The sequence below is a fragment of the Ailuropoda melanoleuca genome, chromosome 7, assembly GCF_002007445.2.
Source record: "Ailuropoda melanoleuca isolate Jingjing chromosome 7, ASM200744v2, whole genome shotgun sequence".
In the NCBI taxonomy this organism is placed as follows: Eukaryota; Metazoa; Chordata; class Mammalia; order Carnivora; family Ursidae; genus Ailuropoda; species Ailuropoda melanoleuca.
In genome coordinates, this window is record NC_048224.1 from 68,299,164 (window position 1) to 68,370,122 (window position 70,959).

The following is a 70,959-nucleotide window of genomic DNA, read 5'->3' on the forward strand; positions in this document are numbered from 1 at the left end:
AGCTTTGCAAGGTTATTACTAAGGAGTTGGGACTTTGTCCTAAAGGCTATGGGATGCCACTGCGATCCCTGGCATTTGGGAAGGACCCCTTAGCAGTCATGTGGAGAAAAGATTGGAGAGTGAGCCTGGATGCAGAATGTATCTGGAGATCGGGAGAAATGATGGGCTGGACCTCGATGCTGGCTTTGGAGGTGAAGGGAAAAGGATGGATTCTGCCCCTCATGGAAACCAAAAATCCATTCAGAAACGGGGCAAGGACTCTCTAAAGGTGCCTGCTCACCTCTGCCAGGGGTGGTGTCAGGCGGCTCAGTGAAAAAAGCTAGAGGAGGAAATTATCAAACACAAAAAGCTTGTACTGGCTGTGGGTGGAAACTGCACATTCAAGCACCTGCCCCTGTGGGCAATCAGAGGGTAATTAGGCCTTGCTCGCTAGATGGAGTCTGGCCACTCCAGACTAAAATGGATTTGAAGTGGAAGGGAATGACGAGATCCAGGCCTGTGGCGGTACCCTGGCGGGACAGTTACAGCTGCAGGAAAATGTGATGGTCAGACCGAAGCTAGGGGAGGGCTAATTTGAGAAGCCAGCTTGGAACTGCATGGTGAGTAGACGACCAACAAGGGAAACAGTACTGGGTCTAAGCACTGTGCACTGGATGATTCCAGGGAAGTCATGGGGGACATTCAAAGAACAGGTGCCGAGAAAGGGCAAGACGTCTGCTGACGCAGCACAGCTGGGAGCAAGGGCAAAGATACAGGTGACAGCCTGGGGGATCTCTTTTAACTGGGCAATTAGACAATCAGTGACTCCTCAAGGCTCCTTGAGAGATGGGCAGTATAGTGAGAATGTGGCCGAAGGGTGGAATCTCTCTTGCTCAATCTGAAGGCAAAGTGGAGGGAACTTTGCCTAACTATTGTCTTCCAGCTCACTTTGGATTGACCTTGGCCAATGCAACAGTGCTCAGCCATTCATTCATTTTTTGGCTTGAGCCAATATTTGAGAACCTGGTGTCAGTAAGAGTTTACAGGTGTATAGCACTTCGTGGTGTTCATGCAGATCGCAGTAATGATGGCGACAAGAGCTAACAGTCACTGAACCATTCCTCTGAGCCATGCGTTTTGCTACATGCTTTACGTGTGTTTTCTCGTTTAGTCCTCACAACCTGTGATATAGGTACTATTGTCCTAAGTTGACTGATAAAGAAACTGACGTACAGAGAGGTTCACGAATTAGCAAGTTCTTACATGATGCTCATAACAGCTTTGTGAGGGAGGTACGGCAGGGTCTCCTCTGTTTTAGGGCAGGGTCTCCTCTGTTTTAGGGCAGGGTCTCCTCTGTTTCAGGGCAGGTTCTCCTCTGTTTTAGGGCAGGGTCTCCTCTGTTTTACAGATGAGGCAGAGCAGGTTGGGAAGAGTTGCCCAAAGTCATGCTCAAGCAGTGATGATTGGGCCCAATCCAAAGCTCTTCCTATCACATCCCTATAAAAGAAGCAGCATGTGGTTCTGCTTCTTTAAGTTAAAGGTGTGCTTCAGGGGTGATGTCTTGGTTCCTTGCCTGATCCAAAGGGCAATGGCTCTGGCGAACCACCTTGCTTGCGCTGGACCAATCCAAGAGAAGTAAACATTGGAGATAAGAGTAAAATTGGGGTGAAAGGAACCACATGTTGAAGGTCTTCCAGAGCAGTACACATTTGAGTTACTTTGTCCAGTTATCACTACAACTGCACTGATTCTTGTCACACTGTGCACCTGACTTGGTTAGGAAGAGACTGGTATAATGGCTGGATGCTGTGTCAGGGTCCCCTCACCTGTCAGAACGCTCCTTGTTCAGATGCCCTCCCCTTAGTGTGAGTTCAGGACCACCAGGTCTACAGTTACTTTGTGTAATGAAAGATTCTGACTCTGTGTATTGCTTATACTGCATAACAAATGACCCCAGACTTAATGGATTAAACCAACACACATTTATTATCTTACCATTTCCGTGGGTCAGGAATCTAGGCATAGCATTACTAGGTTGCCTGCTTCAGGGTCTCTCCCTGGCTGTAATAAAGGAGGCAGCCAGGGGTAGGATCTCATCTGAAGGTTTGGCTGGAGAAGGATCCACTTCTAAGCCCATACGGCTGTTGGCAGGATTCGGTTCCTATTCAGCCCTGCTGGAGTGACGGCCTCAGCTTCTAGCTGGCTGTTGGCCAGAGGACACCCTCAGCTGTTTGCTGTGGGCTTCTCCAATAGGGCAGCTTGTTTCATCAAAGTGCACAAGCCAAGAAGAGGAAGGGAGTCAGCTAGGAAGATGGGGAAGTCCCAATGTTTTGTAACCTAATCATAGCCCATCGCCATTGTCTTAGTCTATGAGTTAGAAGCAACTCACAAGGTCCAGTCCACAGGTAATTACACAAGGACACGAATACCAGGAAGTAGTGATTACTGGAGGCTATCACAGAAGCCTGCCAACCACAACTCCAGCTTGAGAGTGAAAGGCATGAAGGCAGCAGCAAATGGGAAAAAAAAAAAAAAGGCTACTATTTGTGGGTTACTTACTATGTGCTGAGACTTGTGCTGAGCACCACACAAGAATTAACTGTGTCATGTAATTCTCATAACAACCCTGTGGTGTATATATTATTATTCCCATTGTACAGATAATACAAAGTTCAGAGGGACTGAGGAACTATCTCAAGGTCAAATAGTAAATGGGAGAGCCAGGATTCAAAGTGAGACCTGCCAAACTACAAAGCCGATCCATCACTGAGGTTCCTTTTTACCTGTGCTCTCAAATGTCTCCTACTTGCCTCCTTCTCTCTGGCCCCGTGGTCACGCCCTTGAGCCTGGACCTCCCACTCTGTTGACAATAATGTACCTTTCTTAGTGTGCCTTTCTGACTTTAGGACTCACCCTTCTAATCCTATTATCTGCACTCTTTTTCTTTAGTACCATATTTGTTCATGTTAAAAGGTCTAAGTCTTCCTGGAATAACTGGGGGAGGACTGGGGAGATCTGGAGCAGTTTGAAGGAGGATAGCTCTGAGCAAAATTCTCTCCACACGGTTGGAGAGTGGCCTAATTTGAACACTGCTTTTCTGATGGGATCACAGCCCACAACAGCAACTGGAAGGATCAGGGCCTTCCTTGGGTGTAATTGAAGATGGGGAGGTGAAATCCACTGTGAAGGGCCATTTAATAAATGCAGGACGTGAGAGAAGGGAAGAGGCCATGGGTTCAGTTTGCTGTGTGGATGGTGGCTGCACTCATTGGGACCAGAAGACCCTGGAGGAGGAGAGAAGAAGAGGAGAGAAGTTTCGAATACATTGAGTTTGAGTGTCTGTGGGTGTTAGATGATTTTAAGGATCTACTGTTCATTTTGTTGGGTCTGCTAATAGAATGAAGATATAATTATATAATTAGAATCAGCAGTTAGAGCCAATTCTCAAAATGAGATGATGTAGGAGAGTGCTTTAAAATACTCTAGCAAAAAAAAAAAAAAAGCATGGGGAAAGTTGGGGACGGAGGCTGTTAGAATGACAACAAATTGATGGTTGTCGCAGTGGGGTGATGGGTCCGGGAGTCTCTCTGTACTATTCACTCTTTTACGTAGGCTTAAAAGTTTGAGGATGACGAAGATGATTATGATGGTGATGATAAGAGTAAGAAGAGGCAAAGAGGAAGAAGGGCACAGACTACTCCTCTCAGTAACTTGGCTGGGAAGGGAAGACATGAAGCCATGCAATGGATAGGAGAAGCACCGAGACATAAAGGAGTTTTTTGTTTTTTGTTCTTTCTTGTTTTTTGTTTTTGTTTTAAAGATGAGACACTAGAACATGTTTATTGGCTGAGGGAAAGCACTAGAGAAGAGAGTACAACTTAGCCATTGACACAAAACTTCTGCGTAAGAAGCCATCCTATGACATAATGGCTCCCAACCATTTATGGTCAAGATGTATAGATAGGTGGAGGGCCAGCTGATGGTAGACTGATCGACACTGGGCTCAGCGGGGATGACTCAGCTTTGTTCCTCACATCTCTCTTTTCCCTAGCACAGGCTAAAGCAGAAATGTCCTCCTGGGGCCAATGGCAGAAGCCTAAGAGAGCAACACACAAGTTCTCTTGAGGCCTACACTTGGAACCGGCACACTGCCACCTTTAACTTACAAGCCAAAAGCAAGTCACACAGCTGAGCTTAGCATCAAGAAGAGAGAAAATATCTCCAGCTCCCTTCATGGGAGGAACAAAGTCCCATGGCAAAGAGTGGATAAAAAGCTGAGGCTAGTAAATGCAATTTTCTAGCTAGAAGAGGCATATCAGAATTCTATCTATGTTAACCTTTTGGCTTGATTTACAAGATGCATAGTCTTATCCCTTCCAGGCTGAAGCTGTTTGGATTTGGAGAAAAGAGCTTGAAGCTCGGGTGGGCCCAAGGTTCTCTTTCAGGAGTCATTAGCCATGGGGAGTTGAGAGGCCAGATTATATATAAAGTCAGCGTTGCTTGGGTTGAGCCAAAGCCCTCGGAAAACTGCAGTCACAAGGGCAGAAACTCGGAATCTCATTGAAGAAGCTGATTTACAGAGAAGAGTGGAGAAACAGATAGGGACGACCAGAGACCTGGGGCTCTGAGGGCATGAAGTCTGGCAGAGAAGCGGGAAGGGAAAAACGCATGCACGCACAGGCACACATGCACACAGATGCATACACACCCAGGCACACACCGATGCAGGAAACAAGTAGTTTTCTGGAGTAGTCTAAGAGATGCCGGAGAAAGCTAAGGAGGATGGCAGACCCAACTAGCGACAGTCAGACTGAGGAGTGGACTGTCTACGGCTGACTATGATCCTATGAGGCCTTTCTGCAGTCAGTGCAGAGAGATCCCCTTGAATGCTCACCCTAGATCTCTTTTCACGTAGATGAGTTTGAGTGTTCCTTGCACAGAAAGATTCCTTGGCGAAGACATTCATGTAAAAATTTAAGGTTTCACACAATAGTTCATGGCTGTGACCTTTAACGAATAGTGTGCACGAGCCATCTTGCTATTGAGGATTCAAAATATGATCCGGTCTCTGCCCTTATGGAGATTAAATCAAGGTTGGGGAAACAGGAAATTATAGCCTGAAGAGTTAACAGGAAATTACAGCCTGAATAGTTAAAGATAACCCAGACATTCAAAAACTTTCTACTCAGTGCTATAGAAGGAAAGGGCTACAGAACTTCCAAGGCAGAAAAGATAGGTGGGGGCTGCAGTAACCAGGTAAGGAAGTAGGACCTGATCTGTCCAGAGTAGGAAGGTGCCTGCTGGGGGGCTGAGCTCAGGGCCCCCATTTCCCACCTGAGGGCTGTTACCTGAGATGCAGGCATAATAGCCAAGAGGATTGAAAATGCTTTGCAAGTACCAGTCTTGTACACGTAAACCTATAAAATCTCAGATGTTTAGGGAGGTGATGCTGGCAGCTGCATGACACACTGTTTTGGGTGTCTAGGTCCTGAGTGCAGAAAAGCTAAACAGAGCCTGAGAAGGACAATAGATAGGACAGGCATAAAAGGCAGCCAGGCCAGTGATGGGCAGAGGAAGGAGGAGAGTCAGGGATTCTGATTTCACTGGAGGCCCCAGGTGTCATCATTTTCAAAAGTGACTTTCATGTGTGCCGCCAGGGTTGAAAACCACTGTTCTAAGATTTCAGGGGTGGGAGACAGAATTCTACCACTGTTGACAGGGCAAGAGAGGGAAAGAGGTATAGCCAGCTGGAGGAGGTAAGATTGATTGCTTGGCATTAAAGAAAAAAAAAATCCACTTGTCATTTAGAAATGTGGGCATTAGAAAAATACATGGGGAGTAAACTACAGAAAGAAAGAGGTGGAGCAATGGATCTGTTTCCAGGAAAGAAAGAGACAGAAGGAAAAAGGCATGGCCTGGATCCTATTAGCTGCTTTATATGCGGTATTGCTGGGAAAACCGAAACTTGGTGGTCAATGAGCCTAGCACAGTGTCCTGTAATAAATGGAACTGTTGGTTAGTATAATCTCATTCATCCCAAAAATGACCATTAACAGGTGGGTATCAACAGGCCACTTGAAAGGCGAGAAAAGAGAGTCAAAGAACCCTATCCAAACTCTTACAGTTAATAAATTTGGACTCCAAAGTTAGGTGTAGTGAGAGGCTGTCCCACCACAATACATCATAGCAGAGGGCTGAGCATGAGAATGTGGGTACTGAGCTAAGAACGTTGGAAGAACTAAAGACACGGAAAAAGTCAAGAAGGCAGGAGAGCCATGGGTGCACTGTATGGGGTCAGGAGGCTAAGGGAGTATCTCGAAGAGATTCACCCAGTACCCATGCCATATCCAGGGTGCAGGGGGTGTGAGGAAGAGAGAGACAAAACCAACACAAAGGAAAGCATTTTAAGACTCTCTGAGCTGTGGGAAGGAGGGATGTGTGTGGACTTGTCCCATGGAGCCGGGCTAGAGCAGCAATCAAGAAAAGCAGCAGGTGGACCCACGTCCCAGACACCCTCTCGCAGTCCTCATGACACCCTGACACAGGCATTATCATCATCATCTTCACTGTAAAGATGAGGGGACTGAGCTCGGGAGTGAGTACTACGTGCGATCCCAGATCAGAGCTGGCCAATAGGCCCTGGCTTGTTTTCAAAACTGCACTTCTCTGCAGGGACCTGTTCATCACCCTCTGACAAAGACCTGTTCCATGATTTGAAATGATATAGGATGTGAAAAAAACACACCTGGCACAACATCAGACAATCCCGCATTCAAGACATCCGTTAAACATGTGATCCACATAAACCAAGACACCTATATTCATTCAAGTCTCTGAACGGTGCTTCTCAAATTTTAATGTGCATCGCACCACCTGGAGATCCCTCTGATTCAAGTAGGTCTGTGGTTCTGATTTCTAATGGTGCTACCGGTCCGCAAACTACATTTGGAGAAGCAAGGCCTTAGGACAGTATTTCCCAAACTTTCCTGCACACGGGAATCCCTGTGGGCGGTTCCAAAACTTCTGATTCCTACTTCCTACCTCCAGAAATTGGTCAAGGGCATACTCTGGGTTTGGAATTAGTAAAAGATCTCCACATGATTCTAACCTGCAGACAAGTTTAGAAAGCACGCAAAAAGCATACGACCAAATACATCCATAAAGAAGACAAACCATTAATGTCCTAAGGACAAGATAGTTTATTTTTTAAAAAGATCTTATTTACTTGAGAGACGGAGGGATAGAGACACAGAGAGTGAGAGGAGCACAGAGGTAGGGGGAGAAACTCCCTGCTGAGCAGGGAACCCGACGGGGGACTCGATCAGAGAGTCCTGGGATCATGTCCTGAGCCAAAGGCAGACGTTTAACCGACTCAGGACAAGATCGTTTAAATCATGCACGGCTAGTGCGTTGCAGAAGGTGGTGGCAGATGGGAGACAGATCACAAGCCAGCTGCGTCCCCGCTCTGTAGTGCAGGATAGGTAAAGGTGCCTCTTCCTAAGGAAGACGAAGCCGTACCACCCAGCACCGCGCGCCGGAGGGGCGCTTGCCCGCGAGCGGCTTCCGGGAGCATGCGCGAATGCGGCGCCGGCGCAGGGCGGGGCCTGCGGTCCGCGCGCGCGCCGGCGCTCCAGTCCCGCCCCGCTGGTGTCGTGCTCCCGGAAGTGCGACGGGGTCGCGCGTTGGGTCCTCCGGGAACGGAAGGCGCGGGGCCGAGCGTCGGCCGCGCGCAGCTGTTTGCTGCACGTGCCTAGCCACGTGGCTGAGGCACGGCCCCGGGCGCCCTGGAGCCGCCGGCCCCGGTCGCGAAGGCCGTGTCATCCCTGACCGTCGCCGACGCCTTCACCGCGGCCGGCGAGAGCCCCGCCCCGCCGCCCTCCGCGCTCAATAGGAGGTTCATCTGCTCCTTCCCTGACTGCAGCGCCAATTACAACAAGGCCTGGAAGCTAGACGCGCACCTGTGCAAGCACACGGGGGAGGTAACCGGGCGCCGGCAGGGCCGTGGAGGGGCGTGGCTTCCAGGTCCAGGGACTCAGGACGCGGTGGCCCGCTAGGTGGGCTCTGTCCGTGAGGCCCCGGGCAGCACGTGGGTGCACATGCCTTTGCAAGATATGTTCAGCTTTGGCACCCTGGATCACAGGGACGAACCAGCTCGGCCTTCGGTTAGGAAAGAGCTGAGAAGGGATGGACACGTACTGAGACGGAGGAGGCTTGGGGCTTACTAAACCGCAGCTACCCCTTTGATCTTCAGTCTTGGCCAATCATCACCTCCCGATAATCTAAATAGGTGCAGAGGAAGGATTCATTTACTCTCATGCTCTCTACATCCCTTACGCTTACCCCCAACAGACACCTGACTATCCCTGGCCTTCTGGAACTGGAACGGAGGGTGACAGAATTCTAAGTACTGGAGGTTTGGCAAGCAGCATGCGTTCATTGCTTCGTAATTCAGTACCTTGCTATCCCTGAAGAGAAAGTAGTGAACAAAACAGATAAGGCATCTGCTCTCACCGACCTTATGCTTTAATTGGAGCAAAGGAATAAGTAAGAGTGAGACGCAGTAAAATGAGAGCTCCTGAAGGATGGTCAGGAAAGGTCTCTCTTGACCTGAATGAGAAGGAAAGGATCCATTCATGCAGACACGAGGGAAAAAGAGTCTGGGCAGAAAAGGAACCTGTGATTGGGTGTGATTGAGTTGGGGACCATACAAGAGAAGGTCTGAGAAGCAAGTCTGGTGGGATCATTTGTAGGCCAGGGTAGAAATAGGGTTTGGAGTTTAGGTTTTATTTTGAGGGCAATAAGAAGCCTTTGGAAGATGACCCCTGGGGAAAGGGAAGCTCATGGAGGCCAAGGAATCTGCCCAGTTTCCCAATGTTTGACAGAGCCTGGCTTCACAATTGCTCATCAGAAGGCCCTTAATTTCTTTCCTTTCCTTTTCCTTTGACCTTTCCCCTTCCCTTTCCTTCTTTTAAAGATTTATTTTAGAGAGGGAGAGAGCATGGTGGGGAGGGGAAGAGGAAGAGAGAGAGAGAGAGAGAATATCTCAAGCAGATTCCAGTGTGTAGCTGGATCACACAACCCTGAGATCACGACCTGAGCTGAAATCAAGGGTCAGATGCTCAACCAACTGAGCCACCCACGTGCCCCTGAAGGCCCTTAATGTCTTAAACCAGGGACCTGCAGCCCCTGCCTTTGCTCCTAGCATCTGTATAATGGGCTATTCCTTCATGTGTCCTCATGGCCCCCATTTTCCTTACCCTCTCCAGCATTGGAAGGTTGACCATTTCCTCCAACTCTTTTCCTCTTCCTCACTGACTGTTTTCACAGCTCCTCTCTGCCCTTGACTTTACCCATGCCACCCAGCTGTCGTGGCAATCTTACCCAGTGACTATCTTCACTCAAGACATCCATTAAGTTTGGCCACCCTGTCCTTTCTCTTGCCCATTCCATCCCTCAAATTGTGGGTTCTGAAACCTGTATGTCCAAGTAGGGAAGCATGTGGTCACTTTTGTGTCCCTCCCTGAGAACCCCTGGGCAGCATGAGCCTCCTCTCCCTTCTGTAGGTCACCCCCAGAGCCATGGCCCAGGGGAAGGATAGATTGTCTGTGTCCTTGGGGCACAAGGGAAGTAACTCTGCAACCCCATCCCTCAGCTCTGCCCTCTCTTTGAAACAACAACAACAACACAAACAACAAAAAAAGACTGATAAATCCTGTGCAAAGTTCTGTGGATCTTCCGCTAGTAATATAACTCTTCTGTCTTCCTGTCTACTTGCTTTGCTACTAGTACTAACATTTGAGGCTTTGGTACCTCCTTCCTAGACTCTCCTGGGGTTATGTTTTTCATAATTAAATAAACTCAACTGGTTATTTGGGGAATGTTTTTGACTTTTCCTGTAGGTTCAGAATGGAGACCCTACTTCCCTGGGTCCCAGGAGGTGGTTGCAGTTAGGCTGGGAGCCGATTGCTTTGCTCTGGGCCCTGTGAACATCTTCCTGGAGGTGTGCCAGGCATTCTCTTAGCAGACACTGGGCTTGTCTGGGATGAGACGGAATCTGCACGTTCCTCTGCCCTGGGCTTTGAATGGATGAAAGCACGCTGGAGTGGAGACGCGTGCGCACAGGCCGTGCTGATAGCGGACAAGTCATCTTCGGGGGGTTGCCGTTGAGGCCTGTTGTCAGGTTAGGGGCAGGGTAGCAGTGCTGTCTCTTACTGTGAAGGCTACCTGCTTCTTTGCTGTGCTGTTCAGAGAACAGAATCTGCTGCAGCGCCTCCGTGAGAACGTTGTGGCGTTCGTAAAACGCCGTTATCTAGCTGGGTGCTCAGCACTTACTGAATGGAAACCATCTCTGGAGGCAGCGTCCATGGCCCTGCCTGCTACACGTTTTAGGTCTTTAAATAATACCGGAGTGACTCCCTAGGGCAGGATTGACATGTTTTTTTTCTTTCCTTCCTGCTAGAGACCGTTCGTTTGTGACCATGAAGGGTGTGGCAAAGCCTTTGTCAGGGACTACCATCTGAGCCGCCACGTCCTGATTCACACCGGGGAGAAGCCATTTGTGTAAGTAGAGAACAGCTTTGAGGCCTTTAAGGTGGTTGTGTTTGGCATATAGACCCGGTAAGAAAATGGACTGTTCACTCCTGAGACCAAGAGTGTGCACCTTCTCTCATTTGCATCCCCTGGTATAAGAGGAGACTGGGTTTGAATGTGTGGAAGAGAGGAGGGGGTTTTGTGGGTCCTTTGTGTGTGATAACTTCAGGAATGAGTTTATCTGAAGTTCTCTTAGGTTTGCATCCTCTCCTCTCCCTTTAAAGTATATACTAACTGGGAAATTCACCCCCAAAAGAAAACTCCATTCAGACTAGATGGGATAATGGTTCCCGGACAGAGTCCTGGCTCCACAGGCACCGGACCTTTATGAACCAATAAAGCTTGTTAAAACAGAGTGCTGGATCCCACCCCAGAGTTTCTGATTTGGTAGGTAGGGGGTGAGCCTGAGAATTTGCATTTCTAGCAGGTTCCCAGGTGATGCTGATGCTGTTGGTCTGACATCCACACTTGGAGAACCACTGAACAAAATATTCCGTGGGAACACTTAGTTTCATTGAAAAAAATAATAATTTATTAGATTTGCAGAGCTCCATAGAGGATACCATATCGAGAACTCGCTGTGTGGCCGGTTTTGCTGATGTTAGAATTTGATATCATAATTGTATTCTATGAGACAGTTCCTCACGCAGTAAGGTTTTCTGATGATCTGAGTTGACTTCTTTTAGTTTTAAGATGATGGTGAAGGTGAGGTGTCTCATGTCTCACTGAGGTCCCAACAGTCTGAGGAGGGTGAGCTGTCAATTGTTGACACGGGATCATCTTCACTGTCACTTTCCATGTGGAGAGCCACCTCTCTGTGTGACCAGTGTGGTAGCCAGCAGGAATGGGACAAACTACTAAGGGGGAAGATGTCCTTATCTCACCCCCCGTTCAAGCTCACAGTGTATCATCAAAATAAATGACTCCAAGTAAAGCTTCATGTATTTCAAAATGTAGTCAAGTAGCCCAGCAAAGAGTCACTAAGCGTGGTCTGGGCTATAGTCTTTGACCTGGAAGTTTTACTTTGGGAAATTTATTGTACGCATACATTCGTGCGTCTGTGAAATGCATGTACGGGGTTCCGTGCAACACTGAGTAGTCGCAGAGCATTGCAGCCAGGCCACCAGCTCGTCACGAGGGACTGAAGAGCGTATCAGCGTAGTGGAGTACTCTACGGCCGGGAAAACGAAGGCAGGTGTCATCTGTGAAACCGAGACTCTCTAAGGCATGTCCACTGAAAGACCGAGGTTCAGAAGAGTGTGTACGGAGGGCTGCCTTTTTGTGTATGAAAAGGAGGAGGGAGAGGTGGACAGGAAGAATATGTATTTGTATTTGCTTCTGTTTGTATAAAACTCTAAAAGTTACTTCATAAAACCGAAAATGTCACCTGTCCTGGGAGTGGTGGGGAGTCATGCAACCGTGTCTCTTATGCTTTTTGGTTTCTGAGCTAAGTTGCTGTATACTATTTAAAAAACGAAATCCTCAAGAAAAACTGGGGCTGGGTACAGATGCACAGGGTGACTGGGAAAGCTGAGGGTTCTTCCCTGAGGAACGAGGCAGCTCTGTGGTAATCCCTGCCGCTCTCTCTCTCTCTCTCTCTCTCCCCCCCACTCTCATCCAGCCTGTCTTTAGCTCCAGGTCCCCAGCTGTCTCTCTGGCTCCTTAAATTCCCTGTAGCTAGAATCCCTCCCAGTCCAGTCTGAGCTCTGCTTCCTTTGCCTGCTCTCCCTCGTTCTTGTCAGGCAGCATCCCTGTCTACCCGATGACCCCCAGCAGAGGCAGGGCCGCTCCCCGGGGCGCCTCACCCTCTCAGACTTCCTCTGCAGCGGGCGGCTCATCAGGCTCTGTCACTCGTCCCTCAGACCCTGTCCCTCCAGCTGCCACGGTCTTCCTGCAGCCTCTTACTCCCACTTGAATGGTGTTTTCTCTCCGTCCAGACTGCTTCCCTTCTTAAAGCTGGGCACGGGTTTTCAGCGTGGCTTTCATAACAATGTGCGGGATCTTAGTAGGTTGTGTCAATGACCTTGGTGACTGGCCTTTTTATGATCCTGCCTCGTTTGCTTGACTCTCCGACACGAAACTGTGGTCCAGCAGTGCTTCCCTGACCAGCAGCACCCCCTGCATCTCCACCTGCATCTTCTGGGCCCCTGTGCCTGCTGTCTGCTTCCTGTCAGGACGTTTCTGGACCCTGTCCTCTTGCCCCACACTTGTGTTGGGTTAGATGCCTGGGTCAGGAGTGAGGTCCAGAGTGACAGAAAACCCAGCACACTAGCCGCTTAAACAAGACAGTCTCTGTTTTTGTTGCTTAACTGAAATGCAAAAGTGCAGAGATGGACAGTTGAGGGTGTTCCACAGTCAGGAGGACCTGGGCTCCTTGTAACTTGTCTCTGCCGTCCTCGTCTTGGGGCTTCGACATCCTGGTCCAGGAGGACTGCTGGCGTTCCAGACACCAGGGTGGACGAAGGAGCAAGAGGTGTGCCCCCTTTTCAGACACTTTGTGCTTGTTGAACAGGACGGGCCAGAGACAGCCATGTGGCCACCCCTAATTGCAGGGGATGCTGGAAAAAGCTCTATTTCCGTTGACTGTGTACCCAGCTAAACTCCGCGTTCTGTTCCTGCGGTCAAAAACAGCACCTGTTGGAATTCGTAGTGGCGTCTGCCACAGAGCCCCTCCTGTGTGCTTCTGGTGGCACAGCTCCCACAGCCCTGCGCACTGTCACCCTGTGTGTCTTGGCCTGTCCCTGTGGACAGCATGGTGCTCAACGGGACTGTCATCCGGTGTTTATCTGTGAGTGATCGCTGAGATTAGGGCTCTCAGGGAAGTCCTGCTTCATCCCCCAGGTTTAGGAGAACTCCTCACAAGAAGAGCACACATTAGAAAAACGCAACTGCACAAAGAATTTAGATAATTCAAGGGCAGGATATAGAAACGCTCATTAAAGGGGACTAGAATGGCTTGATGATATGCCAGAGGGCATGATGGTTTGTGGTTTTGCTCTAAATACCTGTTTTTACCTCTGATGGTAAGCTGAAACCAGTGTTTTTGAGGTTTTTTTTGGGAAATGCAGCTTATTGTGACATTTCAAGCAAAAGTATCAGATTCCAAATTGGGAACAGTTTCACTTAAATGTGATTGAAGCCTAAGCAGGGTTTGGGCTTTGGAGCTAGTGTTTTCCACTTTCCCTCTGATGCACTGTGCCTGATTTCATGACAGTGCATCTCATTACATGGTAATCATATCAGAGTTGAGAGGCTGACACTGACTTAAAACTTTGGAATTTACTGAAGACTATTTTATACTGTACTTTGGAAAGTACTTTTATAAAGTTGGAGGATATGTGCATCTTAAAAATTCTCTTCCCTCGGCTTGTTAATATTTTGATTTATACACTTCCTTACAGTTGTACAGCTAGTGGTTGTGATCAGAAATTCAACACAAAATCAAACTTGAAGAAACATTTTGAACGCAAACATGAAAATCAGCAAAAACAGTATGTAGTAAGTATGAATGATTTTCTATGCTTAAATTCTCTGAATATTTTTATGCTTATTATCTATGTTTCTAAAATGCTCATCAACCAGATTTTGTCTGCCAAACACCTGAACTTAGCCCAACTACTAGCTATCATAATAACGGCTTATTTTGAAACCAAACATTTCTGTGCTAAGGAAGTTTATTACTAGTAGACTGCCCCAAAACAAAACACTTTTGCTGTTTCAAATGTGTTCATCTTTAAAGCTTCCTGGCCTAGAATTTGACGGTGACTCCATGGGAGCAAGTAGCAAGTACAAAGTCTCCACGATATGTTTATCTCGAGGGACTTCTCTTGTGAACGGTTCTTCGATTTTTCCCAGACTAATGAGCCTTTATTAAACAGTGCGCTTTTGAAGGTTGTATGAAGGCCTTTAAGAAACACCAACAGCTGAGAATCCATCAGTGCCAGCACACCAGTGAGCCGCTGTTCAAGTAGGTGCTTCGTGTGCCTGAGATCTCATACAGTTCAGGTGGGAGTAAGATTGAGACGCGAAGGTTGAATGCAGGTGTTCAGAAACCATTTCCTAATCAACACTTTTCTATACCGTGAATGCCCATTTATAGAGTGGGGCATTTCAAAAGTTTGCTTTTGCTTTTATTTTCTAACAAAAATAATCAATATATTTTTAAATGATTTGTGAGATTACTACAATTGTGGTTAAGCTTGAAGGAAAACTAAGAAATGACTTTATTCAGTTAGAGCCTGTTTATTATTTATTTTTTTTAAAGACTTTATTTGTCAGAGAGAGAGCGAGAGCATGCACACAAGCAGGGAGGGCAGAAGGTAGAGGGAGAAGCAGGCTCCCCGCTGAGCAAGGAGCCCGATGCGGGGCTCGATCCCAGGACCCCGGGATCATGACCTGAGCTGAAGGCAGACGGTTAACCGACTGAGCCACCCAGGCGGCCCAAAGAGCCCTTTTAATTGTGTAAACTGTCCTTATGCAGACACGAAGTATTCCTTTCCTACAGAGCAGAAGTCGTGGGGCTTAGCATGCATCAGAGGAGCCTTCCTGAGGAACAGGAACAGTGACTGTACACATGGGGGTGGACTTGCCAAGGGTGTCTGAACCCCAGCTGCCTGCCCAGAGGGGCGTACTGAAGGACACTGGCTGGCCACTCTGCATGCTGTCCTCCTGCCCCGTGCCTTCCCGGCCCCCCCAGAGCTGCGCCTTGCCTGGGGTCACTGCAGGGCCTGTGTCTGTCCTCACTGGCAGGCCTGCCACCTCTTGTGCCGCTGGGGCCTTTCCCACGGAAGCGGCCGTGCCCCTGTGTGGCTTACGAGAGCCGACGGGTCTGCTGCTGCTTTCCTTCCACACCGTCCCCAGGCGGCGGCATTAAACCCAGCAGAGACGGTTCAGAATGCCTTGGGGGTTTATAGCAGCCATCGTGTTGCCAGGAAAACAGTCTGTTCTCAGAAGGATAAAGATGAAAACTTTAATTTGATCACACAGGCAAAAAAAAAAACAAAACAGCCCTTCCCTCTTTTCTGTTTGTTTTGTCCCAAGGCTGGTCAAATAACTTGAATTTCACTTGTGATTCAGTCTCAATTTTTAATCTCCTTTTTATGATTGGTTTGGTTGTGGGGAGAGACTTTGGTAGCAGAAAAGGACAGAGTAATATTCACCCTCAGCAGATGCTCCACAAAAATGGATTGGCTCACACATGACATGTTGTTAACCCAGGTGTGCCCATGAAGGATGTGGGAAACACTTCGCCTCACCCAGCAGGCTGAAGCGACACAGCAAGGTCCACGAGGGTATGTCTGGCGCTCCCCGGTGGCCCCCGCTTCCAGGAGAGCCCAATAGTGTGTGTGTGTCTGGTTCTTCGACTGGAAGGTGCTTTCTCTTCTATTCCGTGGTCACGCGGAGAAACTTGACACTATCTAGGCAGGGGCAGCGTGCACTGGTTCAGGTTTTAGACTCGACCAGGGCACTGCACATCCTTGCCTGTTCTTCCACTCCTGTCGTCGCTGTTCACAGCGAATGTGTCGTCTGCCGCAAGTGCCTGGTGGCACTTTGTGCTTCTGAGAGTGTTAGCGCTCCAGCCATGGTTGGCTTTTTCACCCCTGTTTACCACTTTACGGCCTGTGTCTTTCTTCTCCTCACTGGCACTCACCAGGCTTGGATAATAGTTTGACGTTGTAGTGTAATCAGATTGTACCTTTTTCAAAAAGACTTGATTAAACTGCTTAAATCTATTCTATTTCCATGATTGGATTTTTTATTCTGTATTCCAATTTTCTAAGTATAGAATATATGGGGTTTTTTTGTTTTTTTTTTTTTTTAAACAGGAGACTAGTAGCTGAAGAGCTGGAGGTAGCCTCGTTCCCTTTTGTTTCTCTCTGCTGTTTAGTGGGTGAAACACAGGTTGGCCGTAAAACTGACGGATTCTTCCAGTTCTGGTGCTTCACACGATGTCCATTTTTGTCGGCAGCGTTTCCTCTGGGTTCTTATTTTCTCCCTTAATTGCACCCTGAGTCTTTCCTGTATTGTGGAACTTACCAGATAGTAAGACTAGAGGCCAGGGGTAGGCACACAACCGCTGAGACTTAGTGTTGGTCTGCCAAGCACAGAGGACCACAGAGCTCTCTCACTGAGGAAACCAAGAGGCAGACATAAAGCAGGGAGGGGCAAGGGGCTGTGAGCCATGGAGGCGGGGGGAAGGACAGCAGCCGAGAGTCCACATGCGCTAAACACAACTTCCCGGGGATGGCGTGCTTCTGTGAAGTCTGTGGACGTAAAACTCTATGTGGAGTACCTTGCTGTGCGATTATTTGGTTTCCCTGTAAAAGACTTAGTTTTTATTCCCACATCTAAAGACTAACAGAATATTATTGGAAGACTGGAGAAAAATTATATAGGCTTGTAAGTTTCCTTTCTAATTACAATTGGTATTTACACTAAATATTCATAAAAGGCAATGTACCAATGTATTTTTTTCTAAACAGGCTATAAGTGTCAAAAAGAATGTTCCTTTGTGGCAAAAACATGGACAGAGCTTCTAAAACATGTGAGAGAAACCCATAAAGGTAAGGCAGACATGTATGGCACAGTGTAAATATTTGTCGCTATAGAACTGCTTTTAAAGAGTGAAATAATAAACATGTTCCTTAAAATAATAACCTTTCCGGGTGATGTTTTGTGATGTGCTGGGTACCTCAGCTGTTTGACGAATGAGCAGAGCTGTGGTTCCAGGTTCGAGAGGAGCTGTGCCAGGAGCTGCTGTGCACAATTAGGTTTTTGTTTTTTTTTAAGATGTTATTTATGAGAGAGAGAGAGAGAGAGAGAATGCGCATGAGTGGGGGAGGGAGGGGCAGAAGGAGAGGGAGAAGCAGGCTCCCCGGTCAGTGGGGAACCTCACACGGGGCTTGATCCCATCATGACCTGGGCTGAAGGCAGACGCTTAATCAGTGACTGAGCCACCCAGGGGCCCCTAAATTAGTAGTTTTAAAGGCTCTGGCAAGTCAGGAACCTTGGGAGGCACTGGTGTCCGTGGGACAGTTTAGGAAACAGTGCTTTAGGTATTGGAGGGCAAGAAAGGAAACTGGTCTTCTTCATCTCCCCTTGCCTGCAGCCACCATGCTGAGAACCCCTGCTCCCTGGTAAGGGAACAGAGTGACTTTACGTAATATGAGAACGTGGGAAAATTGAGACAAGCTTCCAAGCAATAAAATGGAGTTAGTTTTCTCACTTAATGATAATCATGACATTTTGGGCATCAAATTCCTTACTTGCATATTCAAATTAATTTTTTCTGTGTGGTGATACCTGGGGAAATTGGTTAAGTTTGTCTGTCTCCTCCACCAGAGGACATAAAATGTGACGTATGCCAGAGAACATTTAAGCGCAAGGATTCCCTTAAGCAGCACATGAAAACTCACGCCCCAGAAAGGGACGTGTGCCGGTGCCCAAGGGAAGGCTGTGGTAGAACTTACACGACGGTGTTTAACCTCCAGAGCCACATCCTCTCTTTTCACGAGGAAAGGCGCCCATTTCTGTGTGAACATCCCGGCTGTGGCAAAACATTTGCGATGAAAGTAAGTACTCGCGCTCACAAATGCAGCCCTTTAGTCTGTGGCTTCCTTGCTGGGTTTCTGGGAGCCCTGGATTCCAAGATGGTGCCCCGGGGCCTACAGATGGGGAAAGCCCAGTGGTCTGGACCTTCCACTCTGGCTTAACTCAAGTCTGCAAGACAACCAGATTTGCCTGTGCCAGTGGTTCTCAAAGCATGGCCCTGGACCAGGAACATCAGCATCATCTGAGAACTTGCTAGAAATGCATATTCACAGACCGCCCCCCCCCCCACTGAATCAGAAACTCTGTGGAGATGGGGCCTAGTAATTCGTGTTTTAACAAACCCTCTAGGTGATCATGTCCAACTTTGAGAAACGGTGGCCTGCGGTACCACTTGCCATTCTAAGAGATTGCTGATAGTTGGGTGTCCTTTTAGACTGTCATCTTCTAAGGATTGAGAGAGTGGGCAAACAAGGACATGAGGGCCGATAGCACTTGGGAATCTAGTCTGGATCTTGGTGTGATTTGAATAGGTAAGAACGTGACAGTAAACGGAGGGCCCATGCGGTTCTTCAGACCCTCATTCTGGCAGGTGTTCTCTCAAGTGCGAACTGTGAGCTGTAAGACCGAAGAGACCAGTGAGGCAGGCTCAGCGTGTGTCCAGACCAGCAGAAAACAACTGGGGGCTAACGGTAGTCAGCATTATCGAGGACTACAACACCTTGGTCAGATTTTCCACTGGTGTTTGGGAATGCTGCTGACATAGATTCAGTTAAAAGAACCTTCTTCAGCTTGGAATAGCTCAAAGTGAGCTGTGTAAGTTCCTAACCTGGGTCCTTGCGAATGGTAGTGGGTAGGTCTAGGACTTGAGGAAGAATTCTGCTCTGGTGGGGGCATCTTTGTAGGTAGAGGTCACATCCTTCAGTGGTATGTAACAGAAAGAAGGTTGACAGTTTATTTAAATAACTCACGGAGTTTTCATATTAACAGACACCAAAATGGCAGTGTTCTTAAGATGTAACTGTTTTTCTTTTTCCTTCGTTGTAGCAAAGTCTCACTAGGCATGCCGTTGTGCATGACCCTGACAAGAAGAAAATGAAGCTCAAAGTAAGTTGAGTTAGGCCAGCTGTTAATTTCAAATATCAGTTACCTCAGCCAGATGCAATCTAGAATGTTTCAGCTCCTTATTAGCACGTGAGCCTGCACTGCTGTGGAAGGGATGGCACAGCCTTCGCTTCCTTCTAAAGGAGCGCTGTCTGCCTGGTTGGGGGGGGGGGTACAGCTATTAGGAGATCAGTTCACACAGTTTGATTTTGAATTCCCATCATCTTGTTTTCTTATTTCCAAAGGTAAAACCGTCTCGTGAAAAACGGAGTTTGGCCTCTCGTCTCAGTGGCTATATTCCTCCTAAAAAGAAGCAAGAACGAGGCTTATCTGCACCTAAAAACGGAGAGACACTGAACTGTACTGAGGACAAGGTGCTCTCGACAGTTGCAGTTCTTACCCTCAACTGAACCTCGCATTGCTTGGTTTAAATGATACACACCAGCCAGTTCAATTATTTCCTCCCAGAAGCACGTTTTTCTTTATTAAAATCACTGATGCACAACATCTGATTCTTGATTGTTTCGATTTTCCGTGTTCAAAGTGTCTCCTTTCTGGGTTCCTTGAGTTTCTCTATACGCATTCTCTTCCTTTTTGCTCAAATGACGAAGAACACACATGACAGCTTTTCCACCCCGAACAGCTTGTGGCCGGGATGAGAAGGTAGCTATTCCAGGCATAGTCTGAAGTATCTGATTACAGATCGCCTCCTAGAAAGGGAAAACAGCCAAAGATTAATGTAAAACCAATGTCTTTGATTCTTTCTTAATGCTCTAATGCACATAAAAATCAGCATTCCTGAATTGATGTTATTTGAGTGATTATCTAAATCAAATTGTGCCTATCTGGTTAAGCTGACTGAAACCTGTGCGATAACCAGGCAGATTTACAAACGCCATGAAACTAAACTAACGCACTAAAGGTTGATGGTTTTAAATTCCCATCTGTCATGGCATTGAGGGGCTGTTTGGTCCCAGCGACCCTCTCAGAACACACAAGTACAAAGCAATGGGTCTGGGCATTGGCAAAGGACCTCTTTATCTCCCAAACCGTCAGTCTAGTGCAGTTCCTAACATTGCTAACACGGAGTCACTGGGTTGATTAGAAAAACACACCCAGTTCTAGAGATTCTGGACTGAAACCCAGACCTACGTGATTCTAACCTGGAATGAAGGTGGAAAGCACCAGACTGATGCTGCCTTTTAGCTGCTAAGGTCTCTGATTCTAAAAGCAAAATAGATATTCTATAAACTTACCCTGGGAGTGTAAACTGATACTTTCCAGATAGACAGTTTGACTTTATATATGATGCTTCTCAGGGACATTATATACAGGAGACAGACTAAAAAATGAATCTATGGATATTGCAAAATTTGTAAAACAATAGTATAGCCCTGAAATTACGAAGTGCAATGTTTTCACGTGACAAAATCCTTAAAAAAGTGATGTACATCAAGCATGCTTACATTTTTGAAAAATGAATTGGAAAGCTACTGCCATAACTGGGTAGAATTAGCAGTTACTTGTCTTTGCCTTTACCTTCCCCAGATTTTCTACAATTGTATCTTTAGATCAGAAAACGGAAACCACAAGCAGTTCCCTCATACCTGCTTTTACTCACCATCTTATGTTCTGGTTCCTCTGTGTTCTTCCCTTTCTTTATGGTAATCTGAACTCTGTATTTTTTCCCAATCCACTGCTGAATCTGTTTACTCTTTGTGTCCAAATCATGTTGTCCAATATTTGAAGAAAAACTGAGCTCCTTTGTCAGGGCAGGTCCTAGTTAGGAACAGGGAGACTTGGTGCTAGGACTGTTCCTGGTCTCCTCACGAGACCTGAGCTGGATCACACACTTCGGGAGAGATCAGGTTGCCACAGGGGCCCAAACGCTCCTCTCTGACTTAGTTTCACAGGCCAGTAAACACTTTTTTAAACGAGGGAGATGGACAGACTTAAAGGTACCAATTTTTTACCTGCCAAGTAAGAGTATTTAGGTCTCAGACTTTAAAAGCAAAATAGATATTCTGTAATGTATGAAATGCTTCCATTATTATTACCCTCATTTGATGAAAGAACAAAAGAATGGTCCTTGAAAAGGAACGAGTCTAGCTTCATGATAAACTTGACTATCCTTATTTTTCCTTCTGATCAGAGCAGCATCTGGGAAGTACTCTTCTCATCTGACTCCTTTTGTGATGGCCTCCTAGTGACAGTGGGGTCAACCAGACTGCATCAGACAGGAGGGAGCTCCCTATGTCCTGTACTCCAGAAATGGAAATCCTGACTGTTTGAAAATTACCTTAGAGGGAAGAAAGCACAACAATATTAACGCTTGTTCCTTTTGGATGATGGATAACAGGTGTTCATATTTTTCTGTATGCTTTCTAATTCCCAAAATAAAAGTAATTTTCTTTTTAAAAAAGTCCTTTTATTAACACCTCCTTCTTCCTTCAAGCCCCTGCAGCTGGTCCTAGGTCTCTCTCAGAACAAAATAATACCTTTAACACCTTAGCCCTTCAGGTATCTCTCACAACAGCAACGTGTGTCTTCTCCAAGCTTCTCTGGGCTGTTCAGTGATTTTTCTGCGATACAGATTGAAGTCTTTATCATTCTAGTTGGCCTCATCTGAATACTTTTAGTTTTCTAGTCAACACCCTTGTTGATTGTGATGTTACAAAACTGAGCCACAGAGAGTGTGTGGTTTTCTAAAGACACACAACCCTCACTGTGGCAGTTTTGGGACCAGTCTCCTGGTCCCTGTCCCAGGGTGTTTTCCAGAAAACGAGCTTTCATAATGATCAGCACTTACCAGGAATCATGAAAAATCTTCCCTTACCTTCCAATTCATGGCTCCATGAGGCATCCATGACAAGGGCATTGTAAGGTGACTAGCAATACATGTAAATGAGCATTACTCACCAATACAGTAACAGGACACTGGGGTGTGAAAGCAGCTGTAGGAACCACCTCGGAGATTAGGACGTGCTTCCAAGCAATTAAGCAAGCACCTCCACTTTAGAGATGTGGGGGGATGAGGTGAGGGGGAAGGGTGGCCCAGCCCTGGAACAGGGGCTCCAATCCACCTCTTCCGAGTCTCAAATTTTCAGTCCCGCCGCCAGTGGCTCTTCCACCCCGGCATCAGAGACAGAGCCAAGAACCAAGGGGAAAAGAGGTCCCATCACTTTGGGGTGTTTACCTCCTTTCCCCCCTCCTTTTATACAGGCTTAAAGGAAGAGACGCCAACCACAGGGCATGAAGGGAAAAAGACAAGAAGACGAATGGAAATAAGGGAGAGCTGAAGAAAGATGTGGGCGGCGGTGGTGAGACTGTGAACTTCCCCGTTTTGTCACACCCCCGTGGTCATGGGGCAGCCTGGCCCATGTCGCTCTCAACTGTGGGTGTGTGGTCCCGAGGGCTCGGGGCGCAGACAGCGCGACACCTACCAGGTTTGGGGTGGGCCTTTTCCAGCTCCCGCAGTCTCAGCTGCTCCTTGTGAATCTGCGCCCCCGTCAGGAGCTGGTACTGCGGGGGCTCGGCGCCACTGTCGCGCTTAACGAGCTTCAGGTCCCGCTCGTTCATGAGCCTGATCACGTCTGCTCGGTGCATGTTTCCCAAGTCATTGCCCGCCTCATCTAGCACGTGAATGACTCGCTCGTGAATTTTTCTGCCGATGTTGCCAAAAGCTGGTGCACTCTTTCTCTTCTTCTTTCTTTCGTCCTGGGTGTCCGCAACAGTACCGAAAGCTTTTGCGTGAATCAGGTGGGACGGTCTGGGGACCGAAGCGCCGACGGACAGCCGTGCTGCTAGGGTCTCGTGCAGGATGTATTTACCAAGACACCTTCTTAGGCAATTATTTTCAGTCTTTACGGTCTGTAACGTTAGCCTCTTTAGAAGAAGAGCAGCCATCCTAAAAAGAGGGGGAAGGTTTGTTACAGTTCAGTCCGTTCATCCCCGTGCTTTGATGCCGTGGTACAGGGAGGGCGTGTGTGAGGCTGCAGGCCTGTGTCATCTGTGAACGCTGTGGATCCGTGCCTGGGGAGTTCACGCCAATGACGTGGACTGTCAGGTGACTGTGGTCACACTGACTCGTGGAGGTACTGTCCCCAGAGCAAGTTACTGTGAGAACACATTTGCACAGGGCTGTCATTTCCCGTCGTTTCTTCCCCCAGTACTACCTCATTTGACTCTGCTTCCCAAGCTTGTAGGGCCACCTCCAAAAGCAAGGATCATCCTAAAGGTTTATTTAAGAGAATGCAGCATATAAAATCCTTGGTGATTCATAAATACTAATTCATAAGCTTTTAATACAATCAACTACTAACAATTTATCAATACATCCGCTGCTATCCAGAAGACAAGAGCACTATTCTGGGAAAGGGAACTCCCCATGAAGGAAGCTGACGCCCTGGGAGCGCTAAGTGAGACTCTCAGAAAGAAAATACCCTGACGTGAATCGGAGGGCTGACCTCATAAACTGTACGATGACTCACTAGGGACGGCACGACGAGCAAACATGAACTAAGCATTAGGCCCACGTGGTGATCCTGGTTTACTTCATGGGAATAACCGCTGCTCTTATAAATGGCATTTTGATTTTGTCCTTACTTCTCTCCCCCAGTAAGTGTCCTTCTCCTTCCATTCACCCGCTGGGCAAAGCCTAGAGGTGCAGGCTGGAGAACAGAAGAGAGGACCCACTCGGGTCATCCGGGGTTTGCTAAGCAACACAAGAACTCAGGGGGTGAGCCTGTCCACGACCAAAGAGGAAGGGATGAGGGGCCTTCAGCAGTGCTTCTCAAAGAATGGTCCCCGGGTCACCTGCAGGAGAGTCACCTGGAGCGTTTGCTACAACTGGAAAAGCCCTCTGGTCCCTGGCTTTGATCCCACCAGGCTGTACAACCACGGATCCTACCCCCGTCATCACCCCTCCCTCATGCCTCTAGCGACGAGTGATATGGAAAAAAGCAAAACAGACACAGTAAACTGAATGGGAAGTGATGGGATGCACATACTCTCACTCTGTCCTCACCGAGCTGGGTAACACCCACACTTCTTGCTCTGCCTCCAGACTCTCCCTTGAATCCCAAACTTGTAGGGCTGAATGCCGGCCCAAGCCGTCCACTTAGATATCTAATGTCACCCCAGTGAACACGTCCCCCACCGAACTCTCAATCTACCCTCCCCACCGCCCCGTGCCGGCTCCTCCCTCTGTCTTCCCTAGGTCCTAGAAAGACCACATGCCCTTCCGGCTGCTCTGGCCCAAAACAGCAAAGTTATCCTTCACTCTCCTTTTCCTCTTAGCAATTTAGCAGTGCGTCCGGCTGTTCAAGCTCTAAAAACATCCAGGATCCAACCGCTCCTCACCTTCACCGTTGCTATCACCCCACTCCAAAAATACCACCCTCTCTTACCTGGTTTACAGTCACAGCCTTCTGACTGCCCTCCTGCTTCTGCCCTTACCCCCTATAATTTATCACCCACATGGCACACACAGTGATCCCTTCGAAATGCACACGGCAGATGACATCCCTCCTCTGCTTAGGACCCTCCACTGGCTTTCATCTCGCTCGGGGGAGACGCTAAGCCCGTGAAGGGGCCTATCGTGCGCCCCACCCCCCCCAGCCCCGTCCACAGCACCTGCCCCACCTCTTCCAGCTCTGTTCCAACCTCACTGGCCTCCGGGCTGTTCCTCGCAAACACTGAACACAGTCTTCCTCTGGGTCCTTCTACCCAGGAGTTCCCTTTCCCCAGCTGCCTGGTTCATTGACCTCAGGCCTTGGCTCAAGTGTTACTGCTCAGCGGGGACTCCCCATCCACTCAGTAGAATACTGTACCCCCATCACTTTCAAATCCACTGCCCTGCCTTGGAAAAAATCCACTGCCTGACATATTCTATAGTTATTTGCACACGTGTTCATAATCTTTCCTCACTAGAATGCAAGCTTCATGAGAAAACATAATTGTCCATTTTGTTCACTGCTGTGTCCCTAACACTAGAGCCCAGAGCTCTAGTCAGCATGGACACGGTGAACGTTTGAGCCAAAGGGAACAGCCAGGAGAGAAGGCCGCGTCTGCTGGCGTCTGACCCCGGGGTCCCCGGATGCGTCATTCTCTAGCAGTACACACAAATGCTGGTAACCCGTGCTCTTCACATTTGGGCTGGCCTTTCAGATGTCCGCTGCCCCTAGTGAGATCTACGGCCAGGTGTTCCACCCACCGCGAAGGACATGAACTCTTGGTCCTTACCTGCCAGGAGCCTCCAGCTGTAGGTGTGGTCAAGGCTCTAGAACAGGAGCAGACTGGATTTTAAACAGCTGAGACACTACCGTTGAATGAAAGAAGTCAGATATTTGTTGGAGAAGGAAGCCCCCAAACCAAAAAAGCAGGAAAGCCTGAGGAGACCACAGAAGACTATTTTCCATTTATCATCAGAAAAATAGCAGCAGCACCAAATTTCACTATTGAGTTAGGATGGCGCTGACAATAATGGATGACAGCGCCTGCGGCCTGGGTGATAAATCCTCAACACGTTCAAACAGACAATACTATTTCAAAATGAAGCATTTTTTTTCAAAATGTAGGATTATTAAAAACAAGTAAGCATATAAACAGACTCGGCACAGGAAAAAGATGAAGAGAAATTTATGAAAACCCTGGTTGTTTGTGGTTGAGGACACAAGTGATCTTTTTCCCCTCTCCTTTCAATCTTTTACATGGAAGAAATATTTTTTATACTAGTAAGTGAAATGCATTTATTTACAAAATAGAGATGATTTCAGAAAAATGATGTAGAATTTTTTTTTAAAGCTTTAAAAACACTTTCCAGGAAAAGAAAGAGGTAAAGAGTAGAAAGATATCCTAACTATATTTTTAAGTTCTGCACCGTTATTTAAATGTTAAAAAGTTTTAAATTTTCTTGACTTATACAGCAATTAAGCTCCAATACTAGCTAAATTTTGGCTTTATGTCAGCAAAGCTGAACATATGCATATTTCTTCAAAATAAGCTTTTCATAGATAAAATATAAATGCAATGTTAAGAAATAAAGCTGTGAGATTACTAAATTTGAATTGCAAATATCAACTTAAATTCTAATAATTAAAAAGCTTTTTTTAAAAAAAAGATTTATTTGAGGGGCGCCTGGGTGGCTCAGTAGTTAAGCGTCTGCCTTCGGCTCAGGGCGTGATCCCGGCGTTCTGGGATCAAGCCCCGCATCAGGCTCCTTGCTGGGACTCTCTGCTTCTTCCTATCCCACTCCCCCTGCTTGTGTTCCCTCTCTCACTGGCTGTCTCTCTCTCTGTCAAATAAATAAATAAAATCTTAAAAAAAAAAAAAAAGATTTATTTGAGAGAAAGCAAGTGCACACACATACAAGGGAGAGGGAAAAGCGGACTCCCTGCTCAGCAGGGAGCCTAATGCAAGACTCATCCAGGACCCTGGGATCATGACCTGAACCAAAGGCACACACTTAACAAACTGAGCCACCCAGGTGCCCCTAAAAAGCTTTTTATTAGGTAAAGTTTCAAACATGTACAGGCAGAATACTATAATAAAGCCCTAAGCACCCATCACACAGCTTCCTAATTCATAGCATGTAGCCAAGCCTGCTTCCTCTCTGCCTCAACTACTTGCCTGCACCCCCAGCCACCCATGAACCATTTCAAGGTCAATCCTATCTCGCCAGCAAATACTTCAGTATGTCATCTCTAAGCGGTGAGGCCTCTTTTGTCTTTTTAATGACCATAATAACATTACCCCAACTAATAATCATTCCTTTATATTATCAAATATCCAGTTTTCTGATTTCCCCCACAGTATTATAATTTCATTTGTTTACATTTCTTTCACAGGTTGGGAGCATGGACAGCCTCCCACTGGCCAAATATACAGAAATTTCAATATTAAAGAACAATGGCTGAAAGTTGTTTCAACACACAGAATATGTAAAAATCTGTAAAAAAGAAAGATCATTTGCCAGAACTGCACATGACTATTACCCGGACTCCTTACTGTGAAAATTGGTAAAGGAAAAGGACTATGCATTCATCCTACCTTTTTAGGAAGAACTCTAAACAGCAATCATCCCCAGTTGGTGAAGAAAAGCTCTTCGTTAGAGGAGAATGCCAGCTAATAAATGGAGAAGAAAAGTAATTTAGAAATCACCATTTTGCCACCTTCAGTCAAATCACAGATCCAGACAAAGGTGGACGCAAAAACCGTTAGGTAAAAAGCTAATGACAAAACAGGGTATTCATATGGTGCCAAAGGGTGACTCAAAGATTACTTGCAAAGTGAAATGGGAAAAACACGGTTTGGCTGTCACCCTCCTTAACCTAAGGTCAGACTCAGCATTCCAGTGATGGGACAACCTGACCCCCTAGCGCACGCCTCCTTTTGCGACACAGCATGAGTGTGGTGCCTTCTGTGGAACAGTCCTGCCAAAAGAGGTTTAACCAGAACCTGGTCCGGCCTCTAGACCTGGTTCCCAGTTTCCAAGGAATACAAGGGCCAGACTCAGGAATAAATCAGATACTACCACAAGGAAACAATGTGACAAATACAGACTGTGGGACAAGCCAACTGGCTTGGTGATGAAAAAAAGTCAATGTTAATGGGGAATGAAAAAAAAGGGGGGATATTCTTGAATAAAAAGACAGAGGAGACATAATTATAAAATGCAATGTGTTTGAAAAAAATCAACTGCAAAGAGGTGTTGAGATACAGGGGACAAGCTGAATGGTGACGAGATTCCTGATGGAACGGGTGCCATCCGAGAAGTATTGTGATTGTCTCAGGTGGGAAAATGCCTTTCTTGGGAGGAGACTCTGAAGTATTTAGTGCAGGGGACCATGACATCTGCCACTTGCTCTGACAGGGTTTAGCAGAAAATACATGTGCAGCATGGCAACATTTGCTGAATCTACGTTATGGTTACCCGGATGTTCAGTTATTGAGCCTTCCAACTGTTCTGTATGTTTAATTTTGTTCATAATTAAAAAGTTAAAAGAGAAGTAGCTGTGTACAGGAAGGAAAATGTTCACTAGTCCTGTCAATATGACTGTTCCAATCTGTGTAAGTTATATACGTCACTATAATTTAATAAATTGGCATTCTGGCTTTATACGTCTTCAAAAAATGTTCTCTTCATTAGTTTCAAGGCTGTATCTAAGTGAAGCCTGTGTCTAGGGAGCTTTCTAGATTTCAAAGCCTGAATTGTTTAGTAATGCAAATCATCTTTATTCTCCATCTAGTTTTCATCAGAGCAGTCTCACCGTCATAAATGTCAAGATGGTTTCAATTCGGAGTAGAACTTGTGCAATGTTTGCCTAACTAGCAGTGGTTCTCAGAAACTGGAGGCCTACCAGCATCATCTGCGGATGCTTTTTCAAAACCTGAGATATTTCCTTGTTCCTCTCTTGTTAAGAACCACTGGGTCAAGAACCCCTCAAAAAAGAAGACATAAGAAAATAAATGATAAAACATTATTACGTTGGTGGTTCAAGTGGTTTAAGCTAGGCTGCCTGGGAGTATAGGAGCAAAGGTTCAGAAGAGGTTAAGAAAGCTTTCAAGGTGGATGCAAAATAGAAAGCCTTGCTCTCTCATGAAATTCCTCCAATTAAATATCTTTGATAGTTCCGTCAAACAAGCAGGAGGCTGAATGAACCAGCAGTCTAAATTGAAATAGGTTCTTATGTTTTTAGGACAATATGGGTGCCTTTAGTCACTTACTTCCACAGCTATCCCTCCTGAGACATCCAGAACTATTTGAAAAGCCAACTATCTTAAAGTCATTTCCTTAAAGTGCACGATTGTCCAGTATGAGACTTCCATGTCTGGTTTCACGGTAACGCGGACCTGATCGAGATCATTCTGTGCTGAAGGATCCGCAGCTGGTGGGAGTTTTAAACCCCGCAGCTGACTCCACATCGTAGGGAGAAAACATAGAATTTTTTTTTTCTTGTTCCTTATTTATGTGAGATTGGATCACTGAAAAACTCCATATCCTGCAAGCACTGGAGGATAAACGTACAAGCGCCCTCAAAGCCCCTTCATTCTTCTGTCTTAGCAATTCCCACTAATTTCAGTCCTCGCTCCTCTGCTTGGACCTCTTCAACACCATCACTAACTTGCCTGGGACCATGTAAGAAAAATGACAATTGCATTATTCCAAATGCACACAACACAGAGTAATTTCAGTGTTTGTTCCACATACTTCATAAGAAATTGAAAGGATTTTAAATAGTACGCCATAAAATGGGAAATTACAAAATAAATATATGGCTACTTCCATATGCTGTGTATTTCGGGAGAGCTTGGGGCTGTGTTCTTTATACTTTCACATTAAGTCTGCAGTTGTTTAAAATGAACAATATTCTTTGAGGAGTATTTGTCCTGACTTTTATTATGGAAATGTTTAAGTATACAGAAAAATTGAAAGACTGTACATTGAACACCCCAATACCCATTCATCTAGATTCTACATGTTGCTATACTTATTTACCCATCTACCTATTCCTCTTTTTATCCATTTCATTAATGTTTTGATGCATTTCAAAGTAGCTGCAGACATTGGCATCCTCAAATCCTTTAACCTCAAATACTTGAGCACGCCTTCCATTAACTTGGGTGCAATATTTGTTAATGATTCTTTCCATTTTGAGGCAAAATTTACATACAATGAAATGTACAGGGGCACTGGGGTGGCTCAGTCCGTTAAGCATCTGCCATTAGTTCAGGTCAAGATGCCAGGGTCCTGGGATGGAGCCTCCTGTCTGGCTCCCTGCTCAGCAGGGAGTCTGCTTCTTCCTCTCCCTCTGACCCTCCCCCCAGCTCGTGTTCTGTCTCCTGCTTGCTCTCAAATAAATAAAATCTAAAGAAAAGAGAAAGAAATGTACAAATCTTAAACATACCTTTTAATTAGTTTTGACAAGTATAAACACCTCTGTAACCAAAACTCCTGTCAATATGTAGAATATTACCACTACCCCAGAAAGTTCCCTCATGCCTCTTCCAAGTTAGTCTCCATCCCCAGAGGCAACAACTGTTCTGATATTTTTCTATCAGTCTGTTCTCAGATTTCATATAAGGTCATCAAGCAGTATGTGCTCTGCTGTAAGGCATCTCAGCGTGTTTTTCAGATTCATCTATGTGGCTGCACGTGTCATTACTTTGTTCCTTTCTATTTCTGAGAATTGTCCCAGTTTAGGAACATACTACAAATTTTAAATCCAGTTTTCTGTTGATGAACATTTAGAATGCTCCTACTTTTGGGCTATTACGAATAAAGTTGCTACGAACATTTTTGTACAAGAAAAAAAATGTGATCAAACGATTACTGCTCCAAAGGACGGCTGCATTCCCCTTATGATACATTATTTTGCATTACCTTTTATAGCACCTCTTCGGGAGGTACTCATAATGTATTTTTTTTTAAAGATTTTATTTATTTATTTGACAGAGATAGAGACAGCCAGCGAGAGAGGGAACACAAGCAGGGGGGAGTGGGAGAGGAAGAAGCAGGCTCCCAGCAGAGGAGCCCGATGTGGGGCTCGATCCCATAATGCCGGGATCACGCCCTGAGCCGAAGGCAGACGCTCAACCGCTGTGCCACCCAGGCGCCCCTCATAGTGTATTTTTAATGAAACTTCCTGGAATATGATTTAAGTATGTGGTTATGCGGGAGTCCTGTCCTGTAAGAAATTAAATCGCTTGCATGCTCACCGCTCTTCTATCCTATACAGCTGATATTCACAAGCTCATACTTACTGATATTTATTATTTCTAGGGAGGTTGGCTCAAAGTTACATAGATTCTAGTGGACTAAATATTTGTGAAAGCAATTTTGCCAATTCCTGTGACTTTAAGAATCCCCTCTCACACCTTTCAAAGGAGTTTCACAAAGTCCTTGTTTCTGCCTGCAGACCTGCCAAAGGTCCATCTGCTCGGTTCCAGTGGGTTCTGCAGCCTTCATACCAAAGGACTGAACCATGGTCACTGAGCCTTCATGGTGCTGCCCCTTGGCTCTGGTTTTGCTCTTCCATAAGGGGTACAAAGTATTCTCCTTACTCAGATTGGCTTTTTAAGAGCTCTAACACCGACTTACAACACTGGAAAAAGCCAACATATATCTTTGGTCGATTACTTAACCATATTTCTTTACCTGTAAGATTTTTAATTTATTTTATATTTTAGTTATTCTATTGAACTAGCTTAATGACCATCCAGGAAATGTTTTTTTAAAAAGCTTTTAAATCCAGAGCTACACACTCAATATTAAAGTTGGACTTATTCCTGTACACGAATCTTCTGCATGGTCATTTGCTCTTCCAGAACTTCCTATCTCAGTGCCCAGCATCACAGTCCATTCAGAGCGCCATCTTTTGCGTCTCCACTCTCCCTCACTCTCCTAGCTAACCCAACACCATGTCTCATAAATTTTACTTCCTAATTCCACTTAAATCCAGCCACTTCTCTCTATACCCCCTGCCACCACCCTAGTTTAAGACATCTTCCATTTCGTGTGTATTCCCACCACTCTCCTAAGTAGGATTTACACACTTGGAACACGGCAATCCGTTGTCTGCGCACTGCTGTCACCACATACCCCCACCCTCCCCACCATAAAACTGTCCCAGATTACAGGCCAACATCTTTCATGAAACCTATAGGCTCGGCCACCTCTCCAGCCTCGTTCTATACCAAATCTCCTATTTGCCTAAAACACACTGGCAGTCCAGATTCTTGAAATGCTCTTGCCTTAGGTTTAGGAAACGCCAGATTGTTGCTTAGTGCTCCCTTTCTCCGGGCATTCTTCTGATTACCTTCCAAACTAAGCCAATCAGCCCCCACTCCCCCTGCTCCTTCAACTGTTTGTTGAGCTCAGCATTAAAGCTCAACATTAAATGCTCGCGTAGTACAGTTTATCTTTCCCTTTTAACACTCATCACGATCACAATTTTGTGATTATCTTATTGCCGTTCCTCTCCTTCACTAGACAGTAAGTTCTCTGAAGCTGGGAACGAATATGATTTATTCTTAACTGTCCCGTCCCTGGTACAATAAGCAGTCGTTGACTTTTCAAACGCCCCTCCACTCTCAGTACTTTCTTAAGACTGAAACCTTTCATTATACGGATGTGGAACTGCGAGTTTTCAGTAGGAAAATTTATTCGCTTCTTTCAAGAGTCTTATGCCATAGAGCCTATTAAACGATAGATAGGGAAAAAAAGAAATCCCGCATACACTTAGCAACCTATCCCCTACTCCACACGCCTACCGCGGGGGAACCGCAAAGTCACGTGTGTCGACCGCGCCCGAAGCCACGCCCACACCGGGAAGAGGTCCTCCGGCGCGCCTCGGCCAGAGAGGGAGCGTGGGGACGTACGGCGTGCGTGCATGCGTGCCCGTACGTGCGCCGCCATGGCGGGGCGGGACGTCTAGGGGACTCGGAGGGTTGGCGTCGGGTCTAGGTGCAGCGGTTCCCGGATGCAGGGATAGCGTTCTAGGCCCAAAGACGGCTCTAGAGACCGGCCGAATAATCCCCGACCCCGCGACAGGGTCTGCTGCGTCTCTCCGCGCTCTGTCCGGGGGCAGGGGCGGCACTGACCTTCCAGGGACACAGCTGAGCGCGAAACCGCTTCCTCCGCAGGCCTTTGCCTAAGCCCACGTCCTCCCACCGCCGGCCTCCCCTCACCCGCACGGCGCCCTTCGCCTTTAGCTTTACCTATGCCCGGCCGGCGATTGGTAAGGTCTGGCGGAAGAAGCCGGGGAATAGCCCCCGCGGGGAGCCCCCTTCGTCCTCCGTAGTGGGCGGTGCTTCGGACCACATCTTTTAAAGGAAAGGTGACGCAGGGAGGAGCGCCGTCCTGCTGGAAGGCGGAAGTCCTCCGACAGAAAGTGCCGAGGGCGAGGGTTGGTTCCTGCGGGCGCTCTCTTTTAATTTACTGTTGAATAAAATAATTCATAAATGTTCTTATAGTTCCTGTAATTTAAGGAGCACTGCCTCCAGTTTGCAGTTGAGCAAACAGACTCGGAAAGTGAAAGACTGCCCTAGATTCTCGAGCGCGGGGTCACCGGAGACCGATCCGGAGGTGGGTTCAGGCGTGTAAGATTCAAGTCATGTTGTAACTGGGAGAGCTTCGGACAGACCGTCAGTTTCACGGAGGTGAAAACGAGCCTGTGGTGGTGAAGTGGTTAAGAGTCAGTAGGGCAGTTGCAAACCTCGGGTGCTTCCGGCTGTCACCTGCCCGCATGGGGGCACACCCCTGCCTCGAGGCTGCTGTGCCCGCTGTCGCACTGTTGGTGTCAGTCACCTCACCTCTCACCTCGTCTTCAGTAGGAAATTGCTCAGCGACCCGGTGGGCATCTGCAATCGTGACGTGGTGAAGCCACCTAATTAGGGAGGAAACTGCATCTACAGGATATAGTGCCGCCGAACACATTGCTCTGTTCTCCTTAAATAACTCCTTCAGTCAGTTTTTACCTGCTTTATTACAGATGAAAACACTAGTTCAGCCTTAAGAGCTCGGGAGCAAAGGCCCGAGTTTCTATTTCCTCATCAGATCCCAGTGTCTGGCACATGAGGTGCGGTTTTGTTGAAACAGTGAGGTGGTAAACCGAGAAACAACTCGTGGGTGTGGCCCATACTCCAAGGTTAGTGTTTGTGTGTTGGCCATTTACCAGTTCAGCAAGAATTAGGCCACCCAAATTATTCCTTAATACTAAGGTACAAGTTTGTTTAGATAGGGGACAGAGTGACTAGCGGATGCCTTGGGAATGGTGGGTACTCAACAATGACAAATGCGGGTTTCCAGTATTTACCCGCGTGCCTGCCAGGCACCCTTCTAAGCGCTTTATTTCTATCAAGTCATTTAATCCTCAGGACAAGCTGCTTACCCTATTTCACAGATGAGGGAACTGAAGCATAAAGAAGTTCAGTAATTTGCCCAAGGTCACACAACTAGTAGCAGAATCCAGAATAAAATGCAGGCAGCGTGGAGCGAGTGTTGGTGCTCTTAATGCTAAGTGTTCCTTACGCTGCTAGAGTAAAGTAACTAGTGAAGCAGCGAAATCAGTCTGTGAGGATATTTAGAGAAATGTGAAACATTGGGGAGATTTAATACCCAAACTAAGGGCTTGAAATTTGGTGAGACTGTAAGTTGAATGAATTCACTCCGAGTAGTTGTTGGTCGCTGGAGCTACTGCCGGCACCCTTGTGGCCGCCCCTCTCTGAAGGCGTGTGTGTCCCCGAGTAGGTGACTTGGGAAGTTTGCCAGACTGCCATCATCAGGTGTCTCAAGGAGGTGCTTTACTATTCTGGAAGGAGATGAGCAGAGAAACGTGCACATTGAAGACATGCCCTCAGAGAGAAGACTTTTTTTTTTTTTTAATCTCATATCTTGAACTCTGCTTTGACCTCCAGCTGAAACGAGACATGGCAGCTTTTAAAGAGCCATTGAGAGTCCTGGATTCAGCTCTGTTGTGGATTTTGAAGACCGTTGCATAAAGATAGGAAAGCAGGCAACTGGCTCTTTTGGATCCCAGTCCTGTATTTATGGCCTCAACTTCTTGGTTTGGGGGAAGTATTACTACTATGCCACAAATCCTCTGTAAACTAATTGAATACATGCATGGGACTCTCAGAAATTTACAGAGCTTTCACAATGGCTGTTGTTTCTACCGATAATTTACAAAAAACAAAACCAAAAAAAATCCCCCCAAAACATAAAAGTGTGACTCAATAAGACTCAAATCCAGGTGACTCCAAAACTTGTATATTTTCCTCCACAGAGTAAATTCCATGTTATTTTCCATGGTTGGTCCCCAAATCACAGGGTTTCTCACACAATGCATATATTGGTGTTTTTCTCTGTAGAAGGATAAAGGAAATATTCCGTCCCACCTTCCGCCCCCCCCTTGCCTGTTAGCTTCCGAAGTCCCCTCTCCTCAAGGCATGGAGGGAACCTTTGGACCAGGGAGGCCCATGAGACGCTGTCTCAGCCTAGTTCCTTGAGATGCAGTATATCTGTTCCACAGAGTAATTATTCTATGGGTGATTTCTTTAAAAAGTTATTAACACTAGGCTGTATCTTATGATGCCACAATCACTACAATTACTTGAAGAGGCTAATCTTATACTAACAAACCCTGTGTTAATTTGGACATTACAGAGATGAGACAAAGCCTGTGTGGCTTCACATATTCCCCATAGTCTTCAACAACTAGTTGTTAATTGATTATAGCTAGTTTATGTACCCTATCCAACATTAGCTTGTAAGCTCCTATCAGGACAGTTTTGCTGAAATCCGGGGACTGAAGTCTATTATGTGTGAGAGCCTACGCAGTACCAACCAAATCTGACATCCGTTGTCTTAAGTGGCAGCAACTTGCTCATTGCAGTGCGTTCTCAACACACTCTCCTTAGTCTATGTTTACAAGCTTATCAGAAGGGACATGGAAAGCAAGGTGTGCAAGGGGCTATGGAGGAGTGTGAGGTAACTTGTCAAAAACATCCTGAGGTTACCCTCAGCCCAATACCATGTGTCCATGATCATAACACATGAAAGCTGGAAGCCTTAGGGAACCTCTACTGTTTACCCTCAGGCAGAACTGTGATTAATCTAGTCCAAACATGTAAGCATCCACGCACTTAAAAAAAAGAGAAGAACACTCGAAGCAGATTTAGCCTTCCCTAAGTAGCCTATTTCGATGTTTTGAAAGACAGGGAATCTCTTCCTTTAACCTAAATTCATCATGTGGCTGCTTGGGCTGATCCCCAGAAGAGCTGGAGGACATCTGGTGACCACATCTGTGTTAAAACCCTTCATGTCCTCTCAAGCTATTATTAGATTCAGGATGCATTTGCCATGTGCAAAATTTCCCATAACGTTAGACTCCAGACTAATCATTCCTCTTGGCAAACAATGATGTCACCAATTATGTATCAAAACGTGATGGTGGTTGTGAATGAGCAAAATAAATTCATCTAAAATGAATGATATATTGTAATAAATTTTTTGAAAAGCTTTCATGTCTCCTAAATAAAAGAGTAGTTATATATGTAACATCCATTTTTCTTCTGTGAAAAGTCTTGTGCAACTTAACGAAGTAGAAAATAGGTTCAAAAGTCTCCATTGGAAAGACAACAGAACCATGTGTTTCCATTTCAAAGGTATTACATTTGGGGGGTGAGTCAGTTAACTTTGGTCATTTTTTTTTAAAGATTTTATTTATTTATTTGACAGAGAGAGACAGCCAGCGAGAGAGGGAACACAAGCAGGGGGAGTGGGAGAGGGAGAAGCGGGCTTCCAGCAGAGGAGCCTGATGTGGGGCTCGATCCCATAATGCCGGGATCACGCCCTGAGCCGAAGGCAGACGCTTAACGACTGCGCTACCCAGGCACCCCAACTTTGGTCATTTTGAAATGCTTAATGAAAGTAATTTCCATCACCTTTGAAATTAAATATAAAAATACAGAAAATTAAATATAGAAATATAAAGAGCTAGTCTAGGAAACCTTAAAGAATGTACAATGTGTACTACTGTGTAAATCAGAGCAAAGCAGAACCAAGTTATCAGCATTTCACATTTTAAGTAAAACCGAATAACGTTTTTAAACACAACGAGATCTGCTAGTTACGAGGCTCTTCAAGGAAGGCATAACTGACTGCCAGTATAATGTTCGCGATAAAATAAATTTGCACTCTCACTGTTGACAAGCTCCTCCAATGCAGAGTTTTACATGTTTACTGTATCGGGAAGACTTCCCACTAGACGGCTCAGTCATTGCTTGACTGCTTCCCGCCCCCTCCCCGAAAGTTGCTTGGTTCTGCTGCAAAGATTTTCAAGGCTGTTTTGTTGGCAGCTTACGATGCAACCGTGACCTTACCAAAGTGGAAGTGAAAGCTCTCGGTTTTTCTTCTTTCTTTCTTCTTCTTCTTTTTTTTTTTTTGCAACAGTAAATCTATTAATTTTACAGTCAGTTGAACAGCAATAGATTAATTTGTTTAAAGTCTGTGTTCACAAAGAAAACCAGAACTGTAGTGGCTTGAATGCTTGAAATTGCAGCGTGGTGGCCCAAGGGTAGACACTCTTACAGCTTGCTCGGGAAGGATGCAGGCAGTCCACTGTCACCTGCTTCTCTGCACAGGTGCTGACCCCTCGGTTGATCCGGGGCCTCCTGGCAGGGTAGCAGGAAGGCTGGGCCTTTTGTGTGCTACAGAGAACGCTTTTCCAAGGACTGGGCCTGTTTTCTCCAGCAGCCACAGGAAGCAGAAGAAAGAAGAGGTTAAGGGCCACCACGAGGGTCAGAATGGGTTAAATTTAGTTAACATCAGAGGTTATAGCTTTTAACAAGAGCTTCAAGAAAACTTATTCGAAGATGCAATTTGTTTCTTCTTTGTCAACTTTTTTTTCCCCCTATTGATAGTGACAGCTTAACAAAGTTTTTATATGCTGGAGGTTTTCATCCTTTAGAGAATAAAAGATTGTGTTCCTAAAAAGAGATGCAGGTGGGGGATTTTATAAAGCTTCCATGATTTTCGAATTGGGAGCTTTAAAAGAGGCTCCCTGCTTGGCTAAGTCAAAAATAATCTGTGAGGGATGTGGAAAAAAAATCTCCATTAGAAATGGAGGAATGCTTCAGCAGTCAGATGTAGGGGCTCAAATTTCTAGAAGCTTCTTTGTGCGTATTTTACTTTCAACCATCCTAGCATAGTTTTCCCAGTTGTTTTTCAGAGTTAGCAAAGAGAGCCCCTCTTAAGTTTCCATACATTTGTTCCTTTAAATTTAGAGCCTGGTACTGGGCATAACAAGTTGTGTATTGTTTCTCTATGCAAGCAAAACACATGACCGTAGATTTCTGCATATGTCCTTCATGCTCTTATCATTCTAGTATCCATATTTTCTGTTCAAGGACCCAACTCTCGGTCTTTGGAAAGAGAGTCATGTCAACTCTAGCCTTTCAATTGGAAACTCACACCTTTCAATAAGTATGATTTACCTAGAACCGATGTTGAGTGTCTTGCTCGTCATATGAAGTCCTCGGGTATTACTGAGCGGCATTTCTATGATAAATAAGAGGCTTGACTTTTTTTCAAATGAGTTTTATACATTCACGGGGTTGAGGTTTTATGGCGAGCTTGGGTTTCCAGAGCCATGGTTTCTATCTGATGGTAAGGGTGAGTGTAATCTACACATAAGTGCTGTATGGTAATATGCATTTGACATGTTTGCTTCAGGTGCAGTGAGGACTCATTTAATTATTATTTGGGAAATAAGATGTTTTGTCTAAGAGAATCTTCCCAATGCCTATACATACTTCTCAAATGAACACAAAACTTCTTACCATTTTGAATAAAAGTACTGTATATAATGTATCACAAAATATTTCATTCTGAAACATGGTATAATGACTTTTTTTAAAGAACGAGGGCATCATCATGACTCCATGTTATTATATTACATGGTGTAATATAGTCACACCTGTATCAAGTACCAAACTGCAATGGTTTTTGAATTTGTAATTTCTCCTTGTCATAGGTTTTCTTACTCTTTTCTTACCATTGTACCTCCAACTTCCCCTTGTTGTTGCTATAATTGCTTATCTGTTTTATAGTTCTGCCCACTTTCTAACAGTCTGCTCAAAGTCAAATCCAGTCTCACCTGGCCTAATGCAGGGGTTGCTTAGGGGACTTAGGCTCTCTATCTGTCCTTATCCCAAATCAGCCCTCACACTGCAGCCAGGCTACCCTTGTTTTAGGAAAGCTCCAGCCGCACCATTTCCTTGGGACGGTTTTCCCGTCCCACCTGCTGGATTGGATTGTGAGTTTCCGCTCTAGCATTCACCACCCTCTGCAACGGCTCTATACCCTCCTGGAGTTGACAAGTCAGTCAGCTTGCTTGCTCTGCCCAGGCCCCTTCCTCAGCCCCTGAAAAGGGAGCCTTGCAGAACAGAAGTCCTGTCCTCGTTCCTTCTTCCTATTCACAGCAGGTTGGACCAGAGGAGAAGCCTGCCCTATAGGAATCCAGTCTGCAGACTGTGACAACTTGCACATTCCAACTGGGACATTTGCTGGATGTCAATGTGGCAGAGATACTACTTGGATATTCATCCTGCTCTTTCCCAGGTTTTAGCCGGGCACATAGTCTGCAGAGTAAGGACAGTATATACAGCCTCCCCAACAACTAGTTGTGGCCACGTGACTGAGTTCTGGCCAGTGGAATATATGTGTAACTACTCCCATGTGACTTATCCCCTGTAGGTCCTGAGGAGTCCTCATTTATGCCTATTATCCCAGTATAATTATTAATAGCATCCTCTTTCACTCTGACACAGCATATCACGTGGTCACACTAAATAAGCAACTGCGGTATGTGCAACTTCCAGAAAGTTCTCTTAGAAGGACTGTGTGCTCTCCTCCCCTTCCTGCTTTCTGCCGGCTGAAAGGTGGACATGATGGCCAGAGTTTGGATGGCATCCTGGAGCATGAGGGGCTCATGGAATGGAAACCATGCTTGGCAGAGCAATGAGATAGAAGGAATCTGGGCCCTTACACGCCAGCACACGGTGCTTCTGGATTTACTGACTGTGCAAGAGAAACAAGCTTTTCTATTGCAGCTGAACTCCTGACTCCTGACAACACATCACTTGGACAAAAAGTCTTATAAAGTTGTTTATTTCATAAGTCAGGCCAACGCCATGTGCCTGCTGGAGTTCTTCATGCAGCTGAGCTGGCCTGCCCAGAGGCAGAATAAAACAGACATAGGGAAAGAACCATGCAAAAAAAAAAAAAAAATAGGAGATAGTGGAGCTCTGTGAAAAATGGGGTAGAAGCTTTCATGTCTAACTTTCTAATTCCAGTCTCCATGGAGTCCACTGGTCTGCATTTCCTACCTGTAGATACCTCTTAGGTGGGTTTTCTCACAATAGCTTTCTATGCAGTGCAACCAGACATCATCATGGCTTCAATTCTCTCTTTACCCACCACTACTGAGCAGCTAAATGACGACTTGCAGTTCCCTAACCATATTTTGTGCTGTTCTGCTTCTGGGCCTGTCTGTGCCCTACCTTCTGCCTGGAACAGAGCCGTCTTCTCCAGCCCTAGACCAAATGCCTCCTCTTCTGTGAAGCCCTCCCTTAGCCCAACTGGGTAAACTTCTCCCTTCTTTGGACCCCTGTCATTTTATGTATGCTTATTTTGTGGTATTTATTTTCTCTGCCTCCCAGTGGAGTTGCTTGAAAACGTGGCATTGCCTGCCCTCTATACTGCCAGCTCCCTAGAGGCAGGGCCAGCACCCTTGCCAAGTTGGTTCTAGCACCAGCCTTAGGCCCGCGTACCTTTGGTGTGCATTATGTATTTGCTGAAGCCTTGTGCGCTGTAAAAGACATAACTGAGCCTTTTCTAACGGTCTCTGAAATAAAAGAAAGCGGACTTTCTTGGATAAAGTGTATGAGCTTTGGTGCAAGACTGTGTCTTGTAGAGGTTTCCCTTCCCTTTTTTTCTGGCTTTCAGGTGAGAGCACTTAATAAGAGACCACTAGGTATTTTATTATGCTTTTAGGAGGAATCTTTTTCAATCACTATGGGAAGCTCTGCTGACGTAGGCATCTTTTGTTGAAACAAACTTCCATGCTAAGTAGTATGCTTACTGCTATCGTGATTTACAATCACTGAATTAGATGCGCAGAATTGAAAAAGTTATGAAAAATGTCACAGAGAAAGTCTGTCTCATAAAGGAGTAACACTGAGGTCTTTGGATTTCCTTGTATCAGTTACTATTATGGACTCTATAATTGCAAACTACATCCCATATAATCATCATCATCATTTCAAAAAAAGATTATCAAATGATCACGCATGTGTAACATTGGGTTGACCTTGCCACCTCTAAGGCAGAAAGGTCACAGCACAGTAGAAAATCCAGTCTAACCATTTCTTTAATGTTCTGTACATAATTGATGGGTTTTATGACTGACTTGGTCAAAGGTTTTGGTATTAATGCTCACAGTAAAAAAAACCTGACACCATAAAATGGATCCATGTGTAATTATAACTGCAATTTTATTATAGTCTAGGAGGATGTATCATAAATGTGAGGCATGCAACAGAATAATGTGGGATAATGAAGAAAAAGGTATGTGTGCCTCACATTTATGGTACATCACTTATAGTCCATAACTGATAACCTTTGACGTTTCTAATACCCCTTTCACACTCAACCATCATGTCATGACACACTGGTATACGTAAGTTTATATTAATAAGAGCGTAAGTCGCAGAAGTTGGCACTGATTTCACTCATTTAATATTACTTTTTTACCAATTAGCATGGATTTGAAATTACTCTTTTTATGATTGGCCTCTAGCTCCCTGCTTTCTTGAATGGGGGAGACGGCTGCTGAGTTAGAGCTGGTATAACGGCACCTTCATCTTACCCGAAGTCTGGGGAGGGCTGGCCCTCCTCGCTTCCTGGACACCCAGTGTGGCCATGGACACCCAATGTGGCCAGGGGGCTTGCACACGAGCTTCAGGCAAAACCGATGGCAAGGATGAAAGGATAAAATGGGCTGAGAAACACATTCACGCTGTTAATGCAACAAAGCCAGAGAAGGAAACACAGGGCAGCAAAGAATTAATTCTATGCGTGTACAGACATCTGGAGAGCCACGTGGCCAGATGCTGGTTGCCCATAAGGCTCAGCAGCAGGAGCGCAAACCAGGAGCCAGGGACTTAGGTCCCACTGGTTCGGCCACTGTGTCCCTTCGCTCAAGTTACTTACCGTGTAGAGCTGTTTCATCATCTGTTATGTGGGGATAGCAGAAGTATTTTGCACGTGGACTTGTTAACATTAAAAAAATACACACGAGACACACACGCAAACACGTTCAGTTCCTGGGGCTTAGGACTGCTCGACGAATGTTAGCTATTAAAGTAATACACAGAGGGGCGCCTGGGTGGCACAGCGGTTAAGCGTCTGCCTTCGGCTCAGGGCGTGATCCCGGCGTTACGGGATCGAGCCCCACGTCAGGCTCCTCTGCTGGGAGCCTGCTTCTTCCTCTCCCACTCCCCCTGCTTGTGTCCCCTCTCTCACTGACTGTCTCTATCTCTGTCAAATAAATAAATAAAATCTTTAAAAAAAAAAATAAAGTAATACACAGAAAACAGACCTATGAAAAGTAAGTGTGTCATTCCCAGAAAAGACATGGACAAGCCTTCTGGGAATAGCAGTAGATAAGATTTTATTGGCTGAATTTTCCTCGATCCCAAACCAAACTTTTTCTATCACCTTTTTATTTTTTTATTCATAATGTGATTTAAAACTGAGTTATAAAAGTAATCTTCCCCATTTTCTTTCATTCAAATCCATTTTTCTTAATATCTTGAGCATGCTGGAGCATGGTTTCATTGTCCTAGGCGTCTCTGATTCAGTGGATCTTGGTTACAAGTAGCCTATGGCTTTTTATACATTTTTTAGTTGTCACCATTTAAAGGCAACAGAGTCATTGAACTCAGCATGGAAGTTTGATCACAAAAAAGCATTAATAAAAAGTTTTCAATGTTGACAATGGACGAATTTAAAGATTTTAAAAATCAAAGGAGAAATACAAATCAAAGCCACAATGAGATCCCACTTCTCACCCACTTCGATGGCTAGAATTAAAAAAGAAAACAATACCAAGTGTTGACAAGGATATGGAAAAATTGTACCCTTATAAATTGTGGGTGGTGCGACTATTTTGGAACTCAGTTTAGGAGTTTCTTTAAAAGTTAAACATAGACTTACTATATGATCCCAAAATTCCATTGGTTAGGTCTCTAACCAAGAGAAATTAAAACACATGTCCACACAAAGACTTGTGCGTGAATGTTCATAGCAGCATTATTCACAATAGCCCAAACGTGGAAAAAACCCAAATCCTCATCAACTAAAGAATGGTTAAATAGAATGTGGATATCTGTACACGGAATACTACTGGACCATTAAAAGGAAGAGAGTACTGATCCGTGCTACAAAGCGGATGAACTCAGAAACATTCCGGTCAATGCAAGAAGCCAGACACAAAAGAACACTTACCGTTTTTCCATTTGTATAAAGTATCCCCCAAAAGCAAATATACAGAAACCAAAAGTCGATTAATGGTTGCTTAGGATGGGGGGGAGAAGGGGCAATAATTATCAATAGAAAAGGGTTTGGGTTTTTTTAGGGTGATGGAAATGGTCTAAAATTAGATTGTGGTGATGGTCGTACAACTCTGTCCTTTGACTAAAACTCATTGAATTACACACTTATAACAGAGTGATTTTATGGTATGTAAGTATTATGGTAGGTATCATAATATATATCAATAAAGTTATTTTTAAAAAACCAAAGAGGGGTGCCTGGGTGTCTCAGTTGGTTAAGGGTCTTACTCTTGATATCAGCTCAGGTCTTGATCTCAGGGTCAGGAGTTCAAGCCCCACATTGGGGTCCACACTGGGCATGGAGCCTACTTAAAAAAACAAAATACTGCTTTACTAATAAAGTAATGAAAACACTTCTAGGAAAATCTTATACAATAAGATGGTCATTTTACCAAAGTTCTATTCTCAGTATTGCATTTATTTTGTCTCAGTGAATACTTACTGGTATTTTAAATATGAACAGCATTTCTATTTTCTAAAATTATTATTGTGCAAAAGCGCAGTTTGTGTTTGTTTCAATTTATGTGGTAGTGGGTAGAAATGCACTTTCCCCGGTGTGTCAACATCTCGTGGGATTGAGGGCCTTCAGATTTCATACTTAGCCTTAGTAATTAAAAAATACAATTATAGCAGAATTTTAATGAAGCTTATGTTTAAAAGCTGTCATAACTTGAAAGTATCATTTTGGTTACTGCCGATAGAATATTATGTAAAAGGAAAACTGAAACACATCTACATTTTGCATTAGATTGTATATGAATCACACTTTCAGGGACAGATATGTGATCAACTTAGGCCGTGCACAAAAGGAATTTCTTTTATAAATTAACCTGTATGAACAGCAAAGTTTATTATTATTTCATTAGTCCAAACAATAAAGCTTATTATTCCATTATCCCAATAGGAACAGAGATTTCTTATTTTTACCGAATGCCTAAAATATTCTCACGAGAGGAGGCTAGGTTAGAGCTGACCCTTCATATTCAAAATGCTTGAGCGTCTAAGGTGTTCCGTAGAAGTTGGGTCTGGAACATAGTCCTATAGATTCCAGAATTTCCTTCCACTCTGTCGTTAGATGCTTTCATGAAAATCTTGCCTCACTGGTTTAAGGGTTTCCATCACAAAATAATGGTACTTATTGAATCATTTTTACGCCCTGAAGAGACTGTACTGAACAGGAGGAAATGACCCCAATGGTGCGGTGAATTCTGTCCTTAATTGCATGACAAATAACCCCTGGGTTTCCTGAGGGGGGCAGCACACACAACTGCTAGGAAAGCTGTAAGTGAGAAATCCCTGCAGGAGCCCGTTGACAAGGAAAGGATTTGCTGGTGGAACACTAACGGTGAGAAAAAGGCCCCAGGGCTAAGTGAGTGCAGGAGCGGCTGGATCAACCTGGGGAAGTGGCTTCCCAGGGCCGGGTGCCTGGGTCCGACCCGGGCCATGCCCTTGGCAGCGGCAGCATTGGACTCCCCGGGTTGCATTCCCCGACTGCCTAATTTTCAGCTTGCGTGCTTTCTTGGAAAGGACACTGTAACAGCCAAAAACCTGGATGGCCCAGCCAAGTGTACATATCGAGGCCGGGGTGAAGGGATGGGGTGCTCAGCGGGCAAGACTCCCTGGCATTTCCCATCGTGCTCTCTGTCTGTCCCTCACCTGCTTCCCCGGGGAGCTTTGGGCTCTTCCTGCCTCCAAGACGAGGCCTGGGTCTGAGATGCTCTGCAAATTCTTCCTTAATATTCCTTTTCCAGAATGCCTCCTCTCTGGTCTTGGGGACGGAGGCATTCTATCTTGTTTTGGAAAAAGAGAATTCTGGGTCAGAAAACTGAGCCTCAACACCCAGGAGTCCTAGCCTCAATTTAGGCTTCCCACAGCTCCCACTTGGCCCCAGCCTAAAGGCTAAATGCCTTCAGTGCATGTGTCAGTGATAATGATGGAGTATGTAATAACATGCACACATGTACACACATACAGCTTACCGTGTGTGTCAAGCTCTCAACATATATTGACTCATTAAGTTCGCATAAAAATCCTATGATTAAGTATTGCTATTGTTCTTATATACCTTTCATAGATAAGGAAACTGAGTCAAGAGAGGTCAAGTAACTTGTCCAAGTTCACACAGCAATGGATGGCAGAGCTGGGATTAGAAGGTAGAAGGTCTGTCTCCAGAGCTCATACTCTTAGCTACTGTACCAGAAGCGATAGCTAAAATAATAATAATATTGTGGTATGTTATTTATGTAATAATAATTTAATAGTAATTTATTCTTGTTGTTAAACTGAATATGGGACTAGGTCTTGCTTGAAGTGCATTATAATCCCAGAACTTCCTTTTCTTTTCAAAACCACTGCTAGGAAGGCCATACTGAAAATCATGAAGTAATTTTTATATTACTATTGACTTTACACTAAAAATTATTTGTGGTCAGTGGGGAGGACAGAGCTTCAAAGCGAGAATCCGGGGACCTGGATATATTTCCTAACTCCGTATTTTACTTGCTGTGGTTCCTAGAGCAATTAATTTTGATTCTCTGGATCCTTGCTTCTTCCTCTGTAAAATGGGGTAATGGTGTCACAGACTTGGAGGGATCAAATAAGACATATTAAAATATTTTTGAAACTATCAAGCAATATACAAATGTCAGATACTATTCAACTCCTGACCCAGGTTCCCTTGAAATACTTATCCCTGAGTATTTTCTGACTTCTGGGCATAAACTGGAGAGGAGATACTGTGTAAGCCAGTGCTACTCAGAGTAGGGTCTGTGGACCTGCAGCAGCATCTGGAAGCTTGGGAGCAATGGGATTTCAGGGGCCCCTTCAAAGATCTACTGATTCAGAAACTGTGGGCCTGGGGACGAACAACCTGGTTTCGACGATCTCCAGATGATTCTGATGTGTACTAGAGATGTGAGAAGCACCAATGCAGACAGTTTTTCACTCATTCATTCATTCGATCATTCATTCATTCATTCACTACTTCTGGAATAGCTCTAGAAAGGGCCAGTCACTGTGTTGGGAGGATAAGTAAGACTCAATTACGATCCTTAAAGAGAGAATATTTATCTCAATGAACTCCTTATTCTTCAAGATTCTGTTCAATACCCCCTCGGGGGCCCAACAGGGGGCCCCAAATAGGGGCTGTTTCCACGAAGCCCTCCTGGGAAAAAACACACGAGTGGATGAGGAAGCACCCGTCACTGGAGTTTGCTGTATACAAATATTATATTTGAGCAGACCACACAGTAACGGGTAGAACTCCTCAGTCCATACTGCAGACTCAGTCATGCTCACCAGCCCTTCATTATCCCGTAAAGGGTGAGGGCAAGGGACCCCTGCTGAGGACTGGTGCGAGTCCATACCTGAAATTGATGACCCAACTCTGGTGATTGCTTCCAGAAGCTAGGGCACAGCGTCAGGAAAACGAGGTCAACAACATTCTTTCTAGACTATTGCTTCAACACAGCTCAGAGTTGACAGTGGGCTCTGTGCGACACCTACTTTGCGGTGACTTCTAATGTCTGTTGTTGTCCCCTGGGGACATGGACAAACTCAAATGACAGGGTACGATCACGGCTTCCTTAGAAGGGGGAACCCTGAGCAATTCTCGTGGATTGGCACGTGTCCTAAACAGAGTCCACCCGCAAAATGAAAAAGAGCCTAGGTTTGGCTCATAGGTGAAGCTGGGCTTAAACCCTGGCCTTGCCATTTGTCAGCTGTCCTGTGGGACAGTGTTGCGCTCCCTGCCAAATGGGGAAAATAATTTTAATACGGAGCTGGAACGTCACATATGTATTAGATACAACAATTTGATTGCTGTTACAGTTTTATGATAAAATACTACCCAGAGTGCTGGAGGATGGGCAGGCTCAGGGTTCCACAAGCCGGTGATGTTGGAATCGCTGCGACAGAACCATTCTCACTGGGTCCGCCCAAGAAGAAAGCCTTTAGCAGGACAGCAGCTAAGGCGGCCGCGGCTGGGGCTGAGAGGGGGGTGCAGCCATGTGTGGTGGACCCTGACGTGGCCATGCCACAAGGGCCACGGATCCGCTCCTGATCTTACTGTTGTCTTCCCACCCATAACTCATTTCCACCTTCTCTCTGCACCTCTACACCCAGGGAGAAATTCAGGTCAGCATGAGGGGAAGATGATTTTTTGATTGGTTAATCGTGGGAACTCTTCCCATGGCATTCTTAAGCCACTGCTGACTTCCTAAATGTAGGGCAGACGCCAGAGCCCTCAGAGCCCTCTGCGAAGTCCCACATTCCTTCCAGAAGTTGTCATCTGAGGGCCATGCCGTGGCGTGCTGCTGGGGACCTTCTGCAATTATGTTTGAGCTTTTCCCAGTCCTATTCTTTTGTTCGGAGGTGGGGAGTGGGAGGACGCTGGTGAAGGGGCGGTGTGGAATGCGGAGGGAACAGTGCAGCGGAGGGTGGGGATGGGGCCCGGTTGATAAGACAGAATGATGTTTCCAGAAGCACTGAGGCTCCTTTGAAATATGGATTCCTCCCTGGAGGTCACAGCCCAGCCTTTGTTGTGCTTTCAGAGGGGCTATTTATACATTTTGGTCTCCGTGTCAGCGTCGCCTCCTATATTGGTGACACTCCAGCTTTGCCGAAGCGGTGTTTAAAAAAGAAAGTAGTAATTATTAATTGCACACCCAGATGTGGGGATCAGAAGGCATTCAGAACAAAGACTTTCATATAAGCTTTCTACTCCCACTGCGTCAGGGGGAAGCTGGAATCCTCTTCATTTCTAGCTAAAACAAGGTTCTTGGAATAAATTAAATAAGGACTTCCGCGCTCTTGAAATCCATCCCTGTCTTGGGGTTGGGGCCCACACTCTGACTCGTATGTGATGCTTTACCCTCATCCCTCACACACAACTGGGGCAGGGGGTGAGCAAGAAAATGTAGATTGAAATGTGTGATCTTAGAAGCAAGCTTTCCTTCTCACGCTTTTGAATTCTCGGCCTTCCTACCCATGGCTAGCTCAGCAGTTTATCGCCAGAAGCCTGGAGATTTCACACCAAATTCTCAGGACATGCCCCGGTGCTCACTGACTACGCGGCTGAAGGAGAGACCCCAAGTGAGACCAGCAGAAGAACCGTCCAACTGAGCCCTGGTCAACCCTCAGAACCACAGGAAATAATGAAATGCTGGTCATTTTAAGCCACTAACTTATGGGGTTAGACTTTTATTAAGGAAGTGGAAATATTACTCTTTTGGAAAGCAGAAAGGTTATCCTTAACCAAAATCTAGAAAGGCATTTTGAAGCAGATAGCCTATTATCATTTAAAGAAAATTGTTCAATAAGCAAAAAACCGTATGCCTAAAAAAGTGTTCATTGTTGCATGATTTAAAAAAAATTACAAATGATATAATGGAGCGTAAATGACAGCTAAACCCAGTGATGTACTAAATTACGATACATGCAAATATTAATGTGCTTTTTCAGCTGATACAAGGGAATCCTTCCTGTGCAACTCAGTTGGAACCAGTGATAAAAAAAAAAGTACATATATTCAGAGACAGTATTTATTTTTACCTTAAAAATACACAGTTAACATTTATTTTCCAGCTCTTTCTGTGGAGTCTAAGCCTTCTGAGCGTGAGTCCGCTGCCTCGAATTCCATGTAATCTTGCACAAGTCACACCCACTCCACACTGTGCTGTCAGGAATTAAAGACAGCTGGGGAGCCATAGGAATGCAGAATCATCTGGATCTCCCCACCCCAGGTTTTTATAGTTACCTCCTGACATTGATTTCAACAGTCTTTATTTTTAGTGACTCACTCTTACTGAGATTTTCAGTTTGGTTTTTATTGCCTTTTCTGCAGTCCTATTTCAATGGTTTATGTCATCTTTAATTCGATTATGTGATTGTCACATGAAGTATGACTGGCAAGGACGGGAATGGGGCCAAACCAGCTGCCTCTCGTCATGGTCTCTGCAAGATGGCGGCAGTAATTCCGGGGCCCTCTGCTCTGTCTGGATTGCCCATACTCATCTGGGATTCTCCAGGAAGAGCCAGTCTCCCCAGATAAGGGCTCTGGGTCCAGCGGCGTGGGCAAGCACCGGGAGCTTGTTGGAAATGCAGATCCCCAGGCTCTCCCCCAGATGTGCAGAATCAGAATCTGATTGGAGTGTGAGAAAGTCTGCTCACCTGGGAGGTCGGTCCAGGTCTGCCCCCTGATCCGGGGAGCAAAGCGCGGCCCTGTGGACACTGGCTGCAGCAACGGCCTTCCACCATGGTCACCTGACCTTCCAGATCGGCCCATCTCTGTGGGGCTGGATGACCAGACAGGTGTCTCTGGAGGAACCCCAGCCCCCGGGGGATGGACACACCACGGGTGGGGGAGGTCCAAGTGTGAACCCCACGTTGTTCATTGGAAACAATCCACTCCTTCTGAAGTGGCTGCTCTTGGGCTCACGCTGGGAGCCGGGCTTTGTGGGCATAAAACCCAGGAGCTGAAACCACCTTTTAGCAAGAGAAGACACTAACATTACCGGATGGAAGGAGCTTTCGATCTTAGCTGAAGAAGGATGATCTATGTAAAATCGCTATTACCAGACATATCTGTTCTTTTAGATTAAGTTTCCTGGGCCCTATTTTTGCAACTCCGAGGCCCATAGTGCATCGTGATTTATGACTGTAGTCCTCAAACTCACTGGAAAACAAGAAGCCACTCTCCACCTGCACGTATCGCTAAAATCCCACCCCCAACAACTGCCAACAATAATAATAGCCTTATTCAGTGCTTGCCCATGATCTCCAGCCAGAAGCGATGGAAGTGGTTTGAAATCCAAGTCTGTCGGACCCCAAAGGCTGAGCTTTTAGCCATTACGCTCTAAGGCCGCTGTGTACATGCGTCGGCGCTGTGCTGGGTTCTTGTATTATTTCTCGTTATTATGATAGCATGAGACATAGTCTTTTGTCTCCATTTTCCAGGTGAGGGCCTGGGGCTCAGATGACACAAAGCTAAAAGCGATTGGCTCAGAATTCTGAACCCGGCCAGGTCTTTCCCACGACCCCACAACCTCTCCTGGCAGAGTTGGCATCCACGTGGAGACATGAATTCGTCTGGCATGTGGAGGAAGTGAAGTCCTTTTGCAGACGGAGTCAGGATGTCACAGCTGGGAGAAATGGTTCAGAAGAGGGTTTTCCAATGTTAGGGTCTATGGACACCCAGCTGGCTTAGGGTGGGTGGCGCAGGAGCTCTGGATACAGATGAGAAACTGAGGCCACCAATGGGATTCGACCTACCCGTGGTCCCAAAACCAGTTGGTGAGGGACTCAAGCCCTCTGTCTCCTCAGCCAAATCAATCATTAGCCCCCCACCGGAGCCTGGGAAACTGCCTCTGATTGCTCACTTTTCTGCTAAATCTGGTGATTAAGGCCTGTGTTCTTCATGACCTGGGCCCTTGATACACAAATGCTTTGGTTTCTGGAATGGAAAGGCAGGCACAGACTCCTCAAGTCTGTGCTTTTCTGCTGGTTCGTCCATCCCTGAGACAAAGAGAGCCTTGTGGTTTTGTTTGAATGGGGAGGGGCGCAGTTCAGAAAGGAATTAGCGAGACCTAAGCATGCTTGTTCGTGAGTCAGCACATTATTCCTCTATAAGAACAGGCCTTGTAGATGTATTCCCCCCATTACATAAATGCCTCACAGCCAGGAGGCCAGCCTTGGCACCCCCTCAGTGGAAACGTCTGGGGAGAGGACGAGCATCAGGACACAGCCCACACCTTGATGGGCTAAAGCAAGAGGGGGAGGGAAAAGAAATGTCGCCTGAAGCGTCTTCCTCCTGGATGGAGACCCAAGAAGGCCGGGTGGAGTGTGGGGGAGCCAAATCCCCCACTAACCCACCACGTGCTGGGTCCTGCCCACGACTAGCCTCATTTGGTCATGTTTACGTTCACAGAGCCAAAGCTTGAAAACCGTAGAAAGGACTTGCCCCAGGTGACTCACTGGGGATGGGAGTCCTGCTTTCATCCTCAAAGGTCTATGACTCAAAATCCGCTTGTCTGTGGGCTTCACGCCACAAGCAGCCCCTTGGCGGGTCTGCACAGGAACCCACGACCGTCCTCATCGATACAAACACCAGCCAGACGTTCTGGAGAACTAAGAATGTTCCCCTGGTGAGTTTTAGGTGGAGATGTTTCCATCTAGGGGCATTAGTGAAGTGGCACCTGTCACCTGCTCTACTGAAAAGCTTCGTGTCTGTTCTATTCCCCATATCATTGTCCTCCTAAACTGCTCTCCGCTGGGCAGCTGGCAATGTTCTTGTGTGTGTGTGTGTGTGTGTGTGTGTGTGTGTTAAAATACACACAAGCTAAAAGTTACTATTTTCACCAGGTTAAGTGCATCGACACATTCACACTGTCACAGTGTAACTTTTAGCTTGTACGTTCATCTTCCCACACTGATACTCTGTGCCATTAAACAAGGACTCCCCATCCTCTTTCCTCCCCAGCCCAGCAACCACCATTCTCCTTTCTGTCTCTATGACTTCACCGCTCTGGGGACCTCATATGAGTATTTCTCCATTTGTGATGGGCTTGATTCACTTAGCATCGTGTCCTCCAGATTCCCCCACGTGGCATGTGGCAGAGTTGACTTCCTTGGTAAAGCTGAAAAACAGTCCATTGTATGGCTATGTATCACATTTGTTTATCCATTTATTCATAAGTAGATATTTGGGTTGTGTTAGAATTTTTTTTAATGCTAATCTGACTATATTCCCGCAGGTGGGATAAGCCCCTGAGTCTTTAACAAGCTGGCAAGGCTGTGCTCCCTTTCCAGAATTGTCTCGCTACCCTGAGTCCCTGGGACATCACCCCTGGGGCCCACTGCTGAGCTCATATTCCTCCAGGTGCTGGCTGGGTCTCAGCCTGGGAGGCTCTTCACACTCTCCTGGCCTGGGTCATTCACCCCCCAGTGTCTGCCTCCTCACTGCCTCCAGGGTCCCACCCAAATCAGGGGGGCAGCTCTCCTCTCTCAGGGCACCTTCATGTTTCCTCCTGGCGCTGTGCACACCTGTCGCGGTACATCTGGCTCTGTGTGTGAGACTGGTTTCCACTGCTAGACTTCGAGGTAGGGTGTTGCCCCCCTCCGTATTCCTAGCGCCTCGGGGAAAGCCTGACAGGCAGTAAGTGCTCGACAGATGTTAATGTCATAAAGGAATGAGCGTGGGAAGGTGCGCGGAGGGAAGCAGCCTGATGCAGACCTGAACCATACCTTGGATGACGACCTTGAGCTTTCCCGAGTTTAGCTTCCACACCCACCCCGGCTCTAGGTGGCAGGTGTGCTGGGAGAATCAAGGGAAACGAGTGCCAGAACGTGCCCAGCACACAGCAGGTGCTCAGCAGTGGCACTGCTCTCCTTCTTCTTCTTCTTTTTTTTAAATTTTTATTTATTTGACAGAGATAGAGACAGCCAGCGAGAGAGGGAACACAAGCAGGGGGAGTGGGAGAGGAAGAAGCAGGCTCATAGCGGAGGAGCCTGATGTGGGGCTCGATCCCATAACGCCGGGATCACGCCCTGAGCCGAAGGCAGACGCTTAACCGCTGTGCCACCCAGGCGCCCCAGAGACCCTCTTTTCAAGTCCCAAACCCCCTAGCTGGTCTCCACCAGCAGTTCCATGGCCAGACACTATTCTTAGCCCTCGATGCTGATGTCCACAGGGGTGGGAGTAGGGAAGTAGACGATGGGAAGGTGGCTGGAAATCCTCCCTGGAGTTTGGCAACTTGGCATTGAACTACTCTCACCACGAGGCAGGCTCCACGTGACTGTAAAACAACCAGCCATTGGCACCACCGTCCTCTGTCCTCTGCAGGCTGTGCCAGAGCCCAGGACTTCCCCGGGCTCTGCAGGGAGCAGTGGCCTGGAGGTGTTACTGGGCATCGCTAGAGCAAACCTGAGTACGAACACACAGACAGGCGCGGCATGACGGCTCCGATTGCAAACGCTGGTATGGAGCCTTGCGAGCATTGGGGGGGGGGGTAGACTGTGCAGTTGTTTTTCTAGATTCAGACACTTCTCCCTGATTCCTGGCTGACAAAGGAAGGCCCATTATGTGGGGCATCTCCGCTGGGACTTCCTCTTCAAATATCAGCTGGGTCAGGTTCCTTCTATGCAAATCATTTTGAGCATTTATCCTGCTTTTCATTAACATAATATCTCCTGGGTCATCACCTTGGCCTCTCTCTACAACATTTCCCAGGCAAGTAAAGCTCTCGATGGGGGAGGGGAATCCCTGCATCTTTGTGAAGGAGGTAGAATTTTTATTCACACCTCCTCTGGCCGCCCGTACATTGCTGTATGCATAGTCACATCTAAGAGACTTTCTCTTTTCAATAAAAACAAAACAAAACAAAATAAAGCTGAGATTAACTACTCCTGGATTAAGAAGCCAGGGAACCCCCAGGGAGCTCCGAATTCTATCTGCAGCTCACTGCACAGCGCCGTGCTCACTCTCCAGGGCACGGGCCGGACGCTCGGTAGAACACAAAACTAAATTGTGCAGACAGTGTGCTTATTGAAAAAGACACTTACTACCAAGGACGTGGCTCCTCCACATGGAGGATTTATTCTGTCTAGGAGAGGCTGGGGGCACAGATCTCACCACTGCCTTCTCTTCTGGGAGAGCGTGTTTTATTTCTCTGCCAGCTAAGGACAAGGCAGATGGGGGGTGGGCACCCCCAGAGCACTATACCGCTGCTGCCCACGTCCCCCAAATGCCGCGGTTTCAGTTTGTCACTTGATTTGGATGCACACACGGACCACTCTTTTGGATTCTGTATGGGGTGCCTGTCCCCCTGTCTCCAAACCCATTCTTCTGTTGCACCACCACGATCGTAGCACTTAGTGGGGAGACACGGGAGAGCCTCAATCAGTGCTTGTTACGCTGAGTGAATTTCACGGGGTGGGGTGGGAGGCAGGGAGTCTCCGCTGTGAAGAGCCTTTGTTTCTGAAGTGACAATAGCGAGGGTACAGAACCACATACAAGCTACATGTAATCCCAGCCACGAGTACGCACGCACGCTTGTGCACACATGCAGTTAAAGAAAAGAGACTGCACGTTATCACCACGGTATTAAAAGAAATTACTTCTGAAGAGTCGGAATTATAATTGGTTTTTAGTTTCCTCTTTACATTCTTTTGAAAGGTCTATAGGAGACTATATTACTAATTAGGGAAAAAAAACCATTTTATTTCCTCTATAAAAGTACCCTGGAAACCAGTTAATTCTTAAGTAATCATCAGGCAACATTTTCTCAGGAATCACTGAACAGGCAGCTCAGAAAGGCCTCGGAGAGATAGAACGTGACACCAGGATCTGAGGCTGACGGGGAGACAGTGGTGACCGGGAAGAAAGGTCACCGCTTTCCCATGGTTTTCTGGGTCTCGCATTCACCGCCCTCCGCCACATCCTGGGGCTGACCCTGAGACCTCTGGGCCCCTGGAATACCTCCACTCTTGGGCTTTAAGGTGACAACTTAACTTTATTAGCAGGCAAGGTCCACCTAGGAAAACGGAAACATCTCCTAATATTGAAAACAGAAGGAAAAAAATATACGAGACTGGTTTCACCGGTGAGGAGCCAGCAGGGGCCTAGGAAGCCCCTGAGCGATTAGCACTAGCAGGAAGTTGCCCCCATTTCTCGGTTGCAGGGACAAGGGAAGAGCATGGTGTGTGACTCTGCCGAAGCTCCTTTCTGGTGGACTCAGGGCCCTGGAGGAGCGTGGAGGGCGGGGGGAGGAGAGTCCTGGCTTCTTCCTTTCTTTCTCTAGTCTCCAACCAGGACCTCTTGAGCCAAACCCTGCTGGAAACAGCTGGACCTGATGCCAATGGGTTTCAGCCCCAGCGACACTGAGGGGAGCGGGAGGGCAGGGACGAAGGCGCCTGAGGACAGCTCACTCTCAGTCTTTGGGCCACAAGGACCATGTTGCCACCCCACCCAGCCCCACTTCCCCACCTATTAGCAGGATGTATGTGAGTCATGCCAGGTAAATATTTCCTGGTCTGCATAACCTACCAAACTGCAAAGATGGACACTGAGTTAGTTTAAAAGGACCTCTTAGATGTTTTATAAATGACAGCACTGTGGTTGCAGCGTTCCCGTCACTCCTGGCCCTGGCTTCTAAGTTCCACCCAGTGGAGAGTGGCTACAGGGCCAGAGCGCCAGACGGTGAGCTTTAGAACAACAAAGCTGGCTTGAACACTTGTCCGCACCTGGACAAAATGAGGGCTTTTCTCTCTCTTTCCCAAAGTAGGCCCCCACTCAGGAGGGGGAGAGGGGGCAGGCAACCAAGACAGAAGGAACACTTCCCTGAGGGCAAACAGATCCCAGGGACAAGAGAGGAAGCCTGGGGCCTGGTCTTGCTTTGGAGTAACAGTGACCTTACACTTACTATTGACAATCAGATTATTGTTTCTCCCTCAAGAGGAGTGAAAATGGGATGAAGCAACCCTCTGTAATACCTCCCTGAGTGGCAAAAATGTAGACAGAAGATCCTATCTTAAGTGTCGAGATGGAAAGTAAAGGAAAGAAGGAGGAAAGATGCCCCCTTTCACCCCCACCGCAAACTGTGCAGGTAATGGGGTACTTGGGGAGCATTGGCCTTGAAGTCTTGGGTGAAAAGGAGGCCAGTGTCACAAGAGGGAGTATATTGATTGGAGAACATAAAACCACCCATATCGCTACAACTGAGATATAATCTCTAATTAACCTCTTGTTTACATTTATTTTCAGTTCCTCTTACAATCCTAGTTTTGATAGTTAAATTTAATAAAAGTGATCGCACATATGTACAGTCATATATTCTGCTTTTCAAAATTAACATATAAATATTTTTAATCTTTAAGTATTTTAAAACATTATATCAATAAGTTTATAACAGTCCATCTAATAGTTGTTGAGAAATACAGATATAGATTGTAAGACTTAGTCTATACAGAATTAAAAATATGGTCATGCCTCTTCTATATTCTTTTTTAAATTAGTTGCTGGAGCGCCATAGGTCCTTCAAGCAGAAAGATAGTTGCATCCCTGTCAGTATTCCCTGCCTGTCCTCCTCCCACCCATGTTCTGCAAGAACACTTGATCCTTCCTGGCCCCAAGAGAAGGAAGGGCTCCAGAGATCCAGCGAACAAAACTGGGGCCCTAGCTAGCCCACCCTGCAGTTTCCAGAAACCGCCACAAGGTGTCACTGTTGAAGAGTTGTCCCGTACAGCCAGTCGGCAGTAACCATCCCCACCTAAGACATCCTGGTCCTGCCCCTTGTAGTTTACGTACCTACTCCCAGCCATTGTTCTCTGAGACTCAGGCACCAGGAAAGACTTGTGGGTCCTGAGGCATTTTCAAGATCAGCAACCTACTGTTCTAAAATCAATTCCTTTACCAATGCTTAGGCTCCTGCTATGAACTTGGAACAGGAGCCATGACTCTCTTCCATCAGTATAATATTATATCAAGGTCTTATTCATTTCCCTGCCACTTGATTTGAGCCCTCTCTTTTGTACCTGACAGGCCTTGCTATTTTCATATTTTGGGGAGCAGTGGCTGAATTGTTGACTCATCCAGAGAACCCTGGGCTTCTTAGGCAAACCGATTGGCTTCCTCCCCAGCCGATAGCTCTGCAGATCAAGGAATATGTCAGCTTTTGCTAAACTATTTGGAAAAACAAAGTGTTTTGTGTTTTCATTTCTTTGGGGAAATGGGTGCCTTGTTGCCCTATGACATTGACACAGGTTTTTGCAATTTAAGATCTGCTTCAGGGTGATTTTCTGTATAATGTCTTTCTACATTAAAATCTCATCCTCCAAGCACCCCATGACCTAATCGTTGCCCTACTGCCGGACATTAGGCTGTTGCCACATTTAAAAAACTATTAAAAATAATGCTGACTTGAGGTTTAAAGATGCAAAATTGTCACGTGTTTATCTCCACGCGTTCTCAAGATGCTATCAGAAGACGTAACAACACAAAAAACGTAAGCAATAGGGAGAAACGTATGGCATGGGTAGATACTAGGAACATATTAGATAAAATGTTGAAAAATTCTGCTGTAATAATAAAGAGAAAGAGCTCTGTGGATTTACTACGCACCCAGCACTGTGCAATGCGTGTCCGTGTATTTTATCATTTCACACACCTAGCAAGCCTGTGAGACCAGCAGGTGAACTGTACCCTAGAGGGAACGGAGCAATGGGAAGGTCAAGCCGCACTCAGCCTTCCGGTTCACACAGGGAGAGAAAAGCGGAGCTCTCCCAAGAAACCACTGGACCATTTCCCCAACCAGCCCAAGCTTCGGCTGGTCGTGGGCCAGTGGTGAGGTTGGGAAGAGGACCTGAAGGGCAAAGGTGTCAGGCCCCTACCCCCACCCCCACCCAGTGAGGCAGTCTTCTGATGAGGGGGATACACTAAAGGCAGGGCCAGGAAGCCGTGGCACCCCACAAAGACGAGCTCTGCTCAGAAAATCCTCAAGGACTTAGCCTCCCTGAATCTCCTTCCCGGGGAACCATGTAGGGAAGGGATACAGAGCCCTCCCAGTCCAGGCCAGACATCAGCAGGAACGGGGCTGGACTCGTGAGCTTGTTTGGAAGCACCTGGCTGTGTGTTTTCCGCCTGGGCTTTTTGCTCAGGTGGAGGGAGCCACTTCCAGGGCCCCGTCCGCCCTCCAACAGAGGCCTGGATTCTCTGCCACCTGTCTCACTTCCCAAATCAGGGGAAACTCCTTTACCTGCGTATGCCTTTTTTTTTTATTTTTTAAAAAAAATTTTTTTTTTAAATTTTTATTTATTTATTTATTTATTCGATAGAGATAGAGACAGCCAGAGAGAGAGGGAACACAAGCAGGGGGAGTGGGAGAGGAAGAAGCAGGCTCATAGCGGAGGAGCCTGATGTGGGGCTCGATCCCGCAACACGGGGATCACGCCCTGAGCCGAAGGCAGAAGCTTAACCGCTGTGCCACCCAGGCGCCCCTATTTTTAAAAAAAATTTAAAAAAATTTTTATTTATTTATTTGAGAGAAAGAGAGAGAGAGAGAACAAGTGGTGGGGAGGGGCAGGGGGAGAGAGAAAAAGAAGCAGACTCCCACTGAGCTGAGCAGGGAGCCTGATGCAGGACTCGATCCCAGGTCCCTGAGATCATGACCTGAGCTGAAGGCAGATGCTTAACTGACTGAGCCACCCAGGTGCCCCAAAGGCCTTTTTCTTTATTTCCAATGACCCATGGGGTGAAAATTTCAGGACTCCATAGACCAGTGAGAGGCTCTTCATGGTTTTGGTTTTACTGCCTCTTTATTTTCAATCCGAAGAGTACTAAACAACAGTCCACCATTACCCACGCTGGCTCAGCTGCCTGCTGGAGAGAGAGCTTCCTCGATCCGCAGATACTGATCCCCTGCCTTGCAGCCTTTCGGGGGTGGACCAAATGATTGCCTCAAAGCGGGAGAGATGTTTTTAACCCCTTTTATAAGCTGTCGCAGGGCCTAATGATCATTAGTGATGAGGTCCAGTCATGACCAGTGCGCAGCTGGGGCAGTGCTAGTGGCCACAGTCCTGGTCATCACGCCGACTGATGACACTTGAGCAGGAACTTTACTGTGATCACATGTGCTATCTATCTGTTTCAAAAAGGCACACATAAATCTCAGTATAACATACGTTAGTTAGTTTTTGTTAGTTTCCTCTGTACTGCAAAATAGAAAATGACTATTTTGAGGATGAGTGGAGGGATTTCAGGCTTGCAAATAGGAACTTTCTAGCATGTTAAGAATAAAAACCAGGGCAAAAGCTGCTCTTTGCCACCTGCAGTTACACATGATCTGAGTTGTTGGAGGGTGGGGGGTCCCGTGGGGGAAATCAGACACAGGTGCCAAGGCAGCTACTGATATTTGCTTATCATGGTATATGATCTATGGAAACTGACAAAAGCAACAAAAAATTACTGGGTATTTGTGGAAAATCAGCACCTTGGAGGGAAGAAAGCCTTCCAAGCGATCAAAACAAATGCTTGCCCCCGTATCCAACAGAGTTAATTCAGGAAGCAAGAGGTAAAACATTTTTAAGTATAATTATATTCTCTGAATAGTCAAGTAGATGTTCCTTCAATAAAGCAAGGGCAGACATCTTGTAAAAGGGCACTTAGATAATAAGACAGAAACATATTTTGGAAATTAAAAAACTGAAATGCAAACAGTGTGTGGTAGAGCCGTACAATGGAATACTACTGAGCAATAGAAAGGAAACACTACTGTGAGACTATGGCCTGGGTGAATCTAAAAGCATTATGTTGAGCTAAAGAACCCAGACCCAGAGTACACACCGTATGGTTTCACGTACACAGAAATTTTAAAAAGGGTGTGAAAACCAACATGAATGGACACCGTCTCAAAAAGAAGAAAAAAAAGAAGAAAAAATCTACCGAATGGGCACACTGACTTGTAATTCAACTGAAAATTGAATCAGTGAATTAGAGGAAAATGACAGAAATCATAAGAAGGGATAAAAAAATGAATCCAGAGAAAGTGGATGAGTGAGTAACTGGATGAAAAAAATTAATTCCTGACTAATAGGAATTCCATGAGGAGAGAATAAAACGAATAGGAGAAAAAAAATCAGTGACAATATATGATACATTTTTTTCCGAGTGGAGAGAAAGGGGTCACCGAGTGCCAAGTAGGAAAACAAACAAACAAACAGAAAACCCGTTTACACTTTGTCTAATGATTCTCAATTCCAAGGTGAAAGAGAAAAATTTATAAGCTTCAACAGAAAAACAAAACAAAACGAAACACCCAGAACAGTTCAGAAGAGAACCAAAGAAAAGAGAACTGAGCGTCTTGCCTATGACAGCAAATGCTGGAAGATAGTGGAATGATATTCCCAGGGCCCTGGAGAAGAAAGACCTGTGAGCTGGGGTTCCACCGCCCTCTGACTCGTCTCCCTCGTGCATGAGGTTAAAACGCGGTGTGACCACAGTGCCACCATCTCTCCTCTGTTAAAACGAAGCATAGAAACCACAGAGCCTCCAGGCTGGAAGTGAAAATGCACCAAAATAAATACTGCAGAAAAGAGGAAGAGGAGAAACAGTGGTAAACAACAGAAGCTACAGGGGCGCCTGGGTGGTCAGTCAGTTAAGTGTCTGACTCTTGATTTCAGGTCAGGTCATGATCTGGGGCGGTGAGATGGAGCCCCACCGGGAGCCTCCTTCCAGCTCCCCACTCAGCGGGAAGCAGCTCGAGATTCTCTCTCCTCGCTCTCCCTCTGCCCTCTCCCCCCTCAGCTCCCACACACATGAGCTCTCATTTTAGAAAAAAAAAAAACCACAATAAAAGTTGTAGCTGAGTCTGAATCATTACTGGTGACAAGCTTAATTAAGTTCCATAGATTTGTAAGTGTTCTTAAAATACAAGAGGCATAACGTAAAAGTTAGTATTGGCAGAAACACAAACATTTAGATGATTTCCACCACAGCTGACATACCGGGGAAGGGAGGTAAAAAGTAAGAGTACGCTAAATATTTCATCTTTTTTGAAATTGGGAAAGCTGCACATATTTTTAAATTCTTGACATTGATGAAAATGCATATTCATATATGTTTGTTAGAATAGAAATAGATGTAAAAATACCCCCCAAAACCTTCCAACAAGTAGCGGAGGGAAGGAAGGCTACATTACACTTTTTCCTATATTTAATTAATTATTTACAATGAGTCTGCATTATTTCTGCAAAAATAGTTTTGTTTTGTTTTTTCTCTTAAGATTCTTTTAAAGACTTCCAATGGATTGCTCATTGTAAAAGTAACACACGCCCACCAGAAAGATACATGCATTTCTTTTGCCTCAGTGAAGAACTGTAAAGGTATTTTCATTTAAAAAGTTGTGGAAAATTTTTGGGTGTACGCCTCAATTTTTGAATGCATCTCTGATTCTTTCATCAGGAGAAATTTCTTGAGGTGTTATCAGTGAGGTCAAAAGGCAGGAGCAGTTTTAAGGCTCTTGGAAAATACTGCCAAATTGTCTTTCAGAGAGGTTGTACCAAGGCATGTTTTTATCAGCAGGTGTAAAATAACCATTTCATCGTGTCTTCACCAATACTGCGTATTTTAATTTAAACAACGTAGCCACTTGCAGAAAAGTATTTGAGGGCAGCATTTCATTAATGAAGAAGTCAAACATTTTTCCTATATGCTTATTTTTGGCTATGGATTCCATTTATTTAAAACAACAAAACAGGGGCACTTGGGTGGCTCAGTCGGTTATGTGTCTGCCTTCGGGTCCTGGGATGAACCTTGCATCAGGCTCCCTGCTCAATGGGGAACCTGCTTCTCCCTCTCCCCCTGCCCCTCCCCCACTGCTTGTACTCTCTCTCTCTCAAATAAATAAATAAATAAATAAAATCTTTAAAAAAAAACATATCTAGAGTGGGGTTTTTTTTGTCTATTTACTAACTTTTCTAATGAAGACTTAGTATTTTTCTTGTTGATTTTTATGAGCTCTTTATATATTAAAAATAGTAATTCCTTATCCTACTTAATTCAAGTATTTCCCCATTTTTCGATTAGCTTTTCAACTGTGACTTTTGGCATGCATTCGAAACCATGCAGTTTCTCCCCCAGCTTTATTGAAGTACTATTGACATAAAACATATGTAAGTTTAAGGTGTGCAATGTGATGGTTTGACACACATGCATATTGTGAAATGATAACCACAGTAAGGTTAGTTAACATTTCCACCCCCTCACATAATTACCATTTTAAATTTTATGTGGTGATAATATTAAAGATCTACTCTCTTAACTTTCAAGTATATAATACCATATTGTTAATTACAGTCTCCATTAAATAAATTCTTACCCATTTAAAGATGAGGTATGTATATTTTCTCATGTTTGTATTTTACTGTGTGTTCCATGTGGAATTTTAGTCTACCTTGTGAGATAAAAATTTAACTTTACTTGAACTAACAAGTAATAACTTGTAAAACACTGAAACAGAGTCCTGAGCTGAAATCCTGGCCCAGGCATAAATTCCTGTGTGACCTTGAACAAGTTACTTAATCTCTCCAAATACTGGTTTTATCACCTGTAAGATGCAGAGAATAACACCTACTTGGCTGAATTATAATGATTAAATGGTACAATACATGCAAAATTCCACGCAAGCAGCCCGTTGTCAAGAACTGTGAAGAGTCTGAGATTTTACTGTGCTTTCCGGCTAACAAGTGACCTGCGCCACTTCCAAGGATGCCGATAGAAGACACGAGACTCCTGTATCAGAGACATTGGACCTTGTTACTCAAGGCACAGCGGCAGCAGGAACATCACATATGTGCCTCGGTACCCTGACCCCAAGTCCCATGGCAGTAAATGGGTGGAATGCAGAGGGTGCATTTGCAGAAAAGGAACCCTGAGCTTAGGGAATCCAAAGCTTCTGTAATGCTCAGTGAGCATGCCTGCTCTTTGCTCTAAGGGACCCCCTATAGTCTAAGTCTCTTTGCTATATGACCGTCCTTAACATGATGGTCTGGAACAAAGAACAGGTAGTGTCTCTCCTGCAAGACATGCAGAAAACTGAGAGGCTCGTGGAAAATTGCCCCCCCCAGCACCTGAGTATAGAAGATGCTCAATAAAGAGAATCAGGTTGTTATCACCTATTAGTAGGTATTGTATTTATTGTATATATTTTGGATCTGTCTCTGGGCTTTTTATTCTCTTTTACTCCTTTATCAGTACCACATTGATGTAGTTATCTTGTATTCTATGAGAAAATCAATGTCAATTTGAAAAATTACTTTGATATAAATGCTGAACAAATGACTAACTTAAATAAAGTTCCCCATGGCATAGCTGTTTTAGTATCAGTCAGGGAGGAAAAATTAGTTCATATGGAAGCCACCCCCCATTTCCTTCTGTGCTCCAAACACATACCAATGATAGAAAAAAAATCTTTCAAAACATTTTGAAAAATCTTCAAAAAGTTTTCGAATAACCATCTCAAAAACAAGATAAACACATCTTTGAATCAGAACCAGGATAGAAACACGTCATTAGGTCGGCTTGGCTCGGGGTCCAGAACCAGGACTACCCTGTGACAGCACTAGGGGGCAGCATTCGTTCTGGCATCTGTGTAAATGGCTTCCTATGGGGTACAGCCCCCTCGGCCAGGGGGACAAGAGGGCTCCAGAAGAGGCGGGATCTGGAGGCAGGTTTATTAGTAAAACAAACCTAGAAAAACAGTGTGAAGAGGTTTAGAACACTGCGCAGGACGGGGGCTGGTATTGAACTGCATGGAGGAAACACTTGTCGTTTGTGGCTACTTACTATTTTGACCACCCTCTCCACGTTGTGATAATTCGCTATACTGGGTCTTGCCTTTCTGAAGTGGAAGTCAGAAAATCTACATTCCAGGAGTTCCTTGAAACCAGGCTCCTGGTGTAGGGCCTGGTCTCTGCCAATCGGGTGAGTCCCCGTGAGGCCTGGACTCGTAGTGAGCAAGGTGCTTTGGACTGCATTATGTGTCCCCAAAATTCATAGATTGAAGCCCTAGCCCCCAAAATGGCTTGTTTGGAGATAGGGCCTTCAGGGAGATAATGAAGGTTAAAATACGGTCCTAAGGATGGGACCCTAAACCAACAGGATGGGTGTCCTTACCAGAAGAGGAAGAGACACCAGGGACTGGTGACTGGACGAGAAGCCACGCGAGGACACAGTGAAAGGGCAGTCATGTACCATCCAAGGGGAGACACTTCAGGAGGGACCAATGAATGCTGACAACACCTCCATCATGGGCATCCAGCCCCAGGACTGCAAGGAATACATTTCTGTTGTTTCAGCCTCCGGTCCTTGGTGGTTTGTCTGGCCACCGAGCTAAGAGGCGAGAAGAGGCGGCATCCTACATGCTGGTAGAGGCAAATATTTCTTTTGGAGGTGGCAGTGGTGAAGGTTCTGGTACCTAGCGCCGAATTCCATGAGGAAACAAGTGGGAGAAGTGTTGCCGCTAAGACAGCAGCTGCCATGTCGCTGGGCTTTGCTCTCAGTTGAGTGGCTCCAGAGCTCGGAGTTCCAGCCCTGCCAGAGACCCTTGAGCCACCCAACATGCTTTAATAAATCCCTTTTCTCTTTAAACACCACTGTTATTTGCACCTTTGAACCCCAGCCAATAGAGAGATTTTCTGTAGAAGATAGTACCAGAGAAAATCTGCCGATAGTGACTTGAACATGAGAAGTTTGTGTCACGCACCAGGTAGACTCAAGGTGGGGAGTCCCTGATGGGCCGGGTGGCTTTATGAAGGAATCCGCCTGCTCTGTTGTCCTTAGTGTGTGGCCTTGATTCTCACAGCCATAAGGGGCCCTCTGTACCAGGGGGCAGCACATTTCTTCTGAAGGGGCCAGAGAGTGGCCAGCGGGCCATAGGTTTCTGTCACAGTGAGCCCACTCCACCGGTGTCACCCCAAAGCAGCCACAGACATACGCAAACCAAAGGGCACAGCTGTGTTCCAGTAAAACTCAGTTTACAGAAACAGGTGTCGGGTGGAATCTGGCTGACAGGCCGCAGTTTGCCTCCCCCCTGTTCTACATCTGTGCTCCAGGAGGAGGGAGGAAGCGAAAGAGTCAGCCCTGGGTGATGTCCCCCGATGGCCCACCAGCCAGGGCTGACACGTGACCGCCTCTAGCCGCAAAGGCAGTTGAAAGACAAGCGTTTGTCAGCATGTGCAACCTTCAGAGCAGCGCTTCCCAGATGTCACACGCGGTGTGACACGCAGAAAGTAACCTTTGTGTAGTGTACTTGGTCAACGCCACTTACCGCCAAAGCGCACAGGCCAGGGCCAGAGCTGTCCCAAGTCCCCCCGGCCACTGCCAGCGCTGGCGGGATCCGTCATTAGCACGTACTGGTTGGAGGGCTGTGCTCTGGAGCGACCCAGGCCAGGAGAAGGTGGCAGGACTGAGCAGCGTCTCCGACATGTGCACAGGCTCAGGGGCTGTATCTTTAAGAACCTTGCAAAATGGAAATCCTTAGCCACCGTGGGAAACCTGGTTTGAATCAAATAGCTATTTTAATTTTGATGGTAAATATCTTCAGAAGTAGAACCATCGCAGAATGTTCCGTGCGGTGGCATGTTGCTCTCCCTCTGGTGCTTACCAGCAGGTGGGACTTGACACTCCAAGCTCTAGTATCTTCACCAGAAACAAGGGCTTCTTTGTGCACGTGGTGAGTGACAAGACAGCCCAGGACTGGTCCCAAACCACAAAGCTCCATATTTTTGGATCAGTGTGGATATTTTAAAAATAATTCCAAACCAAACCACAAAGCTCCACATTTTGGGATCAGTGTGGATATTTTAAAAGTAATTCCAAACCTTCAAAGGCTTCCCTCTGCCCAGGCTGACCTCCCGGTGGGCCCTCTTCGCTGTTTGGCACTCACGTCCCCTGCTCTGTTTCCACTTTGGGCTTCCTGCCTGCACTGAGACAGCCCATGTGGGAGCAGGTGCTCCCGTGCTGTAGCTCGAGGCCTGTTTCCTGACACACCTGTTTCCCGACCCACCTGTGAGGCATTCTGCGTGCGTCACCTATTGGCATTTGGCTGCAAATAGTAGAAATCTTTGTTCAATGGTACTTAAGCCAGAAGGATTTGTATTGTTTATTTAACAGGAAGTCAGGAGGTGAGCCGCATAGGGATTGGTTTGACAACTCAACAACGTCATCCAAGACCAGACTCTTTGCTGTCCTCCTTATTAGGTCAGGTGTGCTTTGTCTTCGTGGACACAAGCATCGACTTCGCATGACAATGTCCAAAGCACAAAGGAAGAGGATGGGGTTCAAAGGTTTTCTCTCCCGCCTCCTCTTTCTTAGAGAAGCGCCCCACTGTATTTCTCTGTATGTCTCGCCGCCAGCTTTGGGCCACACGCCCAACCCTAGAGAACACGATGGCAGAGAGAAGAGAAGATTGGTAAGAGGCCAATCACAAGTCAACCCCCGTGACTGAGCAGACCCCACTGACCAGACAAAATCGGGTTCTGTGGGCAAGAAAAAGGACGAAAGACCCCTGGGTAGGCAGCCAAGAGAATCTGTCATTGTCCCTTCAGCCCTGGGTTTTTCCTTACGGGTAGGCCAAGCTTTCTGAGCGCAGCAGAGGTCCCGTCATCTGTGTCTTTGTTGTCCCCTCTTGCAGTCCACTAGCGCGGTCTATCCAAAGGGAGAGCAAATAGATGTTTTTTAAAAATATGTATGTGTTCTTATGACTCCTCAGCCATAAAAGAGACAAATCCTTGATCTACGGAACAACGTGGGTGAATGTCAGATGCTGTTGAGTGAAAGAAGCCAGACACTAAGACTCCCACTGCATGATTCCATGTATATGAAGATCTAGGACAAGCAAAACTATTTTAAGGTGGAAAAAATTCAGATCAATAGTTGCCTCTGAAGATATGGGGATTACCCACAAAGGGATAGGAGGGAGCTTTCTGCGAGAAGGGAGATATTCTATTTTGTGATAAGGTGTGGGATAAGGACAAGGTGTGTCCTTGGTCAAAATTGTCTGTTCAAGCTGTGTGCAGTCCAATGTGCATGTTTCACAATGAGTAGGGGAGAGAGGCTAGGCATACCGAGGTGAAACAGCGGAAGGGTGCTCATTGTTGGAGCTGGCCGAGGGGAACGGGCGGTTCATTGTCTTCTTTGTTTTGTTAATTTTATATTTTGAGTATTTCAAAATTAGAACAAAGCATTCTCTCCTATCACCTTCATCCTTCCTCTCCTTCAGCTGGGTCTTCAGGTTGCATCTCCTCACTCTGGAGGCTTTTCTCCAGAAAAGGGCCTGGTCAGCTGCCCTTCACTACGTTCCGGCACGAGGGGCGGAAGCCTGGTGTTCTAACTGGGGGCACCTGGGTCGTTGGGCGGAGGCCCAGGGGCAGACCGCCCCCATCACTCCATGAACTCTGTGGCATGCATGTGAGGCCTGCAGATGGTCCTAGATTCCCAGAAGAACATCACCAACCTCTGCCGGCTGGGGCTGGGCCGGACCTGGAGCAGGGGGTGATGGAGGCCTCTCCCTCGGGCCACTGAGGAAAGCTGTCTAGAAGATGGTAGGACCCCCTCCCTACTGAAGGCCCACCATGTGCTATGTGCTTGATGTGCATTTTACTCCCACGAGTTACGTAAATACCCCCGCTCTACAGACGGGGAGACAGAGGCTTGGAGCAGCTTCTGCATGGAGATAAGAGAGTGCACAGACTCGCTCAAGATACCTCCTACCCAGTGTCTCAGGGTCAAAGCCCTCAGCACTGTCCAGGCGACTCAAGCTCAGGGACACTTACACTGCAGGTACAGCTGTGGATGCCACAAAGCCCATCTCGTGGTCAGCCAGCCTTGCGTGCGGCCAGAAAGTCTGAGCGTGTCATCGGGCCAAGGCGCGGCTCCAGTGCCATCCGCCCAGGGAGGCCCGTGTATTTATTCCCTGTGGCTGTTATAACTCACCAACACGAGCCGAGTGACTTACCACCACCCGAACTCACTCAGTTACAATTCTAGAGGCCAGAATTTGAAACCAGCTTCCTTGAGATGTTGGCATGTTTGGTTCCTTCTGGAAGCTCTAGAGGAGAACCCGCTTCCTTACCTCTTCTGCTCCTGGAGGCTGCCGGCATTCCTTGGCTCTGTCTGCCCCTCACTCCAGTCTCTGCTCCTGTCCTAGTGTCCCCACCCCCTCCCATGACTTTGACCTTCTTCCCTCCCTCTTCCAGGATACTTGCTTGTGATCAAATTTCCAAAAAACCAGAAAAATATCCCCATCTCAAGATCTCCAAGTTAGTCACATGGTTTCAGGCCATGAACATCTTAGGGGACCATTATTCATCCGACCCCACCCACCATCTCCATTAGCACCTAGTGCGAGAGGGCCTAAATGGGCAGGGCCAATAGGGCAAGGCGCAGGGCAAGCAAACAATTCCCTCGAAAATGTACACTTCAAAATATTCTTTGTAAAAGTGTAGAAGAGAAAAACCGTCCCACTACCCCTCCAACAAATTGACAACTGTTCTTTTTCCTCTTCTCCCTCCCGTCCTTGGCTAAATGCAGACACACCATCGCGTAATTGTTGTCATAGGCTTAATACGAGTTCGGTTCTGCCTTTTTCACTGAATATGTATTTTAAAGTATTTGTAACTGTACCCGAGAACTTATTTTAGCTTAATCTTCCATGCAAAAGAGGCTGTGGTAACAGACTTCAATAAAATAGCCGGGGACCCCTGGGATTAACAGGGGTTCCTGGGCGGGGTTTACAGCATGCTTCTTTCCCCCAAAGTCAACATCAAGGCCCCAGTCTGGTCCCCTGATGTTTTCAATTAACCTCAGAAATCTATCTGTCCCCTCACCCCCCTTTTTTTAGTCATCTGCAACCCCCTTGCTTTCTGCTGGATGGGCAGGACCCATGCGACCCACATGGCTGGTGGGGAAGAAGAAAAGAGAAAATGAATGTCTGAGAGGATCCATTGGACAGACACCGACTTGCGTATCATTCCAAATGTATTCCCTCACTCACCCCTACCCAGCAGCTGGGCTCTTAGAAGACGACAGTGTTGGCTAGACATTCAGGCCTCTCTTATTCTGGAAGGATTCCTTGCTGAAGCAGCAGCTGCGAATGCCTCCCACAGAGAAGGGAAAGGCAGCCAGCATGAAGGTTTGTTCAATTCCTGGAGCCAAAGGTTATACTGATTCTGCCATCTTTTCTTTTTAAATCCTATAAAGGTAAGGCCGGAGCAAATTTTACTGTAATGGGAAAAAAAAAAAACAACCCAACCCTTGGGCCTGTGGTTTCAGTAATTAGCTCAATGTGCTAATGAGAGTCTTCAGGGAGAACAGCATTAATTAATGGGTGAATTTCACTTTAATAAATGTATAGGCAATTTTCTAAATGCAGATGGCAGAGTGCGCTCTGATGGCTCTACCTAGAGCCACTCAATATGGTAAGTGTCTGAGGAAAGTGGTTAATTTGTAAAATGCTTCATGATCCTGATTAGAAGAGAAATAATGCTTATGTTTGCTTTCCAATGTATTATTCATCTCTCCCAGGCTGAGAACCCATCTTTCCCCCACCTCCATGGTGTCCTTTTAGTTGCTCCTATTGTCTGGAGTGGGAAGACACCTTCCTCCCTCCTGGATGCTCCCCTCCTGAGGGCTTTCTCTCCCAAGACCAGCCCGCCATGTTTTGCTCTTCCCAATCTCTGAGCACTGGAAAGGGCCAGAATGTGGTCCAGGCAAGATCAACATCACTGTCTCAGAGAAGGCGTCTTCCAGGAAGTGATGCGCCAAAGTCGTCGTTTCTTTAAGAATAATTAGCTAGTTAGTAGTTGGTTAATGACATTGGAAACCACCAGCCAGCCCTGACAGGGAGCCAAGAGAAGTGAATTCCTCTCTTCTTGTGACTAACCCTCTGGTTGGCTTCATCCTCCTACTTCACAGTCATGTGAACCTGGGCTCCAATTTATTTATTTATTTTTTTAAAAGATTTTATTTATTTATTTGACAGAGACAGAGACAGCCAGCGAGAAAGGGAACACAAGCAGGGGGAGTGGGAGAGGAAGAAGCAGGCTCCCGGCAGAGGAGCCCGATGCGGGGCTCGATCCCATAACGCCGGGATCACGCCCTGAGCCGAAGGCAGACGCTTAACGACTGCGCTACCCAGGTGCCCCTATGGGCTCCAATTTAAAAAGAGGCCTCCATACCTTTGGAACTGGCTCTCTTCTCAGGATTTCCGAGACACGTTCATGGGCACTCCTATGGGAAAGTCACAAGCGTGATAAAATTCAACTGTTCTGGATCAATAAACTTGAAAGCTTATAAGAACTCAAAATTCATCACAACCATTATATTGACAGTAAAATCTCACTTTAACACATTCTCTATTAGCTAGAAGCAAACTAACTGGAAAGTTCAGTTAAATGGAAATGACTTGGCTTGTGATTCCACATTTTAAGAGTCAAAATGGAAGGGGCGCCTGGGTGGCTCAGTCAGTAAAGCGTCCAACTCTTGGTTCCGGCTCAAGTCATGGTCTCAGGGGTAATGAGATTGAGCCCCACATCAGGGTCCACACTCAGCAGGGAGTCTGCTTGAAGATTCTCTCCCTCTGCCCCTTCCCCAACTTGCACGTGTGTGCTCTTTCTGTCTCTCTATTTCTCTCAAATAAATAAATATTTTTTAAAAATAGAATCAAAACAAGAAACTGCCCCAGAATCATTGCTATTGCTTAGGAAAAAGAGATAAATGACAAGGTCACCTGTCTGCACAGCATCAAACTCCTCCCTCACTGGGCATTTCCCACACTTGCTGGAGACCCTGTCACCATCATGGACCCCATCAAGCTGTGTCGATATTTGGGAGGTGACTCTGAGGGACAGCAGGAGCCTTGGAACAGAGCCCACCCTGCCTGCCTTTGGACGGCATCCCCTGAGCTTGAGGTAACTGCCACATTCCAGGAACACTTACGTTCATGAGACGGGATTGCTTCCCCCCTCAACCCATGGTGAGTAGTAAACTAAGTTAATCGGACATTCTGTTCTCAT

At 46.2% G+C, this 70,959-nt stretch overlaps 2 protein-coding genes across 7 annotated transcripts; one reads left to right on the top strand and one right to left on the bottom strand.

Annotated features, from left to right (window-relative positions):
* Positions 1-7,550: 7,550 nt before the first annotated feature.
* Positions 7,551-19,726, top strand: GTF3A (general transcription factor IIIA). The gene is made up of 10 exons (XM_034663777.1): positions 7,551-7,643; positions 7,746-7,958; positions 10,439-10,539; positions 13,971-14,067; positions 14,448-14,536; positions 15,787-15,860; positions 17,052-17,132; positions 17,911-18,140; positions 19,165-19,224; positions 19,467-19,726. The coding sequence occupies exons 1-10, from the start codon at positions 7,551-7,553 to the stop codon at positions 19,629-19,631; spliced, it is 1,203 nt and encodes a 400-aa protein (XP_034519668.1). The 3' UTR covers positions 19,632-19,726.
* On the bottom strand, positions 19,676-33,188 carry MTIF3 (mitochondrial translational initiation factor 3). 6 transcript variants are annotated; one of them, XM_011234730.3, is made up of 6 exons: positions 32,941-33,188; positions 27,271-27,345; positions 25,465-25,501; positions 22,665-23,128; positions 20,843-21,000; positions 19,676-19,931 (listed from the first exon to the last, which is right to left on the bottom strand). In XM_011234730.3, the coding sequence occupies exons 4-6, from the start codon at positions 23,125-23,127 to the stop codon at positions 19,713-19,715; spliced, it is 840 nt and encodes a 279-aa protein (XP_011233032.1). In that variant the 5' UTR covers position 23,128; positions 25,465-25,501; positions 27,271-27,345; positions 32,941-33,188; the 3' UTR covers positions 19,676-19,712. The 6 variants fall into 6 exon arrangements, with proteins under 6 accessions (XP_011233032.1, XP_034520896.1, XP_034520895.1 ...); XM_034665005.1 differs by having other exon boundaries at positions 25,465-25,540; XM_034665004.1 differs by having other exon boundaries at positions 32,824-32,952.
* Between the last annotated feature and the right edge of the window lie 37,771 nt (positions 33,189-70,959).

What these genes read in the sequence shown, in the direction of transcription:
- GTF3A (XM_034663777.1), top strand. Translation starts at nt 7,551, where the DNA reads ATGCGCGAATGCGGCGCCGGCGCAGGGCGGGGCCTGCGGTCCGCGCGC. An exon ending in CTGGTGTCGTGCTCCCGGAA is followed by an intron (nt 7,644 to 7,745) that starts GTGCGACGGGGT and finishes CCACGTGGCTGA; the next exon opens with GGCACGGCCCCGGGCGCCCT. An exon ending in GCAAAACATTTGCGATGAAA is followed by an intron (nt 18,141 to 19,164) that starts GTAAGTACTCGC and finishes CCTTCGTTGTAG; the next exon opens with CAAAGTCTCACTAGGCATGC.
- MTIF3 (XM_011234731.3), bottom strand. Translation starts at nt 23,127, where the DNA reads ATGGCTGCTCTTCTTCTAAAGAGGCTAACGTTACAGACCGTAAAGACT. An exon ending in AAAGGCCCACCCCAAACCTG is followed by an intron (nt 21,001 to 22,664) that starts GTAGGTGTCGCG and finishes GTTCCTAACTAG; the next exon opens with GACCTGCCCTGACAAAGGAG. An exon ending in AGGAACCAGAACATAAGATG is followed by an intron (nt 19,932 to 20,842) that starts GTGAGTAAAAGC and finishes TTCCCTTTCTAG; the next exon opens with GAGGCGATCTGTAATCAGAT.